General features: G+C 41.6%; 1 protein-coding gene across 1 annotated transcript; it reads left to right on the top strand.

Annotated features, from left to right (window-relative positions):
• The first annotated feature begins 8,251 nt into the window (after positions 1-8,251).
• Positions 8,252-34,796, top strand: mmadhcb (metabolism of cobalamin associated Db). The gene is made up of 7 exons (XM_042494638.1): positions 8,252-8,380; positions 12,798-12,942; positions 13,232-13,452; positions 16,627-16,735; positions 16,983-17,113; positions 27,864-27,950; positions 34,499-34,796. Exons 1-7 carry the CDS (start codon positions 8,252-8,254, stop codon positions 34,688-34,690), a joined length of 1,014 nt encoding a protein of 337 aa, XP_042350572.1. The 3' UTR covers positions 34,691-34,796.
• Positions 34,797-67,319: the final 32,523 nt, after the last annotated feature.

Here is a 67,319-nt window from a genome sequence, read left to right as displayed (position 1 = left end):
TGTGTGTGTGTGTGTGTGTGTGTGTGTGTGTGTGTGTGTGTGTGTGGTCTGTGAGCTAAGGATGCTGGCAATTACACAAATATTAACTCACGTGTAAATGCATTCACTCATCATCCAAGACACACACACACACACACACACACACACACACNGTGTGTGTGTGTGTGTGTGTGTGTGTGTGTGTGTGTGTGTGTGTGGTCTGTGAGCTAAGGATGCTGGCAATTACACAAATATTAACTCACGTGTAAATGCATTCACTCATCATCCAAGACACACACACACACACACACACACACACACACACCACACATTTTAATGGTCTCATGCTGCTGACAATGAGAAGCAGATTGTTTTGTGCAATGAATAAAACAGGAGGCTACTCTTGTCTTTGTCCACAACATGTACTGACAACAAAAACAGCTGTGTCAAAATGTCAAAATCATGAAGTTGTTCTGCTTGTTGTTGTTGTCATGGTACCCTTCACATTAACAAAGCCTCTGTATTTTGCTTGTAATGTAATACAGGCTTTGTTTCCACTTGTGTTTGTAAATATTCATATTATTTATGACGTGTGTTTATAGTTCAGCTGTTGGTTTTGTTTTTGCAAACATAAGCACCTCAGTATGGCTTAGTGAGAGGTAGCTCAAACTCTGGATCGGTTACCATGGTAACTGACTCTGCAAACCTAACCTGATCACTAACAGAGTTTCCTTCTGTCTCCTTCCTCTGACACACTTTTTATTTCAAAACACATTCAGCAGCAGATGTTTACTGTACATAAGAATCTACATGCCATGATTCTTCAACATTTTTGTATTGCATGACAAGTTGGTCTCAGGCATGTAAAACAGCCTTAAGACCATTTGAATCATTTATAAAAGTGCCCTTAAGATCCACAAATAAACCCCACATCAGCATCACCACTGTGGTATACTCACCAAATACATTCTACATTTTGAAAATTTGAATATGCATTCAAGTGTTTGCTTACTCTTTAAAATCATTCATAATGCTGCTGCTCCTTCTTTGACAAAAAAATTGCTACACTCAGAAAAAACAACACCAGCCACTCCATAAGCTACCAGGGGAGAGTACAGTGTTCCACAACACAAGACATCGTTTGGGAAATCATCCCTTTTTTGTGGCCATAAATCAGTGGAATACTCTTCCAACAGAGCTAATAACATGAACCAACTTACACACTTTTGCATGCTTGCATGCATGCGTGTTTGTGTGTGTGTGTGCATGCATGCATGTGTGTGTGTGTGTGTGTGTGTGTGTGTGTGTTCGTGTGCATATCTATTTTTAAATTTATATTTTGCACATATTTATGAATGTTAGGGGGTGGGAGAGGGGCAAACTGGTTTTAGGATGTAGGAATGACTGTGCTCTAATGATATTATTGCTGCAATTTTGCACAAACTTGTGATTTATCATGATTAGGTGGGGTGGGATATGGGGATGATAGTGTTTATAAAATTCTATGAACTGGTGCTCTATTTACATCAAATTCTGTTATTCATTTATTGTTCCACCAACCTTCCCAGGGACTATGGATAAAAAATGGCAATTTTGCTAAAACCTGGTACAATGCATCTCTCCTTATTTCATATAAGGTTAATGTTTTATTGGGCACCGTTCCTGTCTCAATAAAATTACATTACATAAATCCTGGTTGGATAACAGATCCAGCTAATAACTAGCACAACTGATACCAGATGACCAGGACGGCTACTGTTTGTGTACCAGAAAACTCCACAGTGCATTTTTAATGCACACGTCAGACTGATAATCTAAATTTTCAGTTTTCACCGGGATGGTCTCACTCTTTCTACAAAGGAAAACTTATGCCATGAGAATCATTAAAATGATAATCATTTACACTCTGCTAAAATTATATTATAATTCTACAACACAGAAGTCATAGCACTGCTTGAAACCTCTAGAGCAGATGTTCTCAAAGTCCAGACTCTGGACTGGGTCCAGACCAGACGGCAAGTCAGTCTGGACCAAGCCCACACCTTGTATTAGGATTACAATAATACAGTGTAATGAAATGAATGTTTCCTACTTTGAAAAAAAAAAGTGTTTATGCTTATCAATAAATTGTTAGTTTTGTAGAAAATAGTCAATGTGGTGATCGTTACAGCAGTGTTGACCTTCAAGAACAGAGGCTCTCTTATGACTCTCATGAGACACCTTGATCATTGGCATACTAATGGTCAACCTAGGCTTTATACTTCAGCTCTCAACTTTTAGAACTGAAGAAGCCTTTTGGAGAAGTGGTGAAACGTCTTCAGGAAACTTCAACTAGTCCAGTTGCCTCTTTAAAAGAAACTTGGGATCATCAAGGAGTATGTTCACTAAAAACTGGACAATTGAACATCTTGCATATCTTCAAAGTCATCCCAAAGCAATAAAGTTAATCCAGTGGGGACCAAGAATACCCACACCACATTTCATAAAACTCTGTCCAGTATTTGTAAAGCTGTCCTGCTGTGGACCAAAGTGTCGGATGAACAGGTGAAAGAGGCAGGAAAATGCTTCATCTACTGTAATGAAAGCTGTGGTCAGTTCTTACCGTGTACTTCATCTGGAAGTTCTGCACCAGGTTGAGGTCGACAAACATGCGAATAGTTGCCAGTGTAGTTTCAGTGTCTGACAGGTCAAAGTCACTGAAGCTGAAGTCCAGGAGACACAAAGACTGGGCTGATGGCACTGTGGCTACCTTAAAACACACACACACACAAGTAACATTAGGAAGGGCTGTAGTTTCAATAATATGAACACATGATTACACTGTGCAAGTCTATCATCTGCATTATTTAGTCGGACTAATCACATGACAATTATTTTCCAATTTCTTCATCTTGATCTTTATTTTGTGTCATATGAAAAATAACCTGACATTAAAGAACTGCAGTAGTTACAGTAGTAGCTTTAACTTCACAGTTATGAGGGTTTTTCATCCCATGATGTGTAACACATTCTCTACGTAGCGGTCTCTTGGGTAGAATGTACCCGAAAAAAATCAAGCCTGTGTCCTAGATACCAAGTGACACATCCTCCCTGTAGCACCCAAGGGAGGGCACTTAATCAGGCTGTGCTGTTAGTTCAGCCACCTCGCCATGAGGAGAGCAAAACAGAGCAGGACCTTCAGAGATGCTCAGGAGCTGTCATTGTAAGAGCTGACACTGCTGTGGAAGCTTTGTTGCACTCACTGCTTCATATTTGGGAAGCTGCTGTTAGAAAACCAGTTAGATAATTACAAGTGAGCTGATTACCAAAATCATAAGACAGTGGGGCTGCCTAGATATCATATTAAATATTTTCTGTAATTTGTGTACAGGGCCAGAGGGCCAATTATATGAGAGGTTGGAGAGAGTGGTTTCCCTCTAATTACTGCTGGTGGTCTGATAATATAAGTCATGCTGCTTTTCACTGACGGTTGAGTGCATGCTGGTTACCAGTGTGATCTATAGAGTGTCTCGGCGTCTTTCTGTAGGCTAACGCAGAAGTTAGTATCACCCTGGCTCCTTTGATGAAAAGCCTATAGGATTATTCCATTGGATTTTGGACTATAGCAGAAAAATAGAAATACTGCCCCACAGTTGTATGCCTCCATACACCAGTAAAGTTTCTCTTACAGTTTGCATCCATGTCTGTGAAAACATGAATGCTTCACACGGATCTTCCCCCCAGCAGCACAGAGGATCTCTACAATCAGCACAGTTTCAACATCAGTGTCACCAAATTAGTACCTGACCAAATGTCTCCCCTTCTGTTTCTGAGATATGATGTTGAGTGATGTGATGGCCAGAAAAGTGTTTTTGCAGAACATTATGATGTCACAATGAAGTTTACCTTTGACCTTTTAGATATACAATATCAAAACTTTATCATTATATCCTATTAGATATTAGTATGAAATTTCAGTGTATGAATTATTGGCCAAAGACATGTTTTATGACTTCACTGTGACCTTGACCTTTGATCTTCGATCACCAGATTCATATCAGTTCATTCTTGAGTCCAGGTGGATGTTTGTGCCAAATCTGAGGAAACTACCTCAAGGCCATCTTCAAATATTGCATTCACAAGAAGGAGAGAGTCACAGTGACTGTGACCTTTGAATGCCAAATTCTAATCAGCTCATCGTTGAGTCCAGTGAATGTTTGTGTCAAAGTTGAAGAAACTCACTCAAGGTGTTCGTGAGATAGCTCATTTACAAGAATAAGACGGATGCAAACACACCTTTGACCTTTGACCACCAAAATCTAATCAGTTTATCCTTGAGTCCAAGTGGATGTTTGTGGTAAATTTGAAAAAAATTAAAAATCGATCTGGAGATATTGCATTTATGAGGATGGGACATGACCCAACAGCAGTAATACTCTGAGGACCCCCCCAGGAGTCAGGGACCCTCTTTTGAAGACTGAGACCGAGTTCAGATCAAACTAAGAAAAGTTGCTTGTGATTATTATAATCATAGTGAATCCCACTGTAAAAGTTTCTACCACTAATTGTGCTAACCAGCAATGTTTAGGTGAGCAGGCCTCTTTGTTTGTTTGTGCTCATATTATAACCAAAGTTCTGCACATGACAAGTTTACATAGGTATATGCATGCTTTTCTCATTGTTAGTGTGTGAATCAATTAGTCCCTTATCGGGTTATTGCAGGAAAATAATATGAAATATATTTTTTACTATGTCCCTTACTACTGTCCCTTTTGATGATGTGTATCAGCATAATGATCACATACGTATAGGTCCCCGACTGCTGCTCAATATCGGCCACAGCCATAAATGTCCCTGTAACACTGAGGGAAGACTACAGGGCTGCAACACGTTGCTTTATTTCTGCTGCTTTGCATTATTAAAGTGTTACACACTGACTTGTAAGTGCTGAAGACTTCATTCGCTATTTTGCTCTCACATGCGACCAGCATGAGCACACATACACACTAAGGCACGCAGCTAATGAAATTCACACCGCAGAAGATTTGAAAGAAAGGAGACAGAGAGTGTTGCCTCAAAGAGTCTCAGCAGCAGACAGAGCTGAACTGTGGAGGAGACAACCCTGTACAGTCATCTGAGGGACAATAGATGATGAATACATCAGAAAGCTTCCACTGAAACACAGTAAGGCAAAGATGAAATCTAAAAGAACCACTTTGTTATTAACCACTTCTCTGCAGGGCTGTAGAGCTGCTGGCTACAAACATCAAAGACCTTGTTAGTCTGGATTTAAGCATATCACAGACTCATAACTGGCATTCTGCTGTCTGACTCCACCAGCTCTATAGTCTTTTTTTATGACTACGCTTCCACAATCCAGCATGCATCGCATGTGCTAAGGGCTGAGTCCCTTGCAGCTGCTGGCGTTCAACTGCAACTTGCAGCCCTGCTAAAACCAAGTCCAAACCTATCAAGCTCTCTGGCAGCAGCTTTTTTTAACACTTTTAAAGATCAATACAACTAGATTTTTTTTTCAGATATTGATATTCTAAATGGAGATGTATTCCTGAAGTATGGATGGACAGCTATTAAAGAGATTTTTGATGGGTACCTAATCTGGGCCTCCTCAATCCTTCATTACATCTGCCTGCTGGATCCTCCACCACCTGCCTTCATTGACTATTCTGACCATTCTTCTCAGAGTAAGCTTCCTGACCTCAGGTTACTGTCCCTGTGACACTGATTAACTAAAATGACTAAAAAGGTCAGGGAGATTTTGTCACTCTTTCTCTGGTTCATGAGCTACTGGAACAGCAAAAGACTTTTTACAAGGAATTACTGGAACAAAAATAAAAGAGTTACAAATCTTGCCTACAAGTGATTGTTGATTCAGCATTTGCCTGTGTGAAGTCTAGTGAAAGATGTGCTGAACATGGACAAAGATATTCAGGATTTGAAAACCAGCCTCCCGTTTTCTCAGGCAGACTTGGATGACCTGAAAGCTACTTAAAGCACGTACCACTGAAAAAATCCAAGCTACCTCTGGCAGCCTATCTGATTATCAAACCTTCATTAATAATCTCTTTTTTAAAAAATGGATGATTTGGAAAATCAGTCAAGAAGAAATAATCTGCTGATAGATGGAGTGCCTGATTCAAAATCTGAAACTTGGAGTGAAACTGAAATCAAGGCAAAGAAAATCTTCTCTGACCACCTTAAAATAGACTCTGAGCTAATAGAAGTAGAAAGAGCTGATCAGTCTGGAAAGTATAACCATGCTGGACGTCCCAGATCCATTGTGGTCAAGCTGCTTCATAACAAAGACAAAGGAAAGATCCTGAGGAGAGCCAAATGTCTAAAAGGGACCAGCCTATCCATCAATGAGGATTTTTCTGACAACATTTGCATGAAACAAAAGGAACTACTACCTCAGCTCAGAGAAGAGAGAAAGAAGGGAAATATTGCCTTTCTGATATATGATCAGTTTGTTGTGCACCCTCCCAGATCAACCAAAATCTCTCCCTGGTCACCATTCATGTGTTTGTGTAAAGGTGTAAATGTTGCAGCTATCAAGTCAATGCACTTCTAATGCTGCCAATCTGTCATGTGTGATATAACTGAGTCAAATTCTGTTTTAACAGACAGTCAGGTCATAAACCAACAGGCTCTAAATGACAGCAAGGAAATGATATATAATGACTGCTTTGATCCAGATTTAAACTTTTGCAATTTAAGAAATCCCCAAAGTGTTTGCAATTATTATAATGAAGAGGAGTTGAATACATTCTCCAGTAGCTTATTAAATCAAGACCATAACAATATTTTTTTTCAACTTTTCACCTAAACATTTGCAGTTTACCAAAAACTTTGATAATTTGACTCAAATTTAAATCATTCATTTTCTCTGCTGGCCTTATCAGAAATATGGCTCAATGATGATATAGTGTCGATCTATACACTACCCCAATATAATGCTGTACATTTATGTAGGAAAAACAAAAAGGGAGGAGGAGTTAGAATCTTTGTTGACAGCAGTTTTAAGTTCATCGATAGGGAAGATATTAGAAGTAGTTTTAATAAAACTAAGGTTGAATCACTTTTTATAAAAAAAAAAAAAAAACATGTTTGAGTACATTTGGTGGGAAAAATGTTGTAACTGGCTGTATTTATCGACCTCCAGATACAGATGTAACTAAATTCAATGAAAATCTGTCTGTTACCTTAGAGCTGATAAGTAATAGATAAATAGATAAAAGCTTGCATTCTTCTCATTTACTTAAAAAAGAATCTGATTTACTGGCTGATTTTCTCGATATTCTGTTTGGATCCTTTTTTTATTATTTGACGTTACTATTTGACAAAAGCTTTCCATTTGTTCAAATTAATATAAAATGTAAGTCAAACCCAAAGCCATCGATACTCCAGGTCTGCAAAGATCTCCTGTTAAAAAAAGCAAATTGTATAGAAAAAGTGTTGTCAGTCCAACTCCTTTTAATATTAATGCTTATAAAAAATATAAGAACCATTTCACAAAATTATTACGAACTGGTAAAAAAATGTATTATTTCAGAAAAATTTGAACAAGCCAGTAATGATATTAAGTTAACATGGAACATCATCAATGAACTACTGAATAAGAAGAAAAAATCCTTGTCTATTCCATCTCTTATTATTATTATTATCTGAATGTTCCAATGACTTAACAAATAATTTGGACATAATAAATGGCTTCAATTACTTTTTTTGTAAAAACTGTCCCTTCCTTGGCCAATAATGTAAAAAAAAAAAAAAAAAAGATCAATCCCCCATAGTAAGCATTACGGAGAAGTATCCTTGTATAATTATGTTTGACCCGCCTACCTCTAAAGTACGACAGAGGATTAGGGCCACATTAAGGAAAAAAAAAAATTATTTACGAGTTTAAAGTCATTAGTTACGAGAAAAAACTCATTATTAACGAGAAAAAAGTCATTATTAATGAGAAAAAAGTCATTATTTACGAGATTAAACTCATTATTAACGAGAAAAAAGTCATTATTTATGAGAATAAAGTCATAATATTCAAACCTGCTGCTTTTGGAGACACTCACACAACATGAGGGCTACGGAGGATTTGGTTGAGTTGTATTTTAGGATAGGTTTCACAAACAAGGAGATACTTAATCTTTTGGCACATCAGCATCACATTATCATAAGTATCAGGACTTTAAAAAGAATATGCAAGAAATTGCATCTTTTCCGGCGAAAGAACCAGTCGGACTTGGAGGATGTTGCTGCTTTTCTGGAGGGGGAAATGGCTGAACTGGTCAACTACAGGGTTATCGTTGGATGCATCTACGGGCTATTCAGAGGGGTTTCGTTGTGTCTCCAGAAACAAATCCTCCGTAGCCCTCATTTTGACAATGGTCTCCAAAAGCAGCAGGTTTGAATATGATGACTTTATTCTCATAAATAATTACTTTTTTCTCGTTAATAATGAGTTTAATCTCGTAAATAATGACTTTTTTCTCATTAATAATGACTTTTTTTCTCGTTAATAATGAGTTTTTTTCTCGTAACTAATGACTTTAATCTCGTAAATAATTTTTTTTTTTTCCTTAATGTGGCCCTAATCATCCGTCGTACTAAAGAAGTACATGACATTATAATGGAAATGAAAGATACCGCTGCTTATCTTTAAGAACAGGTGTCATACCTAGGGAACTTAAAGTAGCCTAAGTCACACCACTGTTCAAATCAGGTGATAAATTCACAAATTATCATCCTATATCAGTTCTGCCTTGTTTTTCTAAAGTTCTCGAAAAATTAGTATATTCAATAATTAAAAAAAACATTGGATGAGAACAACATACTGTTCAGCCTTTTCATGAAAAAAATGTCAACAGAAATGGCTCTTTTACAGCTTGTTCACAAAGTCTCCTCCAACTAAGACAATAAAAAATTCTCTCTTGGTATATTCTTAGATTTATCAAAAGCATTTGATACCACTGATCATTATATCCTTGTTGCAAAATTACAGAAATACGGCATTCAGGATGTATCTCTTAAATTGTTGGTGAATTACTTGAAGGATAGAGAATAGTATGTTTCTATAAATAGGCAAAATCCAAATAGAGCCAGGCTATTGTATAGGGTGCCTCAGGGTTCCATTCTTGGCCCTCTCATGTTTTTGATATAAATGAAAGATCTACCAAAGGTCTGCAATAATGCATTACCTTTTGTTATTTGCTGATGATACATGTTTTGTCACTTCTCATGAAAATTTTGGTACATTGATTAGAGAAGCAAATGAAGAGCTATCATCTATTTCAGAGTGGTTTGATATAAACATACTCTCACTCAATATAAATAAACCTAGTTTTGTGATATTCTGCAATAGAATAAAAAAATAATATGCAAAAGAAGAAGTTAAAATACTCATAGAAAATATTGAAATAAATCAAGTGCATTGCATAAAATTCCTAGGAGTCATAGTGGATGAGAAACTAACATGGATGAATGAATTTGTATGCAAAAGGCAATGTGTGAATTGGTATTCTGAGTAGAGTTTGTTCATTGATAAATCATTCTTGTAAATAATACGGTTTTCTTGATCCAGAAAAGGTTTTTGAGAATGGTAGGTTTTGCGAAAAGGTATGAATCATCTGCTCCTCTTTTCAAAAAGTACAACCTTTTATCAATTTTTAATGTGAATGTATATCAATTTTTTTTTGGACATTCATCCACACTACATAAGACGTTCTAAGGACTTTCACCTTCCTTTGTGTTGGACAACCCTCAATCAATTTACACTACAGAGGACCATCTCTTTGGAATAAGTTATCTTCATCATTTCAGTCAGCATTTACATTATCATTATTTAAAAAACACTTGAGAAGGTCACTAATTTAACAAATGTTTGTAACAGTTCTTGAATGAATCAAAAATAATTTTGCTATTGTAAATATACAATTCTATGATATAATTTTTCTTTTATCTAACCTGTGTTGCTGCCTAAAAACTCTTGTTATTGTCTGAGGGGAGGTATTCTTATAAGTCTGTTGAGGCTTGAAACCTCCTCTACACAATGTTTTATTTTAATCATATTTGTATTGTTATTTCCTTCTTTCAATATGCAAACAAACTAAACTAAACTACAGTAAACTACAATAAGACTTTATGGTTAAATCTTGCACAACTACATGATGAACCCAAGAGCTCCTGTTAATTAATATGCATTGCCACTTCGTAAATAAGATATACAAAGCAATATGCTCTTACTAGCAGTTTTCTGAAACGGTGTGTTTATACATAAAAGTTAAAAATGTGATTGTTTTCTGAAATGTCAAGTTTTCTTAACCCTTTGGAACCTGAGCAAACTTCTTTCAAAAAAACAACAATAATAATATTTACGTAACTGTGTGTATGAGTGAGTAATGCACGTAAAGAAGAATTACTCATGGATCCATTCATACATTCATTTTCCGTAACCGCTTGTCCTACTCATGGATCCACAGGGGCTCAACATGGCTACACCTTTACAATCTGATCCAATACGACTGTACTGCCACGAAGTCGACTGTAATCATCGTCTGTAATATTGCTCATAATGTTCAGTTTTGTTTGCATGGATAGAATGGAATGCATTATATATAGAAGGGTTTGTAATATCCTGCCCCCCTCGGGTGTTTAACTAGGGAGGCAAAGCTCTTGTGTTAAAGGTCAGTGAGTGTTGTTTGAGGTGTGCGAGTGAGTGTCCCATTACTATATAATGTCTAATTTACATGCAGTTGCCAGTTTGTTGGGTACACCTAGCTCCCACTACTGCAGTATATTCCAAAAGTTCTGCAGTACATCCTCGCTTTATGAAGATTCTGAAGTTGAGTTTTAGTTTAAATTGATGCGTGTGGACTATGCTGATGAGTGGTTCTATTATTTTGTCCTCCTCTCTCTGTAAATGGAATTGCACTTGTATAGCACCTGTCTAGTCCTCTGACCGCTTAAAACACTTTTTACACTACATGTCACCCATCCACACACACATTGGCCAAGGCTACCACCGTTATAGGGTTGGGCTGCTGTAAAAACGTACAAACCGCATTGATATTAAGCCCATCACTAACCGGACTTGTACACTAAATTTTAGCCCTAGATCTAATTGTGCTGAAGTCAACAGCTGCTCCAGAGTGGAGTGTAATGACACTGTGTCCCAACAGTAAACAAGCGTTAGACTATCATGTAACATTTGCCGTCTCTGTCAATGCAATCCACTAAATATGCACTTCTGTTGCATCATATAAACAAACTACATAAATCTCAGCTTTGCACTCAAGATCAGACTGGACATGTAAGTAGGTAATCACATCTTTCACCTTTTTTGTTTTGTTAAAAAAAGTGTATTACCTTTAGTTTCTGCACATCTTAAGGGCTAAGTTGGCTAGTTATAAAATATGGATGATTTAATATTCCTTAAACTCTGACCGAAGCAGCTATATATGATGTCACTGCTGTTTTGTATTTTTTATTTGTATTATGGGGGGGGGGGGGGGCTCCATCGCAGTCATTTTAGCACCAGAAAGCAGGCTGTAACATCGAAGTCCACGCCACCCCACATCACATTGTTAACAACAAAAACACTTCTGAATCTTTAAATGTCAGGGTTTCCCCACACACTCATTTATTTGTGGTGGCCCTCCACGATTAACACATCTGCCACCACAATTTTATGATTTATTTTTGGAACTGGACCGTTTATTAGGAATGCTGCTGGGATATATATGGTTCATTTATTATTTGCCTCACACACTCACAGCACTGAACGTACTTTGGGCACAGATGGAGCAGAAGAATGCCAGGTGCAGTGAAAGTAAAATAATTAGTTCACTGTGCTGTGTCTAAAAATTTGCTTTCACTTGCCTGCTCCTCTCATCCATTCTTTTTATCATCAATCTCGTCAGCTCTGGTTGGATCGGATTGACTCATCAATAATCCTTTCAGGGATTCAAAACCCCACCAATTACTGCTAAGGGAAATAAATGAACTAATGAAGAGAGCTGCCTGTGCTGCATTCATGCAGAGAGAGAGAGAGAGAATTTAGAGAACCAGCTAGCACCACACATTGATTCTAATTCTGTGGGAAACACTGAACATTAATTAATTTTTTTTTCTTGTAAAGTACATAAAAAAAACATATTGGCATATTGGCGAGCAACTGGCATTATTATCAGCTATAATGTTATTATTTGTGAGTATTACATACATAGTATATTGTATATGTTATTATTTGAGTATTACATACATAGTAATACACATTTCCTGTTATCTGCCAATATATGTATATATGTATGTATATATGTGTGTGAGTATGTATGTGTATGTATGTGTATATACAGTATGTATATATATGTGTATACATACTGTATGTGTATATACAGTATGTATGTGTATATATATATATATATATATATATATATATATATATATATATATATCGTTAAAGTGCATCCCTAGAAATAACCACTTTAAAGATGGTTGAGTACTTGCTATCTTTTTTACGTTTGTGCTGTTTAAACAGAATATTTTAGAATATAAGCAACATTTCCTGGAAAGCTTGTTGTTGGCGATGGTCATTTACCTTCCTAGAAACATTAACCCCCCTTGTGATCTCCCTCCAGCCAGCTGCCACCTTATTTAGATGTTTGTAATGAAATATAAAGCGCAATATAGATAATTCCAGAGATCAAACTGCAAGTCTGCAGATTAGTGAGGACCAGATCTATCTCCTAAGCCACAACAAACAACATGACACAAGGTTCATCATCAAAAATGGTCATATAGTTAAATAACATGTGTGTGTTCAGGTGCTGTGCAGCAGAGCCAGACTGGTCACTTACCTCCCAGGGCTTCATGTGTTGGTGCATCGTGTGGCTGGAACCAGAGCCTCCTCTACTGCTGGATCCTCAGGCTCTGATGAACCCCATGTAGCCATAGGTCCCTCTAAAACGAGTATACATTTTTTAATTTATATTCCATCATTTCAAAGCTGTAAAATATTAAACTAGGGGCTTGGTCTACATTATAATGTGGATTCTTTTGTGATTTATTGACAAAGTCTGTCATCTTGTATGGGAAGACAAAGGCTGGAAACATGTATCCAAAGCAACACAAGGGTTAGATAGCTATACAATAATTCATGATTTTGGTGAAGACCAAGCCTATAAAAATAGAAATTATTCTGTGAGACCTCCATTTTCATGCGTTATTTTCTTTTTCCAATGGTTTTCCCATGTTGAAGGACTAGGAACAGTGTGGCCTGATGAGTCCATGGAGCTGCTTTTTGGACCCCAAGACCAGCGTTTCCAGCTGCCTGGTAATGTGGGGTTCGACTGCCACCTGGAAGGATTGACAGAGCAGAAGAATAACTTGGAACACAAGATGATCCCTGATGTGCTGTCTTCCCCATCCAGCAGTGAGAGACATGATCTAATTCTGGCACAGATAATTGGCGAGTTCTTTGTAAGTGTAATAATGTTAACATGAGTGTGTTTTCTGAGAGCAAGACAATTGAGATTCAAATCAGATAAGAGGAAATACACACCAGCAACTGTAGATCAAACCAGGCTTGGTTGCTATTTTTTCATACGTATGGTATGAAAATGGTACCTACAGTATTAGTGTGCCGTGCTAACCCTCTATTGTACAGGACAGCTCTAGAGTGTCAGGGATACACTTGAACTCGCACTTATTATACATTATTGGAAGATAGTCCAACTAAACAGTCCCACTAGTAGTTTGAGATAACTCCTTGGAGCCCTGTATCTGTATAAAATAATTCAGATAGATGGGGTGGGAATAATGAGATTTCCAGTTATCACTGATTGTGAATATTTTACCGTCTTCACAGCATTTTTTAAAAAATTTAATTAATAGACTTAATTAGGCTAGTCTAATTAATCATCTAGCCTGTTTGATGAATGTTAAAATTATTTAACTTAAGTTCCCATTTTATGATCTTTTGGTTGTATCCCTAATGTGTAAAGACCGTTTCAACATTAGAACTTTAAATTAATGGTAAATAATCTGTGATGATTGAAATATTACAGCTATGATGGTTCACAGATTCACGTGATAACGGTAGAGTTAGCGGTACAGATGCTACCGTATCTACTGGTGGCATGTAATGACAGCTGTTCTGTTGGAGAACATTGCTGATGTTTCTTCTTTGCTGTATTTTCTGAGTGATTGGTTTAAGGAGTGGTGAAGTGGGCACAAATATTGATATGCATGTAGATTTAAGAGTGTTTCTACATCAGCGTATGGCTCACTGTGTGAGTGGAAACAAGGCTCGCACCTGTGCCCTGCTCCACAATGACTGAGATTTGTAAAAAAAAAAAAAAAAAAAAAAAGTATAGGTGTACAAACAGCTCTTTAAATCCATTAGCTGGGTAGTTTATCATCAAGGTGTTAAGGGAACATAGCATAAGTTTAATTAAGCAGCTGTCGGTAAGTGAGTCAGGGAGTGTGCAGTGGTCTTTCTTCAATCAGATTACTATATGCCTTGTACTTTTTCCCTCCAACGGCATTGACCAAGTCACGGTCAGTCTGCCCTTTGATTAAGTCTTTGGACCGCCTCTTTCTTTTTATGGGCATACTTGATTTCATTTTCAAAAACTGCATGTCAAGAGTCTCTGTAATCCTGACGCTGACAGAATCTTGTGAAACTCTTTTTGTTTCATTATTTCCTATGTCATTCGAGCTTATGAAGTGCACTGCAGTAGGGTGTGCACAGAAAATGGGACCGCTTGCTTCCCTTATGAATTCAATGAGAGGCTCCCTGCAGTGGCAGCAGTATGAATGCAGGCAATAGGAAAATGCATATTTACATTTTACAGCCTGTATTTCAAGCAACAACCTCAATAGTCAGTAAATTACGTCTTTTGGCGCTGTTTCGCTGGGGTGAGGGAGATATCTAGGCACTAGTGAGTTGGAGGCAAGTTTACCACAGTTCATTTACACATATTACCCAAATTTTTTAATACAGTGCTGGTGGAAAATTGCTACAGTATCCTGTTAAAGAAAAGTCTATCAGATTCACTATGAGCTCTTAAACGGCAGAATTGTTGGCACCTGTTCTCAAAATGATAAATCCCACATTGATCCCAGATAGCATAGATAACCTCCCGCAAATCCCCATAATAGGGCATGAGACTGCAGGGTCGTGTGCACACACACAGACTAAAGAAGATGATGCAGCCACTGTGATGCAATCCATTTGTTTGTGGACTTCCATTAGTGGGGTGCCATAGCTAACCTCGGGCTGGGCAATTAATTGGAACGGACATTCAAAACCTGTAACTAACGTAATCTTGCCCATGTTGGTTATTTTAAATTCTGTTAATCCTTCTCCCACGGAGGTTTCCAACTCTCATTAATCTGTCTTGAGTTTTCTCACACCAAAACACTGCAACAGCATAAGTGTTGAACAGTCATATAATGCAGTGAAAAAATGACTCTAGAATACAGCTGAGCATTTGTCAACCGAGTCTTATGTGCTTCTACGACGTTTCATTATCACCAATCAAACAGCTGATGGTCTGACAGCAGCGCAGTGAGAGAGACAGACAAACAGAGTTGAGCTTCTCCTCACAGCACCAAAGTGTCTGAATGAACAAACAGCCAAATATTCAGAGGTGGAAAGTGACTTCTTTAGACCTCTACCTACTACTTCGTTTAAGTTTCAGATTTAGTTAGACTTTGGATGGAATTATTAAGAAACACCAGACAGCATGGTGTCATGTCTCATTCAGCAGCTCATGCTGAGCTCTCATTATTACCAGAGGCAGATGTATTGATTTGGGGGTCTGGGGCCACAAGCACATTGCCTTATTTTAAACCTTTCTCTAACTGGAAATGTTGGCAGGCTTTTGTCAGCTATAGAAGAAGGAGACCTACTCAAAACTTCTAGACCCAAATAAAATGATTAGCACACAGCAGAAGTTCAAATCAGAGTACTGCAGTCAGGAGAAGTTGGCCTATTATAGGGCTGTGATATTATGGGTTTTTTGTCACCCAGGTATAGAGCAACGTATAACTGTGCTTTTCGCGGTTTACCGCCCTAAACCGTCTTCATTGTTGAATCAAAAAGCCTAACCAGCTCGCAGTATTTCATATTTATTTTAAATAGAAAAGTCACAACCCAGCCACCCCTCTCCTCTAAAAAATAAAGTACAGTCTCCCAATACCAGCATGGAAGCTAAGTGACATACTGACTATTTCTGCTGTAAAGTTGGAATTTTAACATAGGGGTCTGTGGGGATTCACTAGCCTCTGTAGTTTTGTAGTGATAAACATATATTAACAAAAGAAACAATTCTGTTTCTGAACCGGCAAAGAAATTGACTTTTTAAAAATATTTTTAAATGTATGAAAACTAACATAATTTGGGCAACTGATCTGAAGAGGCTCCATTGTTTCAAAGTATTTGATATTGTCACAATGTTGACATCTACTGGCCAAGCACTGCTATTCAGTCACACCAGCAAATAAATGGAAAAGTATCATCAATGATCAAAGTATCAAAGTAGAGTCATGTAAGTAGACCCCCATGTATTGAAATCACTCCTTTGAATGGCTGGCTCTATTCCAAACACACTAACAATGGAAGATATTTTTTGTGTGTGTGTTTGTCAGGAGAAAGATAAGCTGGCCTCTTCTCAGAGTGTCAGTAGAGCTGCGCAGTACTTCGACCACTCCAGTCTGGAGTGTGCCATACAGTCCTGCCCTGAACTACTAAAGAAAGGTAGAGTACTGATACACATTTCACACAGATATTCATTACATCTATGATTTTAATCTGCTCATGTGGTGCTTAATAAATAGTGGAAGTTTCATTGATGTGCCTTTGCTGGTTTAATGACATTATAACAGAAATGTCTGTTATTCTCTCTGTGCACCTGAGGTAGTGTCAACATAACTAAGTATTCCTTTTTGTTGTTGATGAGAGGTGTTGTTATCCCAAATGTGTTTCCTGATCATGTGACAAACAGATTTCCAGTCCATGTTTCCTGAGGCTCCATCTTCTGGTATGATGGTGGTCACAGTGACCCAAAAGACGCAGAATGATATGACATTATGGTGTGCTGAGGTGGAACGGGAGAGAGAACAGATGCTTGATAAGGTAAGCTGTTGTTTGGAGTTAGTGATGAAGCTGCTGTTGCAGAAATAACAACATCACAGAACTATGTGGCATGGTGGGATCCTTAGACCACTGCAGCAGCAACATCATTGCATTTAAAAAAAAAATTGTTAAACAATGTTAATATAATCAGATTTAAAAAAAAAAAAAAAAAAATACTAAATACTATACAGTATTATTATTTTCCAGTTTATTTTGGTTAAATCTTTAAAACTTCAGAGAAAAGTAAAATAAAATAAATTATTTTTCTCATGCTAAATGCTAAGGAGATTTTTTTGGGAAGGACTATCACAATCTGGGATATGTCAATGATTAGCAACAACACTGGTTTTTATTTTTTGTATAGATTCAAATAATCAGAAAAACTCCCCTTTAGATCCCTAGATCCTAAAATGGGACCTTCCTATAACTGCTTTAAAATATTATACAAAAATATATTTTTTCAATTTCTTTGGTTTAATCTTTTAAACAACTGGAGACCTGATCATAAATACCAAATAATTGTTCACTTTCAGAATTTTAACCCACTTTGTTTACATAATGCCATGATAATCCGCTTATCCAAGGCCGGGTTGTGGGAGCAACAGGCTAAGCGGAGCACTCCAGGCGTCCCTCTCCCAAGCAACGCTTTCGAGTTCCTCCTGGGGGACCCCAAGACTTTCCCAGGCCAGACAAGATATGTAATCCCTTCAGGGTGTTCTGGGCATCCTCATCAGATGCCCGAGCCACCTTAACTGGCCCCTTTCAAAGTGAAGGAGCAGGGGCTCTACTCCGAGCTCCTCATCCTATCTCTAAGGCTGAGCCCAGCCACCCTCTGGAGAAAGCTCATTTCGGCAGCTTGTATCCGCGATCTCATTCTTTCGGTCACTACCCATAGCTGATGACCATAGGTGAGAGTTGGAATCTAGATGGACTGGTAAATCTAGAGCTTCGCCTTCTTGCTCAGCTCCTTCTTCACCAGGACTGTCCGATGCAACTTCAGCATCCCTGTGGATGCTGCACCAAACTGCCTGTCCTTCTCACACTCCGTTCTACCCTCACTCGTGAACAAGACCCCGAGATACTTGAACCCCTTCACTTGGGACAGCAACTCACTCCCCACCCAGAGGGAACAGCCGTTTTCTGGCAGAGAACCATGGCCTCATTTTTGGAGGTGTTAATTCTCATCCTTACCTCTTCACACTCGGCTGCAAACCGCCCCAGTGCATGCTGGAGGTGACAGTGGGATGGAGCCAACAGAACCACATTATCAGTGCAGTTGTAGGCCTTCTCCAAGTCCATAAAGCACATGTAGACTGAATGAGCAAACTCCCATGACCCCTCCAGCAGCCTCGCTAGGTATAGAGCCGATCCACTGTGAATCTGAGGTTCAACAATCCGTCGGGGCCTCCTTTCCAGCACCCTTGAGTAGACTTTACCTGGGAGGCTGAGTAGTGTGATACCCTGATAATTGGAGCACGCCCTCCGGTCCCCTTTTTTGGAAATGGGAACCACAGGCACCGTACCCGACCTCCACATGAGACTGAACAGGTGTGTCAGCCAAGACAGCACTACAGTTTCCAGAACCTTCAGCATCTTAGGGCAAATCTTATCCACAGCAGGTGCTTTGCCACCAAGGAGCTTTTTTATTACCTCAGCAACCTCCACCAGGTATATGGATGAAGGTTCCTCAGAGTCTTCAGGCTCTGCCTCCTCCATGGAGGATGTGAAGGCAGGGTTCAGGAGATCCTCGAAGGCTTCTTTCCAACATTCCATAATATCCCCAGTCCTGGTCAGCGGTTGCCCTCCACTGCTGAGGACAGCCTGAGACAAGACCTGCTTCCCCTTCCAGAGAAGTTCGGGTGATTCAGCAACAAAATCGATCATCGTTCTTTGGCCTAGGGAGCTCTGGTTCCAAGTACACTTATGAACATCCCTATGCTCGTACATCGTATTTGGTATGAAACAATCCATGAGTGGCACATAAGTCCAATAACAAGACACCACTCGAGTTCAGATCGGGCAGGCATTCCCTCCTAACCGCCCCTCCAGGTTTCTCCATCATTGGCTACATGGGCATTGTAGTCCCCTGGAAGAACTATGGAGTACTGAGTCAGCACCCTTTCCAGGGCACTGCCGAGAGACTCCAAGAAGGCCAGGTACTCCAAACTAACATTGGGTGCATACGCACACACGACAGTCAGAGACCTCCTCTCCGCGACACACAGTCGCATCAAGGCGGCCCCCTCGTACCCTGTGGTAAACTCCAACATAGCAGCGCTAGTTTTGTGCACTTTTATATGATTAGGAAAACTCACTCCCAGAATCCGAGGTCCCAAAATAGGACCTTTCTGAGAACTGCTTTAAAAATAGCACACAGTAATATTATTTTCCAATATATATATGTATATATATATAGATATATATAGTTTTTTTTTCATTCAACTTCGCACCTGATCCCCCCCCCCCCCCCCCCCCCCCCCCCCCCCCACCCCCCCCCCCCCCCCCCCCTCCCCCCCCCCCCATAGTGTATGATGGCTATATTTATTATATATATGTTTTTTTTTTGAATCAACTTCAGACCTGAGTGCGTGTAAATACCAAATATTCATGTTGTCAGCTGTTTTTTTCAGAAATGTGTAATACCCTTATTAAACGAGGTCTTTTTCTGCAGAGCGAGACTAAACAGCAAGAGACCCAAATGGAAATATTTTCAATAGTAGAGAAATGTACCAGCCATCAATGACAGAGAACCTGCTACGAGCATATTTAATAACACTTTATGACATGTTGCTCAGTCACTTATAGTATGATTAAGGACTCGCATCTACTGTGGTCTCATAACATCGAACATAAATAAAAAAACTTAAGAAATACTTGTCACATCAATTGTCTTAATAGTACGAAGCCCGGCACTTTGCGGCTTGTCAGCTAACTTTGGCTAGCAAACTAACACAACCTCTTGCGGAAGCTCGGTGACTTTGATGTGCTGCCTTGAGGTAGCGACATTGTATAACTTTTTATGTGCTCTTGATGGTAAATACCAAATATTCATTCAGAATTGTAATCCCTTATTAACATCTTTTTAATGAGATAAACACAAAAAATGAAATATTTTCAATATGTAAATGTATTCAATTTTTTTTTAATCAACTTCAGACCTGATGGTAAATACCAAATATTCATTCAGAATTGTAATCCCTTATTAACATCTTTTTAATGAGATAAACACAAAAAATGAAATATTTTCAATATGTAAATGTATTCAAAGCCATATCTACACATATTTAAACATTTGACTGTGCCAGCACTTGTATAAACTCACTAATGTTCTCAAAATCAAATAAATAAAAAAAAAAATACTTTCACACAATTTGTTTTAGTACACCCCACTTTGTTTTGGTGCCCCCCTAGGTGGCATCTTTGATGTGCTGCAAGATGCCCATTGTTTTTATTGCTTGAAGGAGTGCAGGTGTGGGTTTGTATAGGCCTCTGTGCGTATAGGCCTCTGTGCGTGTGCGTGAATGCGTGCGTGTTAGTGTGCGCATATGGGGACTAGTGGTTCATATGGTCACCCACTACAAAGATGTAGCTTACACACACAGACCACTGCACGTGCATGTGCATTTTCGTGCATGTATGTGTAAATGGGTGGATGGGTGAAAGTGTGTGCATGTGTCTGTGCACACATATAGAGGGGGAGAAACAGTGTGGTGTGAAATATAACCAGCAGTATAGCAGCCCATAGCTGAATGCAGGGAATTAGCACGCATCTGTTCTTGAGGGCAAATATGGAGAAAATTATCGGCTGGAAAATACTAAAAAATAATAATAACTTTGAAGCTAGTACTTTTTCAAAGTCTTAAAAAAAATGGAATGCATGATTTTATTCCAAAATGGCCATGGGTTAAGTTTTTTATGGTTTTACGTTTGGCCAATTTTCTCCATAGTGATTTTTTGTTAGTTGCTTCAGTGCTGTGATTCTAAGGGCTCTAAATAGATATTGTTCACCTTTTCCCAGACTAACTGGAGGTTTTCCTGGTACAATATGTTCTGCCTTAAAATGCAGAGGTTTTTTAAATGTTTCTTCAATAAACGTATAAACTTCTAACCAAAACGTATTTAATATATCACATGTGCAAAATATATTAACTGCATATAATTTGCATTGCTTCCTGCACAGTTTCTCCAGCACTTGAGATTTGGCACCTCCTTTATATTTAGAGATAATTTCTAGTGGTAGAAAGTATGTATTTATTTTCCAGAAAAAAACTCTCTCCAGAACAAGGAACTGGTTGTGTTATGTATTTCATTGAACATCTGTTTCCATTCTTCATCCATTATTTTTGTTCCCATCTCCTCTTCCCATTTTATTTGCACATTGATTCTTCCTCTACATGTAAGATTTCATATATACTCCCCAAATACCTATAAAATGCATGGTTTGGTATATTATAATGTTTGGAAATATTTTCAAAAGAATCCATGTCATTATCTGTTAACAGTTGCCAAAATCCAACTAATCCCTTTTTTGACCATGTTTTGAAAACATTGTCACTTTTATTTGGCTTAAATGCTGGATCTCCAGCGATTGCAATCAAATAGATCATTTCATTTTTTTGTGACTTTCATTATTTTAACAATTCTTGTCCATGGTTTTACAGTATTTGCTACGCAATAGTTATTCATCCTACTTTATACCTTATTTCTACCAAATATTAGTGAATTTAGGGATTGGACTTCATTTCTGTTACCTTCAACTTAGGTTTTTCTGCCTCACTCATTCATGTCAATAGATTTTTTACCTGGGCTGCATAGTAGTATTTGCTAAGATCTGGAAATGCCAGTTTTGTAGTTTTACTCTTGGTTTTTGTCATCACATATATATTTTCTATGTTAGATTTTATGAGTTGGCAGAGTTTGAAACAAAAATAAGAATATTGGAAGTGTTGTAATTTTAATTGATTTAATTTTTTCAAAGATGGATACATTTCAGATTTTCCATCTATTTAGCTCTTCTTTTACTCATTCTACAAATCCTAATTATTATTTTGAAAACAGTTCCTCCAAATTTTGGGGGATTATAGTTCCCAAATATTTAATTTTTGTGCAGTCCCATTTAAAACGATCTATTTCCTTGAAATCGATTTCTTCTCCTATGGTCATTACTTCTATGTTATTGATATTTAATTTATACCCAGAAAATAAACTGTATTTACCTATTTCTTCTATTAATGCTGGAAGTGGTTTATCTACTTTTGTTAGAAAAACTATGCTGTCATCAGCGTATAGTGCTTATTTCTGTTCATTTTCCTTAATATTTATGCCAGTTATTGCTTTATTTTTTTCTAATGCTTTTGGCCAAGGGTTCCATACATAAAGCAAAAATTTGTGGTGACAGGATCACCTTGTCTTGTACCTCTCCGAAGAGCAGAACTTATAGATAGTGTTCTGTTGACCTTAATGCTTGCATTTGGTTGTTTGTATATTATTTTTAATATTTGTATGAATTTTTGGTTAAATCCAAGAGCTTCACAGGTATTAAATATAAATTGCCATGAAAGCCGGTCAAATGGTTAATGGTTAACATTACCAACTGCTTGCCTGAGTTTCCTGAGTCATCTAAAAGGTTCAAAGTATGTCGGACATTATTTGAAAGTAATCTGCCATGAACACAACCTGTCTAAATTGATCAGAGATGGAATTATTTTAGATAACCTGTTGGCAATAAGGGTGGCACGGTGGTGTTGTGGTTAGCACTGCCTCACAGCAAGAGGGTCCCTGGTTCGAAACCTGGTTGGACCGAGGTTCAGTCCGTGGGCCCTTCTGTGTGGATTTTGCATGTTCTCCCCGTGTCTGCATGGGTTCTCTCCGGGGTCTGCGGCTTCCTCCCACAGTCCAAAGACATGCAGCTCAGGTTGATGGTAGGTGATTCTAAAATTGCCCTTAGGTGTGACTGTGAGCGTGTATGGTTGTGTTTGTTGGCCCTGCGATAGTCTGGCGACCTGTCCAGATGACAGCTGGGATTGGCTCCAGCCCCCCCACGACCCTTAAGAGGACAAGTGGTCACAGAATAATAATTGAAGTAAACACTTTTTGGTCCACATTTGATAATGAGATTGGTCTGTATGAACTACACTCCGTTAGATATTTTATTTCTTTTAGCAAGGCAGTAATTATGGAGGTATTCCATGTTGAAGGCCATACTTTTTTCCAATATTCAATTCAACAATTTACATAAAATTGGAGTAAGCACTTCTTTGAATATTTTGTAGAACTCATTTGTGTATGCATCACTACCTGGGCTTTTATCCCTTCTACTGTTTTGAATTGCTGACAGAATTTCTTAAGATGTTATATGTTTGTTAATTTTGAATTTTGTTGACCTTTGGCAAACTTAACGATTTCAAAAAAAAGTTTACTTTCATTACTGTCATGTTCTGTGGCCTCATAGAGATTTTGATAGTAATTTGAAAAACATTCTGCTGTGTTTGATTTTTCTGTGTGAAAGCTAAAGTTTTCCCTTTTTATCTTTGAATGATGCATTTTCAACTTAAATGCCAACAGTTTTCAGGCTTTGGGACTGTTATCATAATATTCTTTTCTTGTGAATGCAAAAGCCTTTTCTATTTCATTAGTTATTGATTTATTTAACTTCATTTGCATTTTTTTCAATTCCAACTTTTATATTTTTATCACCAGTGTTCTCATGTATTATTTGTCACTGTTAATAATATTGGAGCATGGTCTCCCAAGGTTATGGCATTGATATCACTGTTCCTTACTCATGTAACATCATCTTTAAATATAAAGAAATAGTCAAGTCATGAATATATTTTATTTGCATCAGAATAATATATGTATTTCTTAATTTGGGGGTTGAAAAGGCATCAGATATCTTACTTTTCAGCTTTCCTCATTAGTGCTGTTTTTTCAGATTTATGTTTTCCTTTGCTTTGTTTATCATTTGCATTTAGGACCACATTAAAATCACCTCCCATGATAGTTATTCCTTTTGCCTCAGTAATGAGAATTGAATCAGTTGGATCATGTCCTGGAGACTTGTAAACATTTAAGAGCATTAATGGTTTATTTTCTATATTCCCTGTCACTAAAACATATCGGCCCTTTTTATCTATGACTTTTCTTTCAACTTTAAATGAACTTTTGAAGTGCTGCTCAAGCGCTCATTACCGTAGTTACATTGTCTCAGGGTCTGTGTGTCACAACTACAGTATGTGCCTCAACTGAGGTTCATCTTAAGTTTGTATTTGGTTGTAAGTATATCTATTTGTAGTGTGTCACGTCCATCAGCAGTGACTGGTCTGGTGCCTGGCGTCAGTTTGACGCTTCTTGTCATCAGCTTACATTGAAAATGTATTTTAACCTGTTGCTGTGTCGGTTATAGTGTGAATATTCCCCTGGCATTAGCCATGCCAGGGGAACTTACACACACCCGTCTGCCAGGATGTCTTTCCTAGCTTGCAGAAAACTCTCAACGGAGCACAGCGTCAGCCATCATGGCAAGTTTAAACCCCCATATTAATATGTTGCAGACTTGAGAAGAATTAAGGCTGAGATAGTTATTATTTCTGCTTCTCAACAGAGTTTAATGAGTCAGAGTTTACAGTAAGCCTTGGTATAAATCTGTTTCAAACTAGTTATTTTTTGTCTCAAATTTTGAGATTTTCACTTATGACCTGTTAGTGTGTGCTCATAAATCATTTTTTAAACCTGTCAAAAACTCTTGAAAGTCTATAGAAAGTATTTAGTTGAAAAAATGTCTAAAATAATTGCCCATGTTTGATACAACCTGTCACCTTGATTCCAATCACTAATGCCTATATTAGCCCAACTGGAATAGAATAGAATAGAAAGAATATCTTTGTTGTCATTGTACATATACAGCGAAATTGGATGCAGTCCCATAAAGTGCAAGCATCAGTAAACATGAATAAATAAATTTTAAAAAGACAGAATGCCTCTAAAACTAATTAAAATATATATATTTCAAAAAAAGGGGAAAGATTTCTAAGAAAGGAAAACACACATCATACCAAGCATACAAGACAATTTTACATCTCGCTGGAACACACAATTCAATTGCACAGTTCACGTTTTGATGGCATTAAGCACAGTTATGGCTCTTGGGTAAAAACTGTTTTTTAATCTGTTTGTCCATGTTTCCATTGTTCTGTATCATCTGCCTGAGGGCAGCAGTTCAAACAGAGAGTGTCCGGGGTGGGATGGATCTTTGAGTATACTCTGGGCATTATTTGAGGCAGCGGAACTGCCAGGGAGGAGAGAGGGCAGCTGATGATCTTCTGGGTGGTGGTGACGACCCTCTGAAGTGCTTTCCTCTCTGCTGCTGTGCAGCTGGCAAACCACACACAGATACAGTATGTCAGTAACAGCAACTCTAGAAGGACACCAGCAATTTTTGAGTGAGATGATTCTTCCGGAGGAGCCTCAGGAAATACAGTCTCTGCTGTGTCTCCTTCACCAGTGCTGTGGTGTTAGCACTCGAGGTCAAGTCCTCCTCCATTTGTACACCCAGAAACTGGAAGTCTGAGACCCTCTCTACACATTTCCTGCTGATGTAAAGGGATTGCATGACTGTTTTGTTCCTTCTGTAGTGAATGATCAGCTCCTTGGTTTTGGTGGTGTTGAGGACCAGGTTGTTGTCTGTACACCACACACTGCAGTGGTGTCATCTGCAAATTTGCTGTCGCTGGAATGGGCAGGGGTGCAGTCATGGGTTCAGAGTAGGGGGCTCAGTACACAGCCCTGTGTGGAGCCAGTTCTGAGGCTGAGATCCGAGGAGATGTGGGGGCCTACTCTCACCCTCTGAGAGTGATCCGACAGGGAGTCCTCGATCCAGAGGCAGATGATGTGAGGTAGTCCTAGGTCTGTCAGTTTAGTCACCAGTCTGTGAGGGAGGATGGTGTTGAAAGCAGAGCTAAAGTCCACAAATAGCAGCCAAGAGTAGCTCACCTGCTGCTCTAGGTATGTTAGGGTAGTGTGGAGAGTTGTGGCTATGGTGTCCTCTGTGGACCTGTTAGCTCTGTAGGCAAACTGGTGTGTGTCGAACACAGATGGAAGGCTTGAGATGATTCGAGTTCAGACAATTTTCTCAAAGCACTTCATAATGACAGGAGTAACTGCCACTGGACAGTAGTCATTCATGCTGCTGATGGTGGTCTTTTTTGGCAGTGGTACTATGGTTGAGGACATTAGGTAGGATGGGATGGTGCACTGGGATAAGGACTGGTTGACAATCTTGGAGAGGACCCCAGCCAGCTGGTCAGTGCAGTCCTTCAGCATCCAACGCCATCAGGTCCTGCAGCTTTCCTGGGGTTTACCACTCTCAATGTGCGCCTCACCTCATGCTCCTCCACCATAAGGATGTGGCTGCTGTGGGCTGGTGGATGTAAAGTGGCTGCCTCTGGTGGCTCCACCTCAAAGCAGGCAAAGAAGTGGTTCAGCTCCTCTGCCAACGGAGTGTCACCAACCAGGCTGTGAGATTTCTGGATTTGTAGCTGCTGATGTGCTGAACCCCCTGCCACATCTGCCTTGTGTTGTTGCCGTGGAAGTAGTCCTCAATCTTCCTCTTGTAAGCAGCCTTGGCCTTTCTGATGCCTCTTTTTAGGTTGGCTCTAGCAGCACTGTATTGTGCCCCATCACCCAACCTGAAAACGGTGTTTCTGACCCTGAGCAGGCACTGGACTTTTTGGTCATCCAGGGCTTCTGGTTGGAATAAACCTGGATAAGCTTGTCCACAGTGACAGTGTCATTGCAGAACCTAATGTAGCACAAGACAGTTGCAGTGTACTCATCCAGGTCCTGATGTTCAAAAATATCCCAGTTTGTCCTCTCGGAGCAGTTATGCAGTCCTGATTAGTTTGTCCAGATTAGTTTAAAGAAAAAAAGGCATTTAACTGAAAGCTGCCTAAAATGTAACAACATTTCACAGACTTAATGGATTTGATTTGTAGCCAACTAGAAACTAAACTAACTTAACTTAAACAAGACTAAAAGTATGAAGAATAAAAATGACTTAACAGTGACTAAAACTCTTAAGCAGACTAAATCTAAAATAGCTGCAAAAATGAAGACTGCCTTTGAACAGCTGAGCCTGTTGACAGTGCTCCTTTCATTCAATCATGGTACTATCACCTGTTACCAACTAACCTGTTAAATGCTCCAGGTGTTTTGCTCATAACTTGATGATGGGAAATAAATTACAGCCAAGAGTTAGTCAGTTAGCTAGTTAGTTAATTCATTTATTGTCCACAGTGTGGAGATTTATCTTTGGTCTCATAAAAAACAACAAGCAGAACAACACAACAACAACAACAACAGCAACAACAGCAACAAACAGCAACAAACAGCAACACTTACACACAGACATCTTCAGGGAAAAAAGCAGGACAGCAGTGGCAGTTACATTACAACACATCAACGGGACATGGTGTTCAGTGCCCCAATTGTGTCAGGGATCTCTTGTTGCTTTGAAGCAGAAAAAAGGAATAAAAATCTGAGTCCTATTGCACATTATCAAAAAAATGTTTTTAAGTATGAATTGTTTATGAAGAGTGAGAAAGTCAGCTAATTTTGTAAAAGCAGAGATGTAGGAAGATCTAGAGTGAGTGATGTCATCAGTAATGTCACCCACAGCAGTGAGTGCTGGTGCTTGAATGTCTAATCTGAAGAGAACCACTAAGTGAGACCAAGTTGTTTCTCTGCTTTGCAGTTTATTGATGGAGCTAAAGAGATCTGCTACGCTCTGCAGAGAGAAGGATTCTGGGCTGACTTTATCGACCCGTCCTCAGGCCTGGCGGTAAGATACCACTGTCACTTAGACTTATCAGAGTAACATTTAGGATTCTGACATTCTGAATCTGCTTATAGAATCTGAAGCCTCTCTGATAAGTGCATTTGGTGGAATGAAGACATCATTAGGGATATCCATTAGTAGGGATATCCACAGGGGGGCGGTTTCCCACCCAAACACCCATCCAACCATTAGCAGCTCCATTGAATGTGAGTGCACAGATTGGCTTTCACACCTGACAATCATGGTGGGAAAGCCCACTTTTGTATATAATAACTCATTAAAACCAAACAGACACTTGAACAAATATCAGGGTTATGAGATATACCTTCAGTGACAGAAACTGTCTTTGGAAAAAATTTATTTGGCATGTACTTAGAGGTTTTCGTTTGACCTATGACCATTCACTAACATAGAGGGGCGGGCCTCAGGACCTGTAATGCAGTGGTCAGCCATGTTCAGTCATCCAGCTTTTCTAGCTACAAAGATTATATAATTGAGAGTTTGAATGAAAGGTTAAATAGGGCTATTCATTATTCAATTTAAAATGGAACCAGCTGACGAAATGCATCCCTTCACAAAGACTAAAGACACCATGTTCTGATTTCTCTGCTTCCATGATGTTACAGATACTTGTTTCATCAGCCTCCATTGTACAGTTGTGAAAAATATGTTCCGTATTTTGCTGATTTTCAACTCCTTTGGTTTCATAACCATGAAGGTAGTCTGTGTAAATACCTCCATTTCTCCAGCACCTATATCTCCCTGCCTATTTGGTTGCAGAATTCTCACACATAGAATGTAGAAGGTAGATTTGTTAGTCATTTTTTTAAAAACAAAATTTCACTAATCCTTGATCCTGCTACCTCTTTTGAGTTAAAGGATGAGTTGTTAAAAATTTCATCTGGTTCTTTGGGCATGCTGCTGCTGGTGGCAGCAGTCAATTCCTGCAGTGCATTTTTTAAATTTGCATCAATGTCTTGTGTCCTTATGGCTTCCAACAAGGTCCGTCTATCCAGTGCAATAGATAGATAGATATACTTTATTGATCTCAAAACTGAGAAATTGGGGTGCAGCAGCACCATGCAGGAACAACAAGAGAATAAAGAGCACACATTATTAATAGAATATAAAGGAATACGCTTAAGAAAACTAAAAAAACTAAGAGACTGTACATATATACATATATACATGTGTAAAGTGCGGAACAGTATCTGAATAAATAAACATAACGTCAGCAGTGTAGAGTGACATGGAGCTAAGACCAGAGTTTAAAGCGCAGACAGAGGTGAGTTATTGTACAGGTGGATGGCTTGTGGCAGGAAAGATTTCCTGTATCTGTCCTTTTGACAGCGAAGCTGAATCAGTCTGTTGGAGAAGGTGCTCCGCTGTCAGTCCAGTGTGCGGTGGAGGGGGTGCTCAGTTTTTTAAGTGTCCACGGTCTCCAGCCTGAAACCCACCACAGAGCCAGCTTTCTTAATGATTTTATTAAGTCTGTTGGTGTCACTGGCTCTGATGCTGCCACCCCAACAAACAACATCGAAGAAGACGGCACTGGAGACAACAGACTGGTAGAAAATCTCCATTCTCTAAACATCTTGCTGCACACGTTGAAGGATCTTAGCTTCCTCAGGAAGTAGAGTCTGCTCATCCCCTTCTTGTACACAGCGTCAGTGTTAGATTTCCAGTCCAGTCTGTTGTTTATCACCACACCCAGATATTTGTAGGCCTCCACCTCCTCCACAGTCTCCCCCCGGATCTGTAAAGGTTGTGACGACGTCCTCTTCTTCCTGAAGTCGATCACCATCTCTCTGGTCTTGTTAACATTCAGCCTCAGGTGGTTATGTTCAGACCACTCCACAAAGTTGTCCACCAGAGACCTGTACTCCCCCTCCTCTCCCTCTCTTATACACCCAACAATCACCGAGTCATCAGAAAATTTCTGCAAGTGGCATGACTTGGAGTCATACTGGAAGTCAGTGGTGTATAACGTGAAGAGGAAAGGCGAGAGCACAGTCCCTTGCGGAGCTCCTGTATCACTGACCACCACCTCAGACACGACACTGCCCAGACGGACAAACTGTGGCCTGCCTGTCAAGTAGTCAGTAATCCAGGAGATCACAGAGCCACTAACACCCATCCCCCGCAGCTTCCCACCCAGCAGCACTGGCTGGATGGTGTTGATGGTGATCCTCACAGTGCCTCCTCCACCATCCAGATGCAAATGAGCTCGTTGCAGCAGGTAGATGATGGCGTCATCGACTCCAACATGGGGCTGATAGGCAAATTGCAGAGGGTCCAACAAAGTCCTCACCTGTGGCCTCAGCTAGGCTAAGACCAGTCTCTCCAGTACCTTCATCACGTGAGACGTGAGAGCCACTGGTCGATGGTCCGACAGGTCTGGTGAAGTCGACTTCTTGGGGATAGGAACAAGGCATGACGTCTTCCACAGCAGCGGGACTCTCTGCTGACTCAGGCTCAGGTTGTAGTTGTGGCTCAGCACAAGTGACAGTTGGCTGGCCGGGTCCTCAGGAGCCTTCCACAGGTGGACTCTCTCCAGCTGTCTCTGAACCTGGCCTGTAGTCACGGTCATGCAGGAGCTGTCCTCTATGGATGAGGAGGAGGAGGAGGAGGAGGAGGAGGAGGGGGATGAGAGGAGCTGAGCTGGAGAGTGAGGGGGGAGGGGCTGAGGCAATTGGGACAGTGTAGGTGTGTGGGGGGCTGAAAGTGTGGAGGGCGCGACAGACGGTGAGCTAAACCGGTTATAAAACAGGTTCAACTGGTTTGCCCTCTCCAGGCTTCCTGATGGCTGTCTGTTTGTCACCTTAAGCCCAGTGATGTGCTTCATCCCAGTCCACACATCCCTCACACTGTTCTGCTGGAGCTTGGCCTCCAGCTTCCTCCTATAATTGTCTTTGTAAATCCTCAGCATTTTCTTGAGGTCATGCTGGACTCTCCTCAGCTCCTCTCTGTCTCCAGACCTGAAAGCCCTCTTCTTTTTGTTAAGAAGTTCTTTCAGGTCACTGGTGATCCATGGTTTGTTGTTCGGAAAGCAGTGTACTGTCCAGGCTGGCATGGTGGTGTCTTCACAGAATCTGATGTAATCTGTGATGCAGACAGCCATGTTATCAATGTCCTCCCCATGTGGAGGAAATGGGAAATTAGAGGCGCACCACCCATTAAAATAGAAAGGTTGATAGCCCATTTTGTCTTATAAATTAATCTAGTCTCATAATTTGACATTTGAAATTTGCTGAAATTTGAGTTCTTTTTCCAGGTGTACAGGGACCTGACATTATGCACACACACATCACAAGATCAAGTGTCTATAAATGAATGGTTTATTAAACTACTCGCTACACAGCAGAACGACTCCTAAAACTACACATGAATGAGTTTAAGAATAAGTATGGATAAATGATGAAACAGTGAATACAGCAAATACACCAAGTGAATAAAATGACTAAATGAACAACAAATTAATAAATTAAGCAACAATAAAAATGAGGGGATGAAAACCAGTGAGAAACTGAATTAGATGTGACATCTGGACTTGATCAGGTGCACTGAAATAGTGCGAGATGGTCAAGCAGACGAAAAGTTAAGATTAAAGAAAAGTCAATGTTAAGCACTGATCAACAGCAGAGAGGCAATCTATCCCATAAAACATGGAAGGAAAAGATAAAGGAGAGGCCTGATCAGAGAATAACCCATAATTGTTTTTTATAATTGGAGATCCTAACCTAGGTCTAACACTTCCTATGTGTCCCTATTATTTAAGAGCATCAATCCCATAAAAGCACAGGAAAGATTGTTTCACCTTCCACAGAAGTCTCGATGCTGGGGAAACAGTTCACTCCGCAAAGTTGCAGTGTGGCCTTTGTGAGGACACTGGACGGTCAGCTCGGTTGCACTTGTGCGTTTCCGGTGGCTGGCCTCGGTCGGTTTGAACGTTGCAAACTCGGTTTGAGTTTGTTTCCTCCATCTCTCTCTCCATTTAACAGGTGGATCATCTTCTGACACCTCATGTGACAGCTTACCAGGCTTTGTCTCAGTCAAAGTCTCTCTTTGTTTCACAGTCTCTCTTGTGCAAAGTCCTCTGGTTCTAAATCGTCATTTAGAACACATGTAGCACAGGCTGTTTCCAAAGTTATCTCTTTCAACGTAGATAAACAGCAGCTCACAGTATCTCAGGGCTGCAGCACAAGCAGGCATCCCCCCCTCCTCAAAGGAGGAGGAGGGGGGTGAGGCAATAGCCCCAAAAAGCCAAAAGACCCCAAAAGACCTCCTTCGACTTCACTGGTGTTATATCTCCTGTGAAAAAAGGTGTGGTACTTTACCGTCAAAGCTGGAAAAATATGCTCCTTCCTTCTATCACTTCTACTGTTTTAACTGTCCAGATCTAATTTCTTCCTAAAGTGTTAATAAAGTTCACTACAGGCCTTCAAATCTTCAATATTTGAAACCATGACGCTCTCCTCTGCTGATCAATACCAAACACTTACGAGAAAACCAGCTAATTATTTGGCAGATCATTAACCAAGTAAAACAGTATTAACTAAGTTTAAGAAAACATAACGAATATGTGTGAAAATAAGTAAGTGTAATACTACAGTGTCAAAACACTGATATAATTAAAGGTTGTTAAAGATCCTATTTGAGTAAAGGTATACAAGTACTAGCATCAAAATAGAACAAAGTATGAAAGTACTTAATATGACCAAAGGTCTATCAATAAAACCTATAATTAGAAAATCACAAATTGCTTGATTACAAAACAATATAGCATCTGTACACAACAGTGTAAAGGAAAGATAATTAAGATACAGATAGAGGGGATGCATATCAAATTGCAAGTCTATACTAAGAGACTTTCCATTCAGTGTGTAGCACACTGCTGGCAGGGGGGTTACGAAAGGTCGCACTTCTCCACACACAGGCACAGAGTTTGGCCTCAAAATTGACATTTAAGCAAAAAGAGCCGCAAGATTAATTTTTTTGTACGCCAGGAAAAAGGAAGGTATGCCCACAGACTTACTCAGTGCCACAAAAATGTTTTATTGGATCAAAACGTTTCGAACAAAGGTTTTCCTCAAGTGATTTTTTTTTGGAAAACAAAACAAACAAACAAAAAAAAAGCATTGAGTAAGTGTGCGGCATTGAGTAAGTGATCTATTCCCTGCTGTTCTTGAATTGCCCTGTACCTTCTGTACCTTCACTAAAAAGAAGAAAGAGATGTGTGTGTAACCCCTCCTTTTTCCTACATTTTTTGGGCCACCAGCTAGCCAAGGAGCTAATCCGGATGTCAGTCGCTATTCAGCAAGAGTTAAGCGCCCGGCAGTGTTTGGCACAGTTTCCACATTTTTATTACTGATGATTTAATAAAGAAGTTTTACTGAGAGAAACATGATGCTGAATTTAGCAACAGACCTCAGTAATCTCGGAAATATAAAATAAATAATTGTAGGCATTTATTTTCATATAATGACAGAGGTAAGGTAAATCAGTAACACATACTCAGACCAGATGACTAAACAGATAATATAAGGTATGCTGCTGAGTTTATTTTCTACTGCAGGTTGAGAATGCAGTCAGACAGGGACAGACAGGGATATCATACACCATCTTTTTCAGTGACAGACTTCATTCTAGATTCTAGATTGGTTTTATTCATTTCTCAGCTGTTTTCTGATTTGGGGCACATTTTGTCTACAGTGTGTGTATGAATAAAAAAAAACTTTCGATAAGAACATTTCTAAATGTAGTGAATATCAATTAACTTGTGATGTGATGTAACACAACACTGCACTATTTATATAAAATAAAGTGCTTTAATACATTAATAAATGTCATCCACATGCAGGCTCCATCAGCAGGGTTGTCCAACAACCCAGCATCTAAATACAATGACATTTTCCTCACAATTTAGTGGGATTTCTTAATATAGAAGGAACGCAGGCAGCATGTTTTATCCTGTGAATAGAATCTAATTAATCTTATTTGGTGGCATCTTAAACTGTGTTAACAACTTATTTTGAAAAGCTGACCTGGTCTTAAGCGAATCCTTGGCTATTTCACTGCAGTTCATGGTAAGAAAACATGCCAGGAATTGATGAAATAATCTTGCATTACCATAAAACATGAATTTGTATTTCTTCATTTTTAGTGGTCTGTAATGATTAAATGCAACTTTTTATTTTTACATTTATGTAATATGTCAGTTTGAATAGCACTAAAATCACTATCCATATAAAGTCCCTTCATCAATAACTGGGGGCCACTGCCCAACATCGTCACTCCAACTCCCCGTGCTGCTGTCATCATAACATTATAGTTCGATACTATATCTACAGCTGTCACTGTCAGCAGGCGGCAGTCAATTGCCACTGCACTAATGGCGGCGCGGCTATATGGAGGAACACACAAATTGTTCACCATATTCATCTATAGCCCTATAGCCCAACTCTTGAAAATGTATTAAAGAGAATTGCATCACTAAATCATTCAGCTGTTTCTCTGCTAACTATGTGATAAATGTCTGTGTTCTTCCACAGTTCTTTGGCTCGTACACCAACAACACACTGTTTGAGACGGATGACAGGTACCGTCACCTGGGCTTTCAGATCGAGGACCTAGGCTGCTGCAGAGTGATCCGGCACTCTCTGTGGGGGACACATGTTTTTGTTGGGACAATATTTACCAATGCATCACACAACAGCCTTATGAAAAAATTGCAGGGCAGCTGAACCCAGAGATCTTGAAACTGTCAAAACGTCTATAGACTTTTTGGTGATGGTAATCTAAGACTGCAGCCTCATAATTTTAACAGCATAAACAGAATCTGAGTTTTTACGTTTGCAGCATGTATGTATAATTACTAGATGATCAAGAAAGAGTTTCTTGACTGAACTGCTATGTTTCTGGAACTGTTACCTTTTAGAATGAAATCCCTCTTAGCAACTATTTATCTGACTGTGTTGTTTGAACTGTCATCAGATTTTTTCATTGAAGGCAGACACTTTACTGTTGCTTCACTGTAAATGGTAAATGAACTGTACTTGTATAGTGCTTTTCTAGTCTTTTCGACCACTCAAAGCGCTTTCACAGGACATGTCACATTCACCCATTCACGCACGTATTCACACAGTGGTGACAGAGGCTACCGCACACGGTGCCACCTGCTGGGTAGTTACCTTTCATATACATGCACACTCCGATGATGTGGCATCGGGAGAAATTTGGGGTTCAATATCTTGCCCAAGGATACTTCGACATGTTGCCTGGAGAAACTGGAATCGAACTGCTAACCTTTCGATTAGAGGGCGACCCATTCTACTTCTGAGCCACAGTGCCCTGACAGTGTCACCTCAAGAAAATACTCAGTCACGGCTGGCATAGACTGTATATAAAGATGGACAACGCGTCACCTTTTGCCTTAGCTATGCTTGAGTGAAGCTCAAATATCCAGTATCCGGTTTACGTCACTAGTGCAATCTTGCCAAAACGCCCATCCGACCAATTGCGAGCCTCATTGACGCCCAACATCGACTGTGTATCACAGCTGTCAGTTATGGCAGAAAATCCCCTTTTTGTAGAACTGAATAACTCATTAAAACCAAACTTTTCATAAAAACGATCACTTAAAAAAACATCAGGGTGATGAGAAGTACCTTCAGTGACAGAAATGTATTTGGTGTGTAATTTTTTAGTTTTTAGTTTGGTGTGTGTCCCATTCATTCACATGAAGGGGAGGGCTTTATGACCTATCCTGCAGACAGACACCAGAGGGGCAACTGAGATTGAAAAGTTGCACTTTGGGGGAACTATCATGTTGTCCATCTTTATATAAAGTCTATAGCTTCATTCCCAATGCACAAAAAAAAACCGCTAACACCCACTAACATCTGGCTTTTTAATGCAAGGGTAATGTGTACAATTGGCATTCACACCGGGGTTAAATGGCTCTGCGGTAGACGGGTTTTTAGTCGGGTTTTTGGTAGTACAACACCTGAGTAAATTTCAGCCCCTTAACCGGCAAGATGCAATGACACGCCGTTGCTAATTAGTGACTGTCTCCTCCTAAGCGGCGCAAAAATAGTGATCATATTTAGTCTGTACTGAGTTTGAAAGAAAGACTAAATCAGTAAGAGATATATAAAGAGAGGAAACCACTGACAAGCTTTTAAAGACCTCTGTTCCTGCTGCTGTGTACTGTTTACCTGATCGCTTGCCTTTCTGTGATGTCGCATGGACACACCAACAAAACAATACATACACCAGCTGACAAAAAGGTTCACTTGCTCTCCAGCTATGAGTTCAGTGGCAGTGGGAATGAAGCCAGTCACTCATTTTTAAGGGGTTTACCTGTGTTTAAAAAACCTGCATGCACACACTAATTTTGTTGGGAAAGGGGTATGAGATTCCTACTAAAACTTGGAGGTACAAGTCTACGGGGAAAAGGGAGGTAAAAATTAGGCATTTTATAGGAGAGGAGAGGTAGATTATACTTTAATATTATTTTTGTTAAAACTGGGTACAGTGCTGGAAAACAAACCTTAACTTTTAGGAAAATTGTATCAACGCCACTGATATTGCACTGAACCTAAAGTAATGCTGGTATAACTTATTTCATAGGTCCATTATGCTACCTGAACTGTGAGGTGGTGTGGGGCGATATGGAGAAAGATCAGAAATCACAATAATTTTGACCATCATCATTGAGTAGTTTTGTTGCTAGGGAGATATTGATAATGTGTTGCTCCCAGTTGAATGGCCCAGTGATTCAGGCATACTTCTACCTCCTCCCAGGAAATTATGCAATAGTTTCAGTTTCCTTTGAAAATTCTGGAGGTCCCCTCTAAATTTCTGTGGGTTCTGTGGTTTTGGAGTTGGGATGAATGTTAAGCCTCTTTCTTGTAGGGGAAACAGCTACTGGGAAAAAAGGTTAACTAGGTCAGACTGTACGTGATTATGGTGCAGTGGACCCAGAACACTGCCCATTTTCACACCTCTGAGAACACTACTGCAGACACAGGCTGACTGTTTGGAAAACTTTAGCAACCCAGTAAGAATGTCTGACTGAGAACACGCTGCGTCACACAAAATCTGAATTGGACACTCATCGTTGCTTTACCTGAGAGTGACACCAAACCTTCAAACACAAAAGGTTTAAAATGGGGATCAGAACTATCGCTGTCATTACAGTTTTCTAAAGTTTTGTATAGGCTGTATTTAATCAATCCAATGCCTTTTGGCTGTTGCACACTAAGCAGTTAGCAATGACATGCCCCGGTTTGTGGCAGTAGAAACATTACCTCTCTTGCGAGGAAGTGCAGAGTTCTGTGTGTAAGCACATACTCATCGGCCAAAACAGCGGCAGCAGATAAGGTTTTCAACTTTTGTCCATTCAAATGCACCTCAATGCGCTCTGGCAAACACTTTTTAAAGTCCTCCAGAAGCATCAGTTCACGAAGAGAAGCAAAGTCACCATTTATCAAAGAGGTTCCCTTTGGGGTTGCCTCTACCTCAACTGCTAGAGTGTACACCCCATATGCAGAGGCCTTTGCAGTGGCCCAGGTTTGATTCCGGCCTGTGGCCCTTTGCTGCATGTCACTCCCCCTCTCTCTCCCACATTTCATGTCATTCTATGGCTGTCCTATCAATAAAGGGAAAAGTCCCCGTAAAAAAAAATCTTTGAAAAAGAAAAAAAAAAGGTTTCCTTTGTCTCTAAATTTTTGACTGTACGCTTCTGGAACTAACTCATAAGCACGCAGAATGGTCTTACCATGTCATAGTGAAGGCTGTCCTCCAGAGGGAGTGCTGATATTACCTCTTGTGCTTTGCCATGAATTTTGCATGGCAGTAAAAGGCCATACATAAGAAGACTACTTAAGGGCTGTAGTGATGCGCTCAAAAGCACTGAAATACGAGTCCACGGTCTCTCTGAATATTGGCACCAAGCAATGTGTTTACTTATGTCAGATGCATTTTGAGAAACATTAACAAGGCAGGGGGTAGAGCTTGCCATTACAACCTCCGGTGTGTGAGCATCTTTTTGTGATTCGAGCTTGAGTTGACACAGCTTTGTCTGCTTCTATTTCTAACTTCTTGACTTGCAGGTGAAAATCAAGCTGTGCTCGGCGATGTGCCTTCTCTTGAGCCCTTTAACTGAAGGTGAGCAATGCATATTTTTAACTGAGTCTCATCAGAAGACCCTGTCAAGGCAGGTGAGAGGGGATCGAAACACGGAAGAGTGACTGGGGTTTTTACCCAGCCCCTTGCCTCACGATCAATGCCTGAGGCTGCCTGAGCCGCCAGCTCTGCATGGGGAGTCTCTCCCTCACGGCTACCTACACTGGGGGCGCCGTCATCCTGCTTGTTGGAGTCAAAGGACAGCAGCACAACAAGTACCCCCAACTCTGTTAGGTTTTTAACAAGCAAAGCTTTAATCTCTCTTTTTAACAATTGTCTCTGGAGTGAGACACAGGAGTGGGCCGCAGTAGCTAACAAACCCTTCTTATGAAAAGAGTTGATCAGCTTGAAGGAAAGGACCAAGCAGTTATCCTCTGTTACACGTTTAATTGCTGCTTTCAGTACCTGAACAGCATCCTGGTCATCTCTGTGTTCCAGTGAATGTTGGCCTTAGGGTCAGTTTGCAATAGGAGTGGGTTAAGGAGTGGGTGTTTGTATTCTTGTTTTCTCCAGGCTGCAACACTGATAGGTGAGGAGAGGTTTATAATTGGCTTAAGGACATTTCTATAGGATAAGAGAGGATAAGATAGGAGTGACTTTGAGATTAATTTTCCACAGCTGTTACTGAACTTTTCATGTTCAGTGTCGCCACTTGGCACTTTATTATCTGGCTACATGGTAAATGGACTGTACTTGTATAGCACTTTTCTAGTCTTATTGACCACTCAAAGCGGTTTTGCACTACATTGTCACATTCATGCTTGACTCTCACCTTTTTCGGAGTTGGGTGGGTGGCGCCAGGCTGTTGTGGGGATACTCCCAACACTCTCGTGGGCAATGACGGAGAAACCTGGAGAGGCATGATTGGTCGTAACAGCCTGCCTGATCTGAACCAAAGTGGTGTTTTGTTATTGGACTTTTGTGCCAGTCATGGACTGTCCATAACGAACACCATGCATAGGCGTGGCCCAGCTTTGCCAATTGTTGGCATTGCCATGCTGATAGAAAAAGACAAAGCAGGAGGTAAGATAACTCCAACACTCAAAGTGATAGGCACACCACCCACGTTTCCACCCTTTGATCCTGAAGATAGTTTTGTACAGGCCAGCTTGTTTCCATCATGCATAATTATGCACGCTCAAGCACTCCACGGATGAAAATCAAAAACCGACAGACTTTGATTTGTCTGTGTTATTTGAAGTCTTTGCTGATGAAAACGAAACCGCTGGTTCCGATAAAACTAAAACGGCTACACTTGACTTGCCTCCCAAACCTCCCAATGAACCAGTAACGTGCTCCAGTGTCTCTCCTCCTGCACAGTCTCCGCTACCAGTAACTCGTGAGCGACTCGTAGCAGCCCAGAAGGCAGACTGAAGTCTTCGACAATGTTTCGCTGATCAGTCTATTACATTGATGATGATGTGCTTATGCATAAATGGTCACTGAGAGTAAATGGCATATCTCATTGGAATGTCATTCACCAAACTGTTGTACTTGCCACTTACCATGAGCAAGTCTTACTCATGGCACATGAGAGCCTGTGGTCTGGACATTTAAGTGTTAACCAAATGTACAATCTCAGTTTAAAACACTTTTTTTTCTGACTTTTTTTAAAGTCGGTAGTTAAAAGCCATTGTTGCACTTGCCACATTTGCCAATTAGCCAGCAAACCTAATCAGGTTATCCCACCTGCACTATTGTGCCCAATACCTGCTATAGGTGAACCGTTTCAGTGTGTTATCGTTGACTGTGTAGGTCCGTTACCCTGAACAAAAAGTGGTAATCAATACCTACTCACCATTATGTGCTCGTCCACTTTCTTTCCCGCAGCTGTGCCACTGCGTGAAATTACATCCAGCTCTGTTGTAAAAGCACTCACCAACTTTTTCTCCACTTTCACTTTCTCCAAAAATTGTTCAAACACATCAAGGCACAAACTTTCAGTCCAAATTCTTTAAACAGGTCTTGATGTTATTTGATATAAAATATGTTGTCTCCAGTGCGTACCATCCAGAATCCCAGGGCGCACCAGGGTGATGGCACCAAACTCTGAAGTCCATGTTGCAAAAATATTGCTCAGATACATCCAAAAGCTGGGATGAAGTTTGCTTTGTTCGCTGCTCGTGAGTCTGTTCAGGAATCTTTAGGAATTAGTCCCGCTAAGTTTGTTTTTGGCCACACTCATTGATTACAGCAATGAAGGAAAAATTCCTCCTGGTGGAGATGTCCTCAGGAAGGAATATGTTACATCACGTAAGTAGTTTCTGCGAGTGATTGCATCATGCCCGTTTGATTGCCAGAGAAAAAACGATATGACCGTCACTTCGGGGTCGGAAATAAAGTGTCTGTTGTTGATTCCTTGACCGATTCCTGGCTCCTCTCTTGCGTGTGCTTCGCTGGAACGTACAGTGTCTGTCAAAAGCTGAGCGACACAGACTATGTCGTAAACACATGACCAGCTGCAAGACATGCATGTGTCACATAAACATGTTAAAATTGTATCACTTCCGTGACAAAAACTAATGAAGAAAAAGCTGATGAAACTCCTTCTGTTGAAGGGTGTTCTGCACTTCAACAGAAGCTACAATTGTAGCAGACCTGAGTCCTGATAATGAGAACAGTCTGGCCATGCATCATGTCGCTCTGCTGATTGCGCATTTGCCAAACTCCCAAATGTTAAAAGAGCTCTCGCAGCAGCTCACTCATTTGGATCCTGTTTCTTTTTGGTGATGTCCCTTCCAGGACCACAGTGCTCAAACATGACATTGATGTACAAAAGGCCCGGCCAATAAAACAACACTTGTACTATGTAAATCCAGCAAAAAGCGAATTGATGAAAAAAGAAACTCAGTGTTTGCTAGAGCATGGACTAGCCACACCCAGCTTCAGTGCATGGAGCTCGCCCTGCCTCAAGGCAAGCCAGACGGCACGCCCAGATTCATCAGATTTTTTGCAAAGTGAATGCTGTCATTGTGCCCAATTAATATCCTCTGCCGTGTATCAAGGACTGTGTTGACAACATAGGATACTGGCAAGTGCCCCTGACCGAATGTGCATCAGAAATCTCCGCCTTCGTCATGCCCGACTATTTTTTACAGTATACTGTAATGGCCTTGGGTATGTGTAATGCTACTGCTACTTTTCAGCGGCTAGTTACACTGCTCTGACCAGCGTAAAAAACTGTAATGCATAACTGGATGTTCTCCTGGTGTACTCATCAAGGTCTGAGCATGTGGCCAGCCTTACCGAAGTGTTTCACCGTCTGGCGTGCACCTCCCTGACCCTAAACTTGGCCAAATGTGAGTTTGGGAAGGGAACCTTGACCTAGCTGGGCAGACAAGTTGGTCAAGGCCAGGTCCGCCCCACTGATGCAAAAGTTTGCACCTTTGCCAAGTTCCCTGTTCCGACTTCGTACCGCACATTTAAACATTTTCTCGACATGCCGGGTTAATACAGAAGTTTCTGTAAAAATTTCCCTGCCGTAGTCCACCCTTCAACCCTCACAAGTCCAAAAGTTAACTTTGAGTGGACACCAGACTGTCAGCATGCATTCAAAAGCATTACAGGCACTGGCGTATAATCAATCAATGCATATATAAATAAATACATTTAAACATAAATGAGCACATCAGTCATGTAAGTCACTTTAATATTGTGGCCCTTACTCATAATTGTGTTATTCAGCTAAGACATTAGAATGACCTCATCCTCCTCAACACGTTCACCAGAGTCAGCTGTGGAGGGAGATTCTAAGATTGAACGGGACACAGAAGTGTAACCAAGCAATGTGACGAGTATTACAGTCATGGAGGGCCCCACTGAGGCAGGACCAGCTAAGGACTGGAGACATCCAGGACACAACCATTACAACCAAGCGGTGATAAAAGGTAGAAGAAGGTAGAGGGTAGATTTATTAGAAATTTCGTTCTTTAAACTTTTGTTTAAAGAGCGAAATTTCATTTGTCCTTGGTCCTACTATATCTTTTGAGTTGAAGTACAAGATGATTAAAATCAGCAACTACTATGAAGATTCCATCTGGTTCTTTGGGCATTTTGCTGCTGGTGGTATCATTCAACACCTACAGTGCATTTTTTTAATTTGCATCAGAGTCTTGTGTCCTTATGGCTCCTAATAAGGTTTGCTATCCAGTGCAACAGCTTGATCCAGGATGTTAGGGGTTAACTATGTCTCTGTGAAGATATGCGGAGTCTCTGATTTCCAGTTGTTAAGGAAGAAGGACAAGGATTGAACACAACTCTGCCAAATGGCCAATGCTGTGAGGATCCTGTGGGAAAAGGATCAGTGCTACTAAAGAGAGGGTCAGCAGGGAGGATCTGGAGACTCAGTGGCCACTCTTTGAACTTCTTTCGAGGCTTCCAGCCACCTCAGCACCACAGACGTTGCAGCACCAGATGCCACCTCATGCCATGTACCACTGTGAACACAGCCAGCATGAGCAGAACTTATTTTACATTGTACACCAGTGTACAAAAGCACACCAAGAAAACCATAAGGACACCCAGCCTACAGACAGGTAGTGCACATGTGGTTTTCTGTTCATATTTTATGTTGTATATACATTTTTTAATAACTGCACATATTTCTTTCCTGCAGTTTAACTTTTTTGCACTTTTTTCTTTTTAAATATTTTTTTAATTTATTTTTTTCTTTGCACAACTTTTTGTAAAGAATAAAATTTGCACACTGTTGTATGTTGTTTTAATTTGTTACTCTGCAGGTTGCATTTCATATTTTTTATTAATTTTGTCCATAACTGGACATGCCTTTTCCTGACATTTATTTTTTTCTACTTGCACATTTTATTTGCACATCTTTTTCTGCTACATGTCCATTATTGTTTTTATATGTTTTATTTTGAATTGAAATATGATAAAGCCTCTTTTAAACTAACTCTCTGTATTATGGTACTCAAAGATGAGTTGCACCCAGTTCCAAAATTCATACATGTTTTGCTATGGTTTAAGACGGTCCAAATATATTCATAATATTCTCTGAAACACCTAAAACTCAACATTACCTCCACCGTGTTTCACAGATGAGCTTGTGTGTTTGGGATCATGAGCAGATCATGTCTTTCTCCACACAGTAGTAAAGAATAATCTTTGTCTCATCAGTCCATTAAACTTTGTCCCAGAGTGTTTGAGCCTTGTCGCTGTAATATTTGGCAAGTTCCAGTATGGCTTTCCTATTCTTATTGCTAATGAGTGGTTTGCATCTTCTGGTGTAGCCTCAGTACTTTTGTTCCCAAAGTCTTCTGCAAAAAGTAGATTGTGATACCTTCCCTCCTGCCCTCTGGAGGTTGTTAGTGATGTCACTGACAGTTGTTTTACAATTTCTCTTAGCATCTCTCACAATGTTTCTGTCATCAACTGCTGATATTTTCCTTGGTCTACCAGTTCCATGTCTGTTGCTTAGTACATCAGTGGTTTCTTTCTTCTTTGGGACATTTCAAATGGTGGTACTGGCTATGGCAAATGTTTGTGAAATGGTTCTGATTGTTTTTACATCTTCTCTCAGCTTCAAAATGGCTTGCTTTTCTCCCATTGACATCTCTCTGGTCACCTGCGCAAGAAAATACACCTGTCAGTCACATGTTCAAACAAAAGCTGCTATCATCTAAGTTTTTTTTAACAGATCTAGATGTAAATACCTGAAAATAATAGCTGAAATGCTGATCTCTTGTCTCATATTCATCTTTTACTTTCAAACATAAATATTTCCAGTGTACAGCCAAAATAAAGGAAATGGCCTCATTGTTCCAATCGTTTCAGAGGGGACTGTGTCTTCTTCTTCATAGCCTGTCCTGTTCTACTGTATGTATGCCAGTTTTGGACCTCTAGATGTTTAATGTTAAACCTTTCCTCTGTGCTTATTATCCTACCTATTTTTAGATCAATGCTGAATTTAAGAGAATGACCACATCGAACTTCAAAGTTCCTCTCTCAGCTGGACCTTCACTCTGACAACCTGACCAGGCTGTTCCAGAGGAGAGGAGGGCACCTGGGGCAAAGGGTCAAAACCATTGTTGCAAGAATGGCTGATGTAAGTAATACAGGGGCCCTAGAGTTATAATAACTGATTAAAGATTTGACAGTGTTTTTGCACTCACATTGCTTCAGGCCCAGTTGGGCCTGAGCACGCTTACCTCTTACATACAATATTGTGTCATAGAACTACACAGGCATGGCTTTGTTTACAAGATGGGCAGTTTCAGAGTCAGGACAATGGAGAACAACACAGATCTGAACATAACTGCAACTTTACTCATTTTGTGGCTTATTATGACTTGTATTAGTCAGATGTGATATGACCCTTTTAATACTCCTAGCTGATTGTCAAGAGGTTGCACTGAATATTCAGCAATTATACCTCATGTCCTCATCCAGTCGCATGTCTTACAAACACCCAAATCTAGCCAAGTCTATTTTTGACTTAAGCACAGTGTATTAATCTAGAAGTGGTAATTTCAATGTGTTTGAACATGTATTTGCCATTGCTAAAGGAAAGTCACCCAGGAACTCTATTCTTGGTAATGGTTCCAATCCAGATGGGGGAAGCCCAGTTGCAAACAGCCTGGCCTTCTGCAAAAAAAAAGAAATGTTCAGTGTAGCGGTTATGAATAACTACGTTAGAATTTGGATTTTGCACTTGTTAAAGTAAAAGGGGCACCACTCTCTATTCTCTATCTCTATCTGTACTGTTCATTCTGTATACATTGATCTTGTTTCTCTCATGAAATAATATCAACAGTCAATGACTTGGCGATAAATGAAATATTTTATTTAGGCTAATAAAATGATGAGTAAATAGAGGAAGTAGTATGACAAATAAAGGATAGTGAACAAATGAAAGGGAACCTAAGTCATGTATGTCCAGGTGATGTAAATGATTAATTATGGATGATAGTGGGTGGAAATACGTGACCGTCTAAAGCGTGGATGTGCACTGAATGGTAAATTAGAATTTACAAATTTGGCATTAAAGCTTAGCTATACGACATCAACTCTGATCACTAGAAGATGTTATTCTGCCTACTTTTGCCGACTTGATTAGACTTCTCCAGGGAGGTCCAGGTCGTCGCTTCACTCCAGTGGAGAGCTGCTGTGCATCTTCCAGACGAGGTGACCCGCTGAAAGGCGGCGGCGGCCGGGCAGGTGGAGTCAGTGTGCGGCAGTCTTTAACTGGCCTCGGTGTTCGCCTTTGTGAACCGGTAAAAGTCTTTAAACAAAGTCCTTAATAGCAGACAACGGATGCTGACGGTTTGTGCCGCAGTTGTTGCTTCTAGATCCGTGGCAGAGTTGACGGCAAAATGCGGAGTGTCCTTCTCAATTAAAACTCACAGAAATAATCAAAAGTAGTCCCGTTGGGCTGACAAAGGCACTTTAAATTATTAATTTGAGTTTGCTTAAAAAGAAATGCGAGACTGTCCTTACTGACTAAAAACTGGTCTAAAGAAAAAAAGCATCAAAGAGAATTAAAAGGAAAAAAAGCTCTGGTGAGCTGTAGTGGCTCCGCTTATAAAATTGAAGAAAAGAAAAAGGTGCGAGCACAGATACACGAGAAGCACCGTGGTAAAACAGAGAGTAGAATGAAGCAAAGAAGCGAAAAGGAAGTAGAAGCGAAAGGAGGACTCTGAAGATCCTTGGCTCAATTCTGTTAAATGACCACACATAACATAAAATTATCCCATGGATGCTGTTGAACTTGGTAATTACTTAGATATAGGATTACCTTCTAACATTATGCAATGAATGCAAAATAAGATATAACTATGAAGTTGGTTACAAGATTACTGATAACTAAGGCCACTAGATGGCAGTATGGCTCCATCACAAAAAGGGAATAAAACATGCTTTTACCTAACTCATTCAAATTAAATGATAAAAGAATGGGAGTTGGTCCTACTTATTCATCAAAGCACAGAGACAAACTCTTACCTACAAAGAGAAAGATTAGGGAATTAAGTTAAACCTTGGTCCAAGCGATTCTGTCAGATGTTAGTCTCAACACAAGAATGCATAATGAATTTACAACATGTCCTGCCTTTGTCATCTCAGCAGGGGGAAAAATGAGGTACTGAGAGTGGAGGTAATGAATGACTGTTACTTTGCATGCCTGAGTGACCCCAGGAGGTCATTTAGGTGTCTTACATCCTGTTGTATACTAGATGGGGCCTCGGGAATGCCCCATCTCTCATGGCATCTTGATCAGGAAAGCGTCCAAGGCTGACACTTTTAGTGGCTTAAAAGCAGAAAGTGTTTTGCAGATGTCCACAGGGAGTCTCAGTAAAGCTAATTAACAACCCTCTGTTGGATGCCATGGGTTCGTAAAACAGTGTCTCTTGACGTGTCCCCCACTTGCATAGGGAAAGTTGAGCTCTGGAGTTCCTCAGAGGGAAAATGTAAAGACCACGCCAAGGCAGTCCACTACATCAGATATATCCAGATTTGTTTTCTCATCGAGTGGAACATTCAATAATTACATCTCAACATTCTAGAAGTGAAACATCTGACAATTATATCACAACATTCTAGAACTGCATCAATGTACAATTACACCATAACATTCCAGAACTGTATCATTCCACAATTATATGATAACATTGTAAACATGTAACTTTCCAACAAACAAACCAACAAAGATCAAGAACTGTAACCTTTTAGACAACTACAACTCCAGGAGTGGCAGAAGGGGAAAAAGAAGAAGTGGAAGAAGCAGAAGAAGAAGAGAATAAGGAAGAAGAAGAAATGGAAGTAATCTGTAAAAAAACACTTTCAAAACCCCAAAAAGCTATGGATGAAAATGCCTAAGGCAGTAGTGCTCAGCTTCATGGTATTAAAGTGAGAATGTCCTCAAACACTGTGCATCTGAGTCTATGACAAGAAGAATTTCTGCCTGATACCAAAATTGCTGGACATCTGAAGCATAAGCATTCGGAATTGCCTTGAAGTGGCCAAGGCACTTGCACACAAAAAAAGGAAAAAACATGCCATTGACTTCTGAGCAAAGTTCAAAACATGGGAAATTACCACCACAACTGTACAGTCCTGTCCACTGGAAAGGGAAAAAATCATACTGAAAAGGCAAGCAACCTATCTATTAACAGCTACAAATTATCTGCCTTGCAAGTTTGCTTTCCCTTGTTTGCAGAACAGACCTCTGGAGACGTCACAAATGCTGCAAATTACAAGTGAAAGACGATGGCCCTGTCACAAAACAGTTCAATCAAGTTGTTCCCTGAAGTTGTCCATGAACACTGCAATTTCCGATGGACTGATAAAAATTTCATGAAGACATGACACTGGTAAAATCTGAGATGCTGATTATTTCACTGGGAGAGAGAATGTTCCTCATAAACTGAGAAATTGGACAACATTAGGCAGACATCAGAAATAAGATGAGAGAACTTGCCAGACTTGTCATGGTGGAAAGAAAAATGGACAAAGACATGGGCCCCATTCACTAATTACTTGCTTAGAAATGTTTTTAATCCGTTCTAAGTGCGCCCGCAAAATTACTCTGCGTGAAAGTTAGTGAATCAGAATCATTCTTAACTGGCAGGCTTGTGCCCGCAGTCTGCAATTAGTATACTACCACGCCCCCTTTTCTCTGTTGAAGGAAGTGTGTTTGCCCTGAGGTGTATCATGGAGAAAGCGGTGAAGTTGTGTCTGCGCACACATATAGCCACATGCACCAGTGTCGGACTGTCAGTGAGTGTGTGCGAATGTACCGGCAGTTAGAAACAGCTGATTGGCTGTTTGGCACTTCCAAACACGTTCAACTCAATTCAATTCAATTTTATTTATAAAGCCCATTATCACAAAATATAGTTTGCCTCAGAAGGCTTCAGAGCATATGATATCCCTCTGTCCTTAGGCCTCACATCACCTAAGGAAAAACTCCCCAAAAAAACCCAACTGTGACGGGGGGAAAAAATGGAAGAATCCTCAGGTGGCTGAGGAGGGATCCCTCTTCCAGGACGGACAGACGTCCAATAGATATTGTAAACAACAATAATAGCATGTCATTTTACGATAGTGATGGGTGTAAAATTACTAAATGCACTCTATGATAGCATGTGATGTTATGTGAAAATATTGTGAGTGTTGATAAGAATCCCATGCGTATATTGATAGTGGAGGCATGACACATAATAATGGCAGTAGAAGGTCGTGTCAAACAGGATCATGGCATCTGCGCAACCAGGACCCACAACACAGGCGCAGCTTCAGACATGACCACAGCAATGGCAAAATCAGGACCACGACCAAGGCAAGCTGGAGGTGCAGTATCAGTGCAGCCACAGCACGCACACAACCAAAGGCAGGATCACAGCATCAGCACAGCCATCACCACGATCAGGCGCAGCCAAGATTGCAGCCAGGATCTGAGAAAACTAGGAAACAAGGGAGCACAAATGATCCGGAGAGGCAACGCAGCTGGCGTAATGCAGTAAGCAGACATGAGTGTTTGCAGATGGAGGAAGCAAGAGAAGGAAACAGAAAGTATCTTCGAAAGTCCCCTGGCAGATTAAACCTATGTCAGCCTAACTAGGTGCTGGTCCAGGCAAAGTGAGCTAGCCCTAATTATAAGCTTAATCAAAGAGGGAGATCTTAAGTCTAAAAAAGTGGAAACGGTGTCTGCCTCCCTGACTGAAACTGGAAGATGGTTCCAAAAAAGAGGAGGGTGGTAACTGAATGTTCTGGCTCCCATCCTACTTTTGGAGACTTTGGGAACCACAGGTAACCCTGTGTTTTCAGAGCACAGTGATCTTGAGAGTTGGTATCTGGGACAGATAAAGATGGAGCCTGACCATTTACAGCTTTGTAAGTAAAGAGGAGGATTTTAAATTCAGTTATGGATTTTACAGGGAGACAGTGCGAAGAAGCTGAAACCTTTTTGGTTCACTTTAGAACATATGCAGCTGCATTCTGCACCAGTTGGAGAGACTTCAGAGATTTGTTGGGGCAACTGGATAATAGGGAGTTACAGTAATCCAGTCTATGAGTAACAAATGCGTGTACAAATTTTTCAGCGTCTGTTTGAGACAGGATATGTCAATGTTACACAAGTGAAAGAAAGCAGTCCTTGAAGTTTGTCTTATAAGGGAGGCAAAAGATAGATCTTGATCAAATATAATACTGTGGCTCCTTACAGTTGAAACTAGAGGCCAAGGTAATGCCATCTATGAAATAATATCCTTAGAAAAGCAGTTTCTGAGGTTGGGGCAATAAACAATAACTTCAGTTTTGTCTGAATTTAACATCAAGAAATTAGAGCTCATCTAGGCTTTTGTGTCCTTCAGACATGCTTGTAGTCTAGATATCAGATTCATCTGGTTTCATAGATAGATACAGCTGCATGCCTAGGGGGAGCATATAAAGTGAAAAGGATTGGTCGAAGCACAAAACTTTGTGGCACTCAGCAGACCTAAGTATGCATGGAGGATTGATCATTAAATTAATGTGAACAAACTGGGAACGATCTGATAAGTATGATTTAAACCAGCTTAGTGCCATTCTTTTAAGGCCAATTTAGTATTCCAGTCTGTGCAGTTAGATTTGATGGTCAATGGTGTCAAGTGCGGCAATGAGATCTAATAGGATCAATACAGGGACCAGTTCTTTTGTCAGAGGCAATCAATAAGTCATTAATAATTTCTACTAGTGCCATCTCTGTGCTATGATGAGCTCTGAAACCTGACTCAAAGTCCACCAATAAAATATTATCTTGGAGAAAGTCACAAAGTTGATTAGCAACCACTTTTTCGAGGATTTTAGAAATAAAGGGGAGATTAGATATTGGCCTATAGCTTGCTAAAACGTCTGGACAAGTGTCAAGTCAAGTCAAGTCAAGTTTATTTATAGAGCCCATTATCACAAAACATGGTTTGCCTCAGAGGGCTTTGCAGTGTACGACATCCCTCTGCCCTTAGACCCTCACATCACCCAAGGAAAAACTCCCGAAAAAAAAACCCTGTGTTGGGGGGGGGGGGGGGGGGGGGGAGAAGAAACCTCAGGAAGAGCGGTAGAGGATGATGAGGGATCCCTCTTCCAGGACGGACAGACGTGCAATAGATGTCGTAAATAACAAATGAAATACAATCATGGCAAAAAGGAAAGAGAAAGAGAGAGGGGGAGAGAGACACAGCAATAATAGAAACAGATGCATGTCATATTACAATAACGATAGGTGTAAAATTATTAATTGCACTCTTTAATGATGTTGGGGGTGATGGTAAGAGTCTCGTGCATATGTTGAAATGGAGGTGTCCAAAGGCAAGATCACAGCATCGGCGCAACCAGGACCAGACCACGATCAGGGAAAGGTGGGGGGGGGGGCAGTATCAGTACAGCCACAGCACGAGCACAACCAAAGGCAGTGTCACAGCATCAGCACAGCTATCACCACGGTCAGGCACAGTCATGGCTATGGCCAGGATCCGGGAAAACTAGGAAGCAAGGGAGCAGGGATGCTAAACTACTGAAGCTAAGCTAATGCAAATGGCAATGCAGTTAATAGACATGCATGATTTTCATTGTTTTTTTTTTTTTAACCTGTCCTGTTCGGCAGCTTAGGCATGCAGTATGAGAGGTCTGCATGCCTTGAGGTGCCATAACAGATTTGCTCTGCAAAGGGAGGGGTCTGACATACTTTCTCCAGTTGCAGTCTGAACTGAGATTTATTGGCAAGGCTACCGGACAGCACAACGTTAGAGTGGATAGGAAGAGAGAAAAGAGAGAGGTTGGGGGACACAGAGGGGAAGGGAAGACACAAGAGACAACAAAAACAACAGCAACAATAACAACAACGACAATGAAAACGCTGACAACAATGCTAATTACAATAATGGCAGCTGCAAGTATTTACAACAGTATTAACGGTGGAAGCAGGCAGGAAATGAAAAAAAAAAAAAAAAAAAGGGGAGGAAAAGAAAAAAATAAATAAGTAAGTAGTTAAAGAGAGAAAGGGAAAAAAAATTAAATACAATAGAATAAAGTAAATAATAGATAAATGAAGTAAATAATAAATAAATTAAAAAAAAAAAAAACTAAAAATAATTAAAAAAAAACAAAAAAAAACAGACTGCATAAATACTTACCCGACATAGCCTTGACATGGATAACCTCCATATTTGTAACTGTTGTACGTGTGTGATTGTATAACAGTTGTGTGCTGTGTGTGTGTGTGTGTGTGTGTGTGTGTGTGTGTGTGTGTGTGTGTGTGTGTGTGTGAGGATTTGTCATTGGATGTGGTTTGTAGTTGACGGGGGTGGGATCCAAGCCACCAGAGCACCCCAAAACATGACAGACCCAACACCACGTGCCCCAGAGACAGCCACGCGCCCCACCCAAGAGGGAACAGGCAAGGGAACACAGAGGCAACACCCTCCCGGCCGGGGTAAGCCCACAGAGAGACAAGGGACAGGAGGCCCCCTGGCCCAGCCCAAGGCCACCAACCCGGCACGACCTGAGCCACAGCCACAGGGTCCCACCAACCCGAGACCCCCCCCCCCCGACCCCCGGCGGGGAGCCCGCCACGCACCAGAGAGGCCAGAGCCCCCCCAACCCCCGGCCCACCACGACGACCCAGCCCCCCTGCCCCCCCGGCCAACCCATATACCCCGTGGGGAAGACGGCGGGGGGCCACAGCGGCCCCCCACCCCCACCCCAGCCAGGGGCGAAACCCCAGGGAGACTGGGGAGAGCAGGCCCCCAACCCACCAGAAGCCAAATCCTCCACAGGCGCAGACAGAGTCCAGACCATCCCAGAGCTACCTAAACCCCCGGCAGGGCAACCGCCGCGCCCAGCAGCAGGGCCCAAGCAACCACCCAGCCCAGTCCCGCACAGAGAGTTCGACCACCATCCCAGAGCCACCGGCGACACCCCCGCAGCAGAACTGACACCACACCCCCAGACCACAGACCCCCCGTCCAGCCCCGTAGGACCAGGGACAGAGGCAGTGGGTGACTCCCACCCCACCCCCGCCGACCCCCCGTCCAACATGTATGCAGGGTGTATGCATGTGAAGGTGTGTGTATTTAGATATTTGTTATGAGATGTGTGAGTGACTAGGGTGCAATTAAAAATTGGGGGGAATGGCCAGGGCATGGGCGCCCCACCGTTGGCAGACGGTGGAGTCTCCCAATATGCCCCACCCGCCCCCCATGCCCTCAGTGTCTCCTGTGCAATTAAAATTAAGGGGCGGTGCAATGACCAGAGCAGGGAGGAGGGCCAGTCTGCCATAAAGCAGCCACACCCCCCACCCACCGGCCCCACTGGCCCCGCCCCTCAAAGCCCTAGTGTCTAGTAGGGTCGACAAGGAGGTAAACTGGGGGCCGCCCCCATGTGGCCAGCTTCCTGACTGGCCCTGAAACTTACCCCCATCACTGTCAGGCCTACCGGTCCAGGGGCTGCACCTGAACACACCCACGGGAGCCACCAGAGGACCCGAGACGGAGGCCCACCACCCACGCGGGAGCAGGCCAGGAGGACACCGACCCCCCGTGCACGGCAAGCCCCCAGCCAGGGGTTCAGAGCCGGGACAACATGGACCCACCCACGCCCGGGCGACCGGCCCGACCAAGCAGGAGGCCCCCCACCCCCAGACACCCAACATGCCCTCCCACCCCCCTCCCCATCCCTCGGAGCACCCGGGGGCACGCCAGACCCGAGACGCCACAGCAGGCACCGATCCGCCCCAGGGCCAGGCCTAGGCAGGCGCGGCCCCCCCCCGCATGCGCATGGCCCCCCCGCCGGGGGAGAGCATGGGCCCCAGGGCCCGCAGCCACGCCGTGACAGCGGCCACGGATCAGTCGGCCCAGCGAGCCACTGGGTACCCGCGGCAACCGGAATCCACCGCCACCATCCCAGAAGTCAGGGCGGCAAAGCCCCGATCCCCAGCGACACTATGTAATGAATTAATTATTGGGGTCCAGATATGTTCAAATTCTGTGAGTAGATTTTTTGTACAGGCAGACATTTTCTCCATGGAGATGTGATCTAATAGAAGATTTTTATGTTGAGTTATACTTAGATTCTTTTTGGATTTCCAATTCATGAGGATAGTTTTCTTGGCAATGCTTAGAGCTGCAAGGAGCATGTAGGATTTGTTAGTGTCCATATTGATGTTAGTGAGATCACCTAGCAAACAAAGTGAGGGGGAGGCAGGGATGAGGTGTCCTAGACATGTCGATAGGTCTTCACAAATCTTTTGCCAAAATATGTTGACCGGTGTACAAAGCCAAACAGCATGCATATAACTATCTAATGGGCCACCCGTGCAGTTCAAACAGACGTTTCTGTGTGTAAGGCCCATCTAGAACATCCTTTGTCCTGTGTAGTGTGTTCTGTGAAGAACCTTGTACTGTATGAGTTGTAAGTTGGCGCTTTGGGTCATTTTGAAGGTATTTGAACAAATTTGCATCCAAAAATTTGGGTCTGTGTTAATGGATAAATCTTTCTCCCATTTGGAGATTGAAAGAGAGACTGTTAGATCTGTTTTAAATAATAATAAATTAATTTTGGAAAGTAATTTTGGAGGTGAGAGCTTTAGAAAATCTGTTATTATTGGTGGCAGCTCTAAGTTCAATTGGCTAAGGTTAAACCTTGCCTGAATTATGGATTTAAGTTGAAGATATTCCAGATATTTATTCTTGTTAATTCCATATAGTGCTACCAGCTCATTAAATGGAATGAAGTTACTGCCTTGGAGGATATGCTCCAGATGTCTTATCCCTTTATCGTACCATGTTGTGAAGTTTATTGGTTTTTTTATTTCGCAGGATGTCAGGATTGTTCCAGATGGGCGTGTGTCTGCATGGCATGGGTGAAGACCTATTTATTTTAAGAAATTCCCACCAGGCTGTCAGAGAAGTGCTAATATTAATGCTCTTAAAGCAGCTATGTCCTTTAATAATGGGACTGATAAATGGCAGGTCAGCGATTTGGGTTTCTTTACAAAGCGTCTGGTCAATATCTAACCATGCTTGATCTAGTGGACTTTTTATAATCCATTTTAAGATATATTGTAGTCTATTGGCAAGGTAGTAATTATAAAAATCTGGTAGCTCCAAACCACCATGATCTTTAGCCTTTTGAAGAGTTTTTAAACTTATACGTGGTGGTTTAGTTTTCCATAGAAATTTGGAAATACTCGAGTCTAATGATTTGAACCAAGTGAGGGCGGGTTGAGATGGAACCATTGAGAAGATATAATTTATTTTCGGCAGGACCATCATTTTAACTGTTGCCACTCTTCCCATAAGTGATATGGGCAGATTCCTCCACCGAGTGAGATCATGCTCTATTGTTTTAAGTAGGGGAATGTGATTTAGCCGTGTCAGGTCAGACAGCCTGGCGGAAATGTTGATACCTAAGTATCTAATGTTTCCCGATTGTAGTGGGGCAGTTGACCAACTCTTGAAGTTAGAGTTTATAGGTAGGACTATTGATTTGTTCCAATTAATAGAGTAGTCTGAAATAGAGGAAAATTTGTCTATAAGTGCTGTTGTCTCAGAGAGAGAGGCTTGTGCATTTTGAAGGAAAAGTAGTACATCATCAGCATAAAGGCTTATCTTATGGTTCACATTTGCTGTTCGAATCCCTTTGATATTATTATTTTGCCGAATTGCAGCTGCGAGTGGTTCGATAAATATGGCAAAAAGGGCTGGAGAGAGTGGGCAACCCTGCCTGGTGCCCCTTTGGAGATTGAAGCTTGGAGAAGTTTGATCATTTGTTCTGACACAAGCACTGGGTGAACTGTATAATGTTTTGATCCAGAATAGAAAGTTGTCTCCGAACCCAAATTTTTGTAATGCAGCGAAGAGAAATTTCCAATTCACCCGGTCAAAAGCCTTTTCAGCATCTAATGAGACTATTATGGCTTCCTTATTGTGAATATTACAGTAGTCTATCAAATTGATTAGTCTGCGTGTGTTATTTGTAGAGTGTCTGCCCTTGATAAACCCCGTTTGGTCAGGATGTAATATGTGAGGTGTTATTTTTTCAATTCTTCTAGCCAGCACTTTGCAAATGATTTTTAAATCTGCATTTATAAGTGATATTGGACGATAGCTAGATGGGAGTAATGGGTCTTTATCTGGTTTAAGGAGGATGCTAATGTTTGCACGGTTCATGTTAGGAGGGAGTATGGAAGTTTCCTTAATTTCGGCAACCATTCTGTTGAAAATTGGTGCGAGCATTGGCCAGAATTCTTTGTTGCTGGAAAACCATCAGGTCCTGGGGCTTTCTTGTTAGGCATATGCTGGAGGGCTTCATGAAGTTCCTCTATTGTAATAGGTGACTCCAAAGTCATGATCTGTTCATTATTTAATTGTGGTAGTTCAACTGTACTTAAAAAGGCATCTATGCTAGAGTTTGACGGATTCATTTGTGATGAATACAAGTTTTTGTAAAAATCCCTAAATGTCTTATTTATTTCCTCTGGGACACGGTTTGTTTTCCCAGCAGAGTTCTTTATTGTGGAAATTGTTACTTTTTCTTTATTCTGTTTTAGTTGGTTTGCTAAGAGACTACTGGATTTGTTGCTGTGTTCAAAGTTCTCCAGGCGTAATCTCTGTAGTTGAAATTGTGTTTTTTTGTCAAGTAATTCATTTAGTTTCAGTTTTAATTCAGAGAATATTATCCACTCTTTTTTAAAGAATTTAATAAAGTCTGGGTCCTCAAGCAATGATGTATTAAATTTCCACTGTCTAGATGGTGGTGTGACTGTTTTCTTAGTGATTGTCAGAGTGACTGGAGTGTGGTCGCTGATGGTGATAGGGTGAATCTGTGTGTCAGAGATGTCCATCATAATTGAGTTATTCGTTAAGAAGTAGTCTAAACGGGAATAAGATTGGTGGACTGGTGAGAAGAAGGTGTATTCTTTGAGCGTGGGGTGACAACAGCACCAAGCATCGCAGAGACCACAATCACTCATGTATTGTTTTATTTTATCACTTGATTGCCAGTGGCGATGACTACCTGCTCTGCTAAGTCTGTCTAATTCCGGATTGAGTACCAAGTTGAAGTCCCCTCCCACTATAAGTGTTGTGTCTGAGTGTGCCGAAAGTGCAGTGAAAAAGTTGTGGAAGAAGGAGGGGTCATCAACATTTGGACTATATATATTGGCAATGCATAACTCTGTATTATGTGTCGATATGTTGATTATTATAAATCGTCCTTCTGGGTCTGTGATAGTGTTATTGCAAGTGAAATTTATTTTTTTACTAATTAAAATAGCTACGCCTCTTTGTTTGGTATTATAGCTCGCTAAGTATGTGTGAGGAAACTGTGATGAACTAAGTTTATGATGTTCTACTTTGGATGTGTGAGTCTCCTGCAGTAGAACAATGTCTGCCTGAAGGTTATTAAGGTGTTCCAAAATTTTGAGTCTTTTTTCATGCGATCCAATTCCACGCACATTCCAAGTGACAAACCATAACGTGTTCATATCTAAACTAACTTATTGAGTGTAAATTGTAATTTAAATAAGTGGAGGCGTGTGTGTATGTGTGTGTGTGTGTGTGTGTGTGTGTGTGTGTTAGATGTGTGCTGCTGCCTACCTGAGGAACCTGCATAAAAAAGTTGTTGTATATTAGTTTTCTTGTATGTGTGCGTGTGTATGTCTGTGGCAAGTGTATCTTTGTAAAATATGTAGTCGGACTGAGCATCATTGTAACACGATGGATTTAAGCATAAGTGGTGACACATTACAACAACTACAACAGGAAACAAAACAGACAGAACAGGTAACACAAATATACAGATTAACAGTCTGAGATTACAACATTATCAGACGTGCACTGTGATTTTAGGTAATAAAGGCCCCAAAGGAAATTAGTGGAGGAATTGTTCTGTGTTCTGTATTACCTGACTCGGAGACTACCTTTAAGTGTGGTAGAGGACGTGCATTCAATAGAGCCAAGGAGTGACTTCTGGGTCACGGAACAGCTGTCCATTAACGTAGAGTTTGTCCACAGTGATGATAGCCCAGGATCCTCCGTCGATAAATTTTCTTCTGATTGGGAACAGGCATCTGTGGCGCTCCAGGATTTCCTTGGGGAATTGATCGTTCATGCTGAAGTTCCTCTTAGCTCCCTGCCTTGGCTCTTCACTAGCTCCTTTTGCTTGAAGTGTTGAACTTTGCAACAATGGGTCTCGGGCGCTGGCCGTCTGGTCTCTTCCCTCCAAGGCGGTGGATCCGATGGAAGGTGATGTTCTTCACAGTGTCCGTTGGGAGTTTCAGTTGTTTCTGGAGAAACTCCTTGATGGACGCTTCGGGATCTTCCTCTGCCCGCTCTGGGATCCCGGAGAAAACCAGGTTGTCTCGCATGCTGCGCGCTTGAATGTCGAGGATGGACTCCTTCATCCGTTTGTAATCCTCAGAGAGCTTCATCATACACTCGGTGAGCGATTTGACTGAGCCCCTCAGGGTCTCGTTTTCAGCCGCTAGCGAGGCGACCTGTTGCTGGCTAAATTCCAGAGACTCACGTAGCACCTGAAACTCTCTGTGGAGGACTTCCACCAGAGCCAGGCGGGCGTCAAAGCTGCTTAGCTTTCTATCTATCGAGTCTAGGATGTCTCCGTAGTCTCTTTCGGGCGACGAGGTGGCACTTGGAGACTTCTCCGAGCGGCTTCTCTTTGAGGAGGAAGTCGGCGTGTCGGTTGCCTTCCCCATGATGAGTCTGTAATAGCACTCGTCGACGTAATCCTGCAGGCTGTCCACGGTCTCTTCGTCCAGGATTTATCGGACAGGTTTATTGCAGAACGGGGAGAACGTGTAACAGTAAGTTTAACTAAATAATTGGGCTTGTATAAGCTGGCGTTGGGGGTTGAGCTGAGCTGTTTACATTCAGAAGGGCGCCGCCATGTTGAATCACGCACAAGTCTCGCAACGTCTCATGCTAGCATTCAGCCTCCCAGGCAACAATTTGTTTAATGAGTTTGTATCTCAGCATAATTTTCAGATGGCGCCATTGCGAGAAGAAAAAGGAGCTCAGCGTATCATAGCAAGTCCCCCCGGTGGGTTAAACCTATGTCAGCCTAACTGTGGGCTGGTCCAGGCAACCTCAGCCAGCCCTAATTATAAGCTTTATCAAAGAGGAAGGTCTTAAGTCTACCCTTAAAAGTTGAAACGGTGTCTGCCCCCTGACCAAAACTGGAAGATGGTTCCATAGGAGAGGAGCGTGGTAGCTGAAAGCTCTGGTTCCTATCCTCCTTTTGGAAACTTTGGGAACCACAAGTAACCCTGCATTTTCAGAGCGCACTGATCTTGAGGGTTGGTAAGGAACTCTGAGCTGCAACAGATGGGATGGAGCCTGACCATTTAGAGCTTTGTAAGTAAGGAGGAGGATTTTAAATTCAATCCTGGATTTCACAGGGAGCCAGTGCAAAGGGCAGCTGTGAGACATAGTCTCTCCAGCGTGTCCTGGGTCTTCCCCAGGGCCTCCTGATGGTGGGACATGCCCTGAACACCTCACCTGGGAGGCGTCCTGGAGGCATCCTAATTAGATGCCCAAGCCACCTCATCTGGCTCTTCTCAACGCGGAGGAGCAGCAGCTCTACTCCGAGCTCCTCCCGGATGACCAAGCTTCTCACCCTATCTCTAAGAGAGAGCCCAGCCACTCTACGGAGGAGGCTCATTTCGGCCACAATCTTGTTCTTTCGGTCACTACCCAAAGCTCGTGACCATAGGTGAGAGTAGGAACGAAGATCGACCGGTACATCAAGAGCTTTGCCTTTCGGGTCAGCTCCCTCTTTACCATGACAGATCAGTGCAGAGTCCGCATTACTGCAGATGCTGCACCGATATGCCTGTCGATCTCCCACTCCATCCTTCCCTTACCCATGAACAAGACCCCGAGGTACTTAAACTCCTCCACTTGGGACAGGATCTCGTCCCCGATCTGGAGGGGTCACTCCACCCTTTTCCGGCTGAGAACCATGGCCTCAGATTTGGAGGTGCTGATTCTCATCCCGGCCACTTCACACTCGGCTGTGAACTGATCCAGTGAGAGCTGGAGGTCACGGCCTGATGAAGCCAACAGGACCACATCATCTGCTAAGAGCAGAGACCCAATCCTGAGGTCACCAAACAGGACCCCCTCAACACCCTGGCTGCGCCTAGAAATTCTGTCCATAAAAGTTATGAACAGAATTGGTGACAAAGGGCAGACCTGGCGGAGTCCAACCCTCACCGGAAACGAGTTCGACTTACTGCCGGCAATGCGGACCAAGCTCCGGCACCGGTCATACAGGGAACGGACAGCCCATATATTCCCAGAGAACCCCCCACAGGGCTCCCCGAGGGACACGGTCGAACGCCTTCTCCAAGTACACAAAACACGTGGACTGGTTTGCAAACTCCCATTCACCCTCAAGGACCCTGCCAAGGGTCCAGAGCTGGTCCACAGTTCCACGACCGGGGCGAAAACCACATTGCTCCTCCTGAATCCAGGGTTCGACTATCCGGCAGACACTCCTCTCTAGTACCCCTGAATAGACCTTACTAGGGAGGCTGAGGAGTGTGATCCCCCTGTAGTTGGAACACACCCTCCGGTCCCCCTTCTTAAATTGAGGGACCACCACCCCAGTCTGCCAGTCCAAGGGCACTGCCCCCGATGTCCACACTGTGTTGCAGAGTCGTGTCAACCACGACAGCCCCACAACATCCAGGGCCTTGAGGAACTCCGGGCGGACCTCGTCCACCCCCAGGCCCTGCCACCGAGGAGCTTTTTGACCACCTCAGCAACCTCAGCCCCAGGGATGGAGGAGCCCACTCCCGAGTCCCCAGGCCCTGCTTCCTCACCGGAATTGAGGAGGTCTTCGAAGTATTCCTTCCACCGATCCACAACGTCCCGAGTCGAGGTCAGCAGCGCCCTGTCCCCACCATACACAGTGTTGACAGAGCACTGCTTCCCCCTCCTGAGACGCCAGATGGTGGTCCAGAACTCTTCGCAGCCATCCGGAAGTCGTTCTCCATGGCCTCAACGAACTCCTCCCACGCCCGGGTTTTCGCCTCGCCGACCACCGTAGCTGCATTCCACTTGGCCTGTCGGTACCTGTTTGTCGCCCCCAGAGTCCCACAGGCCAAGAAGGCCCAATAGGACTCCTTCTTCAGCTTCATGGCACCCCTTACCGCCGGTGTCCACAAGCAGGTTCGGGTGTTGCCGCCCAACAGGCACCAACCACCTTACGGCCACAGCACAGGTCGGCCGCCTCAGCAATGGAGGCACGGAACATGGCCCACTCGGACTCAATGTCCCCTGCCTGACCCGGGACATGGTCAAAGCTCTCCCGGAGGTGGGAGTTGAAGCTCCCTTTGACGGAAGATTCTGCCAGACGTTCCCAGCAGACCCTCACAATGCGTTTTGCGGTCTGCCAGGTTTGACCGGCATCCTCCCCCACCATTGCAGCCAACTTACCACCAGGTGGTGATCGGTTGACAACTCCGCCCTCTCTTCACCCGTGTGCGCATATGGACACCCTTATGCTTGAACATGGTGTTCATTTTAGACGATCTGTGGCGAGCACAGAAGTCCAATAACAAAACACTACCTGGGTTCGGATTGGGGGGGGCCATTCCTCCAGGTCTCACTGTCATTGCCAATGTGAGCATTGAAGTCCCCCAGCAGAACGAGGGAGTCCCCAGAAGGAGCACTCTCCAGCACCACCTCTAAGGACTCCAAAAAGGGTGGATACTCTGAACTGCTGTTTGGACCATAGGCACAAACAACAGTCAGGATCCGTCCCCCAACCCAAAGGCGGAGGGAGGCTACCCTCTCATTCACCGGGGTAAACTCCGAAGTACAGGCACCGAGCCGGGGGGCAATAAGTATTGCCACCCCTGCCCGGCGCCTCTCACCAGAAGAGAGTCCATCCCCTCTCGAGAAGACTGGTTCCGGACCCCACGCTGTGTGTCGAGGTGAGGCCGACTATATCTAGTCTGAACTTCTCAACCTCGTGCACCAGCTCAGGCTCCTTCCCCACCAGAGAGGTGACATTCCACGACCCCAGAGCTAGCCTCTGCAGCCGATCGGACTGCCAAGGTCCCTGTCTTCGGCTGCTGCCCAACTCACACGGCACTGGACCCCTATGGCCCCTCCTACGGGTGGTGAGCCCATGGGCAGGAGGTCCCACGTCGCCTCCTCAGGCTGCGCCTGGCCGGGCCCCATGGGTAAAGGCCCGGCCACCAGGCGCTTGCCATCGAGCCCCACCCCCAGGCCTGGCTCTGGGGGGGGGGGTGGCCCGCGTCCGGACGAGGGAAACTCTGGACCATTCTTCTTTTTCATCATAAGGGTCCGGTGAGCTACACTTTGTCTGGTCCCTCCCCTAGGACCTGTTTACCAGGGGCATAAAGCCCCCGACAACTGAGCTCCTAGGATCACTGAGACACGCAAACCCCTCCACCACGATAAGGTGGTAGCTCAAGTAAGGGGAGCCTGGCTATAGTGTTGAAAAGAAACCTGGGATTATTTTTATTTTCCTCAATAACGATGAGTAATAGCTGGGGCATGGTGGAGGGCCTTTCTATACATTTTCAGACTGTCCTGCCAGACTAAACGAGACTCTTCCAGGTTGGTTGAATGCCAATTTCTTTCAGATTTTGGCAATATTTGTTTCAATTTGGGGGATAAACCATGGACCTAATTTTCTTTGTTTTATTATTTTCTTCTTGAAAGGTGCCAAGGAGTCAAGAGCTGATCGCAGAGAGCCAGTAACACTACGAACAAGACAATCATTTGAGAACGACTTAAATTAGTAAAAGTGTTTTTAGTCACATTGAGACATGGTAATGAGTTTAAACATGTCAGTCTCTGATGCACATCTGTTGAATGCACAGGCTGCAGTCTCTTCCAGCAAGGTTAGATATGAGATCTTAACACCTGTTTGGAGGCAGATACAAAATTTTCATGCCCTGTTAACAATAGTAATAATATAGTAGTTGTTGTTGTTGTTGTTGTTGTTGTTGTTGTTACTATTTTTATTATTTAATGGCATTGAGATTGGTGGGAGTAGCCATAATTACAGGTAGATTCAAGTTTTACATACTGTGAGCTAGGCCTGGGACACTTGTTTTTTGTTGTGGAATATCTTAATGATGACAATAACTGGATGACAAGCAGAGGATGAAATATGTACCTTAATTGGAAAATTAGGAAATTAATGGTTTAGTAGTACGAACAACAGAAGTACGAACAAATTCAGGCAAGAAAATATTGATGAATCACAGATTTGTGCATTTGTGTGTATACACTGTTGTGAATAAGGCCTGTTGTCTTTTTGAAAAACGTGATCATCAAGAAAATTCAACACAATACTGGAGGCTGTAAAGAAGATGACTGGGTTTGATACCTCAACAAACAGATTCTCAGTTCCCTCAACAGCACTTAAACCTTGCCATTCCCGTGTTATAGTGTCTTATATTTTGCAAGGAGACGCTCTATGCCAGGCCTATTCAATTAGCGGCCCTCAGGACAGAGCAGTAAAAGTGCAGAATCTGAATGCATCTTACAACCAGAGCTGTTCTACATTGGTGCAGCCCAAGAGACAGCTACAGCTGCTTCCCTCCATGTTTTGTGGATTTTGGCGAAGAAGAAAAGGCCATTTACTCACTCTGAAACTGTAAAAGATTGTGTGCTTGCCATCGCAGATGAAGTGATAAATGACAACAAAATGAAAACGAGTGTGACATCTGCTTAAAAATGTACCCCTGTCAGACATGTCAAACATTCTAGCTACAAAATTCTAGTATTTGAAACACTGTTGAATGAAGTGAAGAAGGCTGATGTCATGTCTATAGCAGTAGATGAGTCCCAGGACAGAACTGATACTGCGCAATTGTGCTTATATGTCGTTTTTTTTTATGGCAAATGCTTCCGAGAGCAACTACTTTCAACATTTTTCAAAGACAATGGTCTGGATATGGAGCATGTGTGCATGCTTGTGACAGATGGGGCTCCATCCATGGCAGGTAAGTGGATTGGCAGCAACATTGGTCATCTTTTGCACCCCAGATTACATCCTTACACTGCATCGTGCATCAGACAGTGTTTGTGCAAAACGTAGCGGTGAGCTTAAAAGGTAAATCAGTGTCTGCTGAGCACCATGACCTGCTTTTGCATAATGATGGCAAGTGTCCAAAGGTAAAGCACTGGAGCGTTGCTGTGATCTCAGAGAGGAGATTATAACTTTCCTCCCCAACAGCAAGCACATAAAGGCAGAAGCACACTTGAAACACATACTGGACGACAACTTCATGGCCAATGTCTGCTTTCTGTGTGACATATGCAAACACCTAAATGACTTAAATGTGGGACTACAGGGCAGAGACAAAAATGTCATTGACCTTATGACCTTTTTCTGACGCTACTCAAATGCATCTCATCCCCGGTACATATCATGGATGTGATGACAGATTTCATTCCGAGGTTGAAAGAGAATTTTGCCAGTTGATTGGATGGACTTGCTCTGCCCACAGAAGTAATGGGCTTTACCAGGGACCCTTTCACTGTTGCAACAGCAGGGGGCATACCCACCAGAGCAAAAGAGGTGGTCCCCTCCATGGACAAAATTCATACTGGAACTTGTGGACTTGCAGCCATCCTTAACTGTGGCACAAGAGCTTCTTACAAAGGGATCTGTGTTTTTTATTCAGTAATGTGCCAAGAACTTCAGATGTGACCAGAAACAAATGTTACTGCTATAACTGTGCACATTTTGAAATATGCCTTGGTAAGATGTGACCAAAGTGATTATTTACAGAATTTCATTTTATTTTTTCATTCTATTTATATCATTTTTATTAACGTGAAAAAATATTCCTACTACCTCAGGTTCTGTTCAATTACAGCTCTGTTATTGTGCTTTTATACACTTTTTGATGTGTCTTTGTCATGTTACCAAATTTCAAAGGACTATGAATAAAAAGCGCATATTTTTTATCACATTAATCTGTATTGGTTTGACATTTGTCATTACCAGCTGCTTACTGGGCGCCTAACATGTCTGGCCTAGCTACATTTTTTCCTTTTAAAATTTGGCCCAACTGAGTTTGTGATTGAATAGCCCTGGCTTAAAGCGATATGCAGAGGGCTTTGGGGATAATTTCAAATCCACCAATTTTAGAAAATGTGCCCACAGTTTCACAGCTCTGTAACAAGTTGGCCACATTCATGGGACATGATGTTGAGGTCCATGTGGAGTTTTACAGACTGCCTGAAGAAAGTGTCCAAATTAAGCAGACTTCTCTTTGCCCTGCTAGGTGGAACAGGCAAATTTAAAGAAAAAACCCTGGAAGACATAACAGCAATCATCATCTGGAAGTAAATAAGTTTAGAGAATTTTTGTACTTTTTACAAACCACAGGCTGTATACTTAGTGGAGGGGGTAAGATTTTTCACTGTCTGTAGGATAATAATGGTAAAGAAACATCCCATTCCATTCCCACTAAATGTGACTTTTAAGTATTCAGTTACTTAAATTGAGCGTGAACATTTTCTTGCCACCCATGTAGTTTCAGGTATCTCTGAGAACGGGCCTACTGAAAGAAAAGAGACATTTGATGACATCAGAAAATCCCTACCACCATCAGATCAAAAGGGTGTGATTCCTTTCAAGAGTATTGTCTCCATGGAACACCTCAACATTTAACAACAACTTCAACCATTCATTCACTTTTTTTTAGGGAGATCTAGATGCCATAGTCACAGACTGAGTGCTTAATCATATATCACCAATTTAAAGCTTTCCTGAGCGACATGGCGATTCCTGGAAAAGTGGACTGTCAAAGATGCCTGGATGAAAGTCATACTCTGAGGCAGAGACTGGATAGCAGTAAAATATTTTGTTCATAGAATTATAACCATCAAGAGAAATTTGTGCCAAAAATATTTATATCAATGTTGTTTGCTCACATTCACAACATTGACTCTAAGAGAAAATGAAACATTTTAAATGTTCAACTAAAGAAACTGCTTTAATTTGAATCTCATGTCATCAAGCTGTTGTTGCGGTCAAAGCTCCACAGAGCGCCAAAATCTAGGGCTGTGGTCGAATACCTCTTTTTGCTTAGGAAGGTTCCTAATTTAGTGAGATGAACCGAAAGTACCTGAGCAGCTGCCATGATAAGAGCTGTTTGAATTATCCTAATATTAAGGAAAGGTGCATCAGTGCTCCCTTATAATCTCCTTTAGCATAGGAATTCCGTCCCACAGTTTTAAGAACACAATCATGTGAACATGATGTCAGTTGCTGAGCTGTGTGCTGCTTCTTAAGCTGTTATGTACATACATATACAAGCTTATGTGGTAGATTTTAAATGGGAAATATAGGGGTAATTTATAATCTATATAAGCCATGCTATGCTTGATAACGCATGGTCTCCTTAATCAGTTACCAAAGCATAGGGGATATACTGAGTTACATAACTGAAAGACAAAACTCATGCACAGGAATAGACAATCTCTGAACTTTATGTGACCAGTAGGAATAACTAGCTAAGGAATGTGAATAACAACTTGTGTAGTTAGGAGAGAAGCGACTGTTGTGGTGATAGGACACTGTGCCAGACGCTTCCCAGAATTGAGTTAGGATAGGGCCTAATATGGCAAAAGTCAAGGTTGTTGTGCAAACAAGGAGAGGGTTTCTAGCCTGCTAGGAGAGAGAGAGATTAAAAGACTAATTAGGCTATAAGATAGGCGGGGAGCAATAAAGTAGGGGGATTTCTTCGCTGTCCGGCAACCCCATCACTTTGTGTTCCGTGATTCCTTTAATCTGTAAACTGACAAGTAATATTGTGTTGTAACTACACCCTACCAGCTCCATTTTGATTTCTAAAACAACCACATGAATTTTGGTGCCTAACGTGGGGCCTAGTAGGGCCGAATAGGTTGACCAACAGATGATTGATGGGGGGGGACTAGTCTGGCTCTCTCAGACGGTAAGTTTCTTCTATCCGTTTCCTTTTTGTCTTGTGTCTGAAGATCTTTTAGTGGATCTTACACATCACACATATTTTCATACTTATTATTTCCATGTTATCAAGGATTCCTGACGATAAATATGAGGGACAAGGAGGCTGAGTGTGAGCAACCATCTCATGTTACAATGTTACATTTTAATTCTGTGACTGCAGCTTATATTACTCTTTATCTTATTTCTCATTTCGGCTGTTTTTCACCGGGTTGTCCCACGTTTAGCCTTTATAACGTGCATTAAAACACTGTGGTGAGTACGCACAGAGCGAAGTAGTCCTGATTAAGATAATAACGATAAAAATAATGATATCAATAATAATTACAATTACAGTCGTGATCATAATATTGATACTCAGAATTTATGGCACACTATTTAAGATCCACATTACAAAGGGCTTTAAGAAAGCAGCAGATGAAGTAAAAACACAACCGCATATCAGAAAACGCAACTGTGTTTCTCCCTCTCTCTCACACATATACACACGCTTACACACTTACATATGCTGTTGTTGTTCTCTTGTTCTCTTTCTTGTTTAAAGTAAACAAGTACTGCTTTATTTCTCAAATAAGATTTAAAGGCTTAAAATTCTGAAATTGAATGATATTTTGGATTTCATGGCCAGGACTGATTCTAATTTTAAAAAAATAAAAGTTGAAAGTAGAAAATAATCTTAATATATGCTATTTTTATAGCATTTTGTAAAAACAAAGTAAATGGTCGTTTTTGGCCACAAACACGCCAAGTGGGAATTTTTGTCTTTTTTGTCACTGCTCAAAAGAAGTTATAATGCAAAAAAAAAAATCTTTGTTACTGCTACTAATACTGACCTGCAATGGTCATTAAAAAATATTAGGTTGCATCAGTTATATGGTGAAAAAAAATGACAACTTTCTCTCTTTTTTCCCTGAAAAGTTAGTGGTAATATGTAATCTAACAAGTATTTAAAGGGTTAAAATTCTGGAATTGATTAAAATGTTGGATTTCATGATCAGGACTGATGCCAAATTAAAAAATGTAAGCAGTGAAAGTAGTGTTGGTGTATAGTGTTTGTATAGCATTTTGCAAAAGCAAACAGGAGATGGCCATTTTTGTCCATGAACATGCTAAGTGGGAGCTTTTCTGTAGTAATGATGCATAAAAATCATTGATACTGCTAATTATTGACATACATTTAGCTGAAAT

Source organism: Plectropomus leopardus, chromosome 10 (genome assembly GCF_008729295.1).
Source record: "Plectropomus leopardus isolate mb chromosome 10, YSFRI_Pleo_2.0, whole genome shotgun sequence".
Taxonomy (NCBI): domain Eukaryota; kingdom Metazoa; phylum Chordata; class Actinopteri; order Perciformes; family Serranidae; genus Plectropomus; species Plectropomus leopardus.
The sequence above is the reverse complement of the archived record's forward strand: the minus strand, read 5'-3'. Positions and strand labels throughout refer to the sequence as shown.

Coding starts and splice junctions, on each gene's coding strand:
- mmadhcb (XM_042494638.1), top strand. CDS start 8,252: ATGGCTGAACTGGTCAACTACAGGGTTATCGTTGGATGCATCTACGGG. Junction 17,114..27,863: donor GAGAACAGATGCTTGATAAG/GTAAGCTGTTGT, acceptor TCTGCTTTGCAG/TTTATTGATGGAGCTAAAGA. Junction 27,951..34,498: donor ACCCGTCCTCAGGCCTGGCG/GTAAGATACCAC, acceptor GTTCTTCCACAG/TTCTTTGGCTCGTACACCAA.